The following is a 71,565-nucleotide window of genomic DNA, read 5'->3' as shown; positions in this document are numbered from 1 at the left end:
TATTGATATAGTGAAAGTTAACTCTCTTCCTTTCTCATCATGAAAATAATAATTTTTTAAAATTTTAACTTTAAAATTTCTGTACTTTTTATATTTTAAAGAAAAAAAAAACCATAAGATTATTATTGTCCCACGCAACTAACCAATTAATAGCATAAAATATGTGAAAAATAAAAAATAGAACACAAAAGAAAAGTATCCCATAATATAAGCAGCTAAAATGATCCCTTTCCTTGTGCACCTTCCTCTGTGTGCGTTTGTGCAAATATGATTTTCTTGAAAGAGTGCAAGCAAAGAATAGGTGGTGAGAGATTTTCATGGACGGTCTCTGTTCTTTGTGTGGTCCTCCAGAGAAGAAGATCATTGGTCATTTGGATTGGGAATTTGAGGATTCTTTAGATTGCCTCGATTGCTGTGTTGGTTGTGAGCTGTTACATGCAGTCAAGCTTTTTAGCTGTCATATCTTCAGCCACTTTATAGCTCACATGCGATTGGGTTCCACAAGACACATTAGATATTCCTTGTCATATGTGATTTTTTTTCTTAAAATATTAATTCATTGATAGATAAGAGTTAAAAGCCCAATAAGTCTAACGGTAAGAAAAATTAAGGCAAAAAAAATAAAGACAACATTAAGCTTAAAGATACCCTATAATCTAAGCACAAGAATTTGATCCGGTTACACGGTTCAAAAAAATGCATAAGCCAGCAACGCTTCTATTTTGAAACCGTCCAAGGAGAAAAACAAAAGTAAAAAAAGGCTCTTTAACTAGAAGGGAGATTCAATACGAAATGAAAAGAAATACCCATAATTATATTGAGACATTGACATAATATTTTAAAAAAAATTATTTGATTATTAAAAGAAAATAAAAAATAAGTATTAGATCTAACCAACACTAAAGTCGACGGGATACTTCAAAAGAAATCTTTGACCATCATAAGAAAAAAAATAAATATCAGATCTAACTAATACTAGAGTCGCGCTATCGAAAAGAAATGAGAGTTTAACCTCATAATTGAGATGGCCAAGACACTTAGGGCCAATGGAAGCAACATACAACTCAAAGAAGATAATTAAATCTTAACTAGAAAGGAGCCAATAAAAAAATAATGAGTCTACTCTTCAAATCGGGCGACTACCTCACAAAAAATAACAGAGAGTGATATGCAATTTAAAATAAAAAAGTAGAGCTATCGCCTCTCCATTCGCAATATAAAAAAATCATTATGGCGCCATGGTTGAGTAACCTCCAATCGGAGATGGCAAAGAAATCAAATAATAATAAAAAAAAAAAGAACAGGTAGCCTAAAATAAACTCTCAACTAATATTTTTGCTGCTAACGACACCAAAACAATAAATTATTTACACTATTTAATTATGGGAGGGACAACCCGCGATCGGAAAGGGAACTCCCTATTAGAAGAGGTAAGCAAGCCTTTAAAAGGCACTAAAATGAGGAATTAAAATCCCAGAAAAAAAATAAAATAAAAAAAAATAAAACTCTCTCTATCAGCCGATTAGAGAGGCCATTGTAGGCATGGACATTTCCCTTTTGTCATATGTGATTATGCTGGCCCATATATGGAATTGGTTTGTTTGGTTTATTTTTTTTTAAATATACATTTTAAAAAATTTAATTATTAAAAAATATAATATAAATGCATTTGATATATAAATCAATTTTTTAAAAAGTAAAATTATTTATGAGTTATAAAAAGATAATAATATATATGATATAATTATATCTATAATTATCTAATAGATTATTTGTTTCGTGGAAAATATTTATCAAGAGTATATTTTTTATATTTTTAAGTGTTTGAGAAACTCAAAAATTTAGTTAATAAAAAATATTTTTTTAATTAAAAAAAATAAAAAATAATTTTGGAAGGAAGGAAATTATTTTCCACATATTGAAATTATCATTAAGATTTTTTATATAAATTTCTTAATAATTTTATTTTTTAAATTAAAAGTAAGTAATAAAAAATAAATTATTTCATTAAAAAATATTTTCAATGGGCTATTGGTTAGAACCTGAAAAAAAGAAAATATGAGGCGGTGGTGGGTGTCCACGACAGTCATTCCGACGCTTAAGCTAGCATCGTGATGAGCGGAGAAAATGCAATAAATTGCTTAGAGTTTTAGCGAAAGAGAATAATATACATTTATCTCTGTTTATGAGAGAGTGAAGATAAATATATTATTTTCTGAAAATCTGATGATAATGTTGCTGACTGCTCGATAATAGACATGGTCAGTTAATTAAGTTGGTAATTTCGCGAACTCTAGCGAAATAAAAATGTGGTTGATATAACTCTATACTAAAATTCGGTCTATTCGGAAAAAATAAATCTTAATAATAGTCTGGATGTTAATGTATCCGGATCTGCTTCTCGTAAAATTACATTTCTCACTTATCATATCAGATTTTTATCACGTGACTCTTATATTGTGGTCACAACTCATAATTCATTTTGAACAAATGGTATATAATATTAATATTATATATATAATTTATACAAATAAAATAAACTATAATTAATTAACTAAATTAGCTAAATAAAATGATAAAAATATTAATAATTAAATAATATCACAATTTTATGTGTTTATACTTTTATTGAAATTATATGATAAATAAAATATATTATTAATATTATATATTAAAATTTTAATATTACTATAAATTATTTAAATATATATATATATATATATATAATTAATTTTTGGATATAATTTTAGTTTGAAATAGTTCGATATAATTTTGATTTGATTTAATATAATTATTTGGTTCGGATCTTTAGTTTGATTTGAGACTCAATAACTATATACAGTCCTACCACTATATATAAATGATATCTTTTATTTTTTAAATGAAAAATTAATAAATTATTTTATTAAAAATTATTTTTATATAAAATTATTATTCATGTAAATTTTTTTAAATATAAGTTATTTCTTAAAAATATATAGAGAATTAATAAAGAAATTTCATTCAACTAATTAACAAGAGAAGTGTAACTATAAATAAAATACTTTACTTTTTAGAAATTAATTTAATAATACAAATCAAATAAGAAAAAAGTTTATGATTTCTGCAAAATTTTATCCCCACCAATCCAGACCTTAGAATAATTTGGTTAGAATTGAACGATGACTTTAAATCATCTTTGCATTATCTATTTTTTTTATAGTTTGCATTATATATATTGTTAATATATTATAGATTAAAATTTTATTATAAATTAAATTAATTGACAAATTGCAATCCAAAAAAATTCAGAAAAAAAAAAGAAGACTCGATATAATGTAGAATTTTGTAAGCTTGCATGACATTTGGAGTAGAGTGAGAGTATTTTATTTACAAGTGAAAATTTATAAACGATGTAAATTTTTTTATTATTTTCATATTAATTTTTATTTCGTGAATCCTATTGTTGTTAGAAAATATAATTTAATTTTTCTTAATATTTGAATTATTAGAATTTAATAACTAATAATTTTTTAAGTTAATAATTACATAAATCTACAAAATTATATGCATTGATAAAATTAGTTAAAATTAGGATCCCTTTGTGGTTACATTAAACTTTTTATGTATATATATATATATATATATACTGAATATCATTGATGGATTTCCATTAAACATAGTAAAAGATACCAAGTTAAAAAAAAAAAAAAACATATACAAGTCTAAATTGGTCTCTAAACCCAAAAAAAAAAAAAAAAAAAAACTCATAAAGTAAAAAATTTTAGAGACTCAATATGCCGCTCTAATCCGAGTCAGATTCAATTGTAAAATCTCCTAGACACCACATCTAGGATTTATAAGATCCGACCACTTTTTACTGGTAGCAACATTGGCAGTAGAAAATTTTCTAACTGCAAACAGTTAAAAGCCAATCTTAAAAAAAAAAATTATTGAAGGCTAGGAAAAAGTATAAATAACCGAAAAATTAAAGCTTTCAGATTTAAGTAAAGGAGCTGAAAATCACTACATGTGAAATTAGATAGGTTCAAGATAGAGGGAAACTTTAACCATAACACTGTGAGTAGATCCTTATACCAGGAACGATAGTAGAGGTAATTAGAGTTTTTGGCAGTCTCATCATGCCTTTGAGGCCTCAAAAAGCCCTACAAGTCACCACCAATGATCTCATTGCCCTTCTTTACCATTGTTGGATAAGAGCCAAGAATTGAACTAGATCTGAAAACTCCCGAAAATCTGTATGAATACCAGCAAAACAACACTAAAAGAAAAAACACAAAAAGAGAATAAAAAAAAAGTAGCCAAATATTTCCTCTCCATTGAAGCACATGTGAACAACGAACAAAACCTTTTATTTATAGGCCCACCTAATAATAAAGGAAGAAGGCTCATAGCCAAAAAGAAGAACCAGAGTCTTCCTATGCCTGGAAAGATAGAAAAAACCCGTCCAAACAGCAGGACAAAGGTGTAATGTGAGAACACAAGGGTAAAATGGGCTATCATCCCAACATTCCACTAAGCTGAATTTGTAGATATAATGATTAATGATATTTCAAATCCTTTAGTCTTAAAAGCGATTGCACCTAAGGAAGCTGTAATTTTAGCAAGATCTTAACAATTGCAAAGATTTACAATTGAAGGGGACCTTCAAATTTTCATTGATTAGTTTATTAATTAAAGCTCACCCCAAGGTATTATTTCTTATTCCCTTCCCTCAGCAAGAAGTTTTGAAGATGTGCTTTGTCGACATTAATGATGTTTTTTGTGCGATCTCTTTTTCAAGAAATGACATGTAAAATAAAAAATAAAACAGAAAATATATTAGGCCAAAAGTCCTCATTGAAATTGGGCCTTTTTATTTTTTAATTTGAAAATTTTCAACATATTTCCTTGGCTTCAATGCAATTTCCTTCCTACCTTTTATCTATTTCTAAATAGTTTCATGGCTGCCTCACTTCACCACCTTACATTCTTCTTCCCTCTTCTCCGTCCACCGTCTCCAAAACCCGGTAATCACCTCTCTGTGCTATAATTCTAGTTGTTTTCCATCTTTAGCATCATCTTCTTCACTGATATTGCCATACATTAATTATCACGCCATTTCAGGGAATCACAGTTCGAGAAAGTCTGTTTCAGGAACCGAGCTACATGGCGCCACAAGTAAACCAAACCCACGAGCTATAATGGCTTTTGCTAGCGGTAAAGATACCCAAGAAGTTGTTCTTCAACCTGGAGAGCGGCTTTATCTAGGAATGGACTTTGGAACCTCCGGTGCTAGATACGCTCTTATTGACAAACAAGGGACTATTCATTCTGAAGGAAAAAGAGAATACCCGTTCTATATGGTAAGATTGTTTCTTATTAAACTACATTTTTTGAAAAATTCTTCTTATGTATGGAGAATTGAAATGCTCAGAATTGGAAATTGATCTTTTAAGAATCGTTTTGGAGTTCTGTGACTTGGGTTGGAGTTGAATGTCACCACATGTATCAAATTCTTCTGTAAATTGTGTGATCAATCACAGTGTAGCTAGAACTGTATTTTATTTGCGTTTCAAGCTGTTGTTTTTTAGTTTACCTTGGGCTGAATGCATAAATTTTTCCTTCACCTTTTCATAAGGGTCCTTAATTGTGCGAAGGAAAAAAGGAGAAATGAAGAGAGAAAGAAAAGAAGATAACTTTTCTTTTCTATTCTTTTGATATCTTACCTAACAGAATTAATTAATTGCCAATTGTTTTAATTTTGGTTTTACATTGTATCAGTGGTTTGTATGTAATTTAAAAATAAATTGTAAGTAATTTTAATAAAAATTATTTTTGTTTTCCTCTATTTTCCTCCATTTGGGTTACCAAAATTTCTCCCCTTTTTCTCTCCTCAATTATTGTCCAAACAAGGAAATTGTAGAATTTTTTTTTTTAACAAAATTTTCTCTCCATTTTCCTTAATCCAAACAAAGAGTCAGTGTAAAGGTGAGTGATCAATTATGTATTTGGCCTTTATCTTGTACCTTTAGCTGTATGGTGCTTATTGGCGTACTATCTCTCAGGACATACAATTGAATGTGAAAAAAAGAAAAGAAGAAAAACAAAAAAGAGGGAATCTCAATAATGTATTACTTCCAGAAAAATTTAGTTGACAAAATAGTTTGAGAATTATTTTTCTGCTGTCTAGAAAGAGTGGAGAAACAATTGATTGGGTTCAATCTTGGAAGACAACAATTTTCTCACTTCTAGAGGACGTTCCAGTTCATTTCCGACCACTTGTTGCTTCTATTTCTATTGATGGTACTTCTGCCACTACTATCATTGTAGACAGGTAATGTTGCACAGGTTTTTTAGGTTTTTTTGTTAATAATATAAGTTTTTATTATACTTGATTGTATTGTTTTCCTGTCCAAGTGAAGGCAACGTTTGAATTAGGCATCTGGATTTTTTAGTACAGCAATACAGGAGAACCATTATGGAGACCTTTCCTCTACAATGAGAGTTGTCCTGATGCATTGCCAATGGTAAAATCCATTGCTCCTGTAAACCATACAGTCTGCTCCGGATCGTCTACCCTGTGCAAGCTTGTTTCATGGTGGAATACTGAGGATTCGAAGAAAGAATCAGCACTATTATTGCACCAGGCAGATTGGCTTTTGTGGCTTCTTCATGGAAAACTTGGAGTGTCTGATTACAATAATGCTCTAAAGGTACTAGTCACTAACTTTATGAATTTTGGGCTTGCTTTTTATAGTTGGTGCACTTTAATTATCTGTTGTGGAGAGCTTACATTTTGTGTTTTGCAGGTTGGCTATGATCCAGAAGTGGATTCTTATCCACCATGGCTGCTGGCTCAGCCATATTCACATCTTTTACCTTCTGTTACAGCTCCGGGAACTTCAATTGGTTGTTTAAAAGAGAATATTAGAACCCAATTTGGTATGCTTTCTTTTTAAGTAGCCCCACTAACTCATTTTGTTATTCTATTCGCTGTCTTTGCCTAGGCTAATCAATAGGATATTTTGTCAACTTGAATTTTTTTAAGAGACACAAAATTTGGGTGATAATCAATAAGATCTTATATAACTAATATCCATTTGGTTGAGCTAGTAATAGGACTTCTAATGCCTTGTGCAATTTCACTTCAGTTGTCTGGCATTTGAATGGAGGTGGAGCTTTAAGATGTCCTAATATATTTATGCAACCCTTATTTGGCCTATATGACTATGCGGTTGTCGAAGCTGGTAAAAAATAACCTTTTTGGTTATCCACAATTTTACAACTGTAGATAGTAGTAAAAGGATTGAATTCACAGGGTATTGATACTTACCTATTTTTCTTATCAAGACCAAGTAAATAAACTGAAAATAAAATAAAATGGGGTTTTGAGATTGATGAACTAAACTAGAATTAAAAATAGTAAAACAAGGCAAATAATAAAATAAAGGAAATTCAATAATGAGAAAAGCTTTAGTTGAATAATTGGATCCACTTCAGTTGTTGGGATTGATTATTGACACTTAGGTTCTTTTATTGGACTCAACAAATTAGTTATGGGGGTGGAAGACGCTTCTCACCACCATATCCCTCCTTAAGCATAAATTAACTAGGAAACATTCTCTAATTAATCACTAATCAACAAGTTGCCGATGAACGTCCTTGGAGCTTTTAGCATCATACAATTGTCAATTGCATTAAGAAATAGAGTGACCTAATTCTAGCTACCCAAACGTATGGTGATCTTGCTAGATTACGCAATCTCCTTGGTTTTTACACCAATCGTTCTTGTGTTTGAATAATTCAAGCAATTACGGACTTAAAACTACTCAAACTAACATATTATTACTTTGCAATCAAGAATCAATGGGCCCTATTGATCTAAACAACAAAGCAAGAATGAATTAAGCATGAAATTGCATAAATATTGATAAATAAAAGATAAACAACACGTGTTCAGATCTCACAATCCATAAACAAATTGAAGTTTCATCTAATTTTCAACTAGAAAAAGGGGTTTCAGCCACTCATGGCTGAAACTAACATAAAAGTAAAAGAAAGAAAACCAGAAAGGAGGAGAGGAAGGAGCCGATCGGCCAGCTGGTGTGGCGCGTGGCTGCAGGTGCAAGTCTTCCCGAAGATTGAAGCTCGTTTGTTGCTGGTTTGATTCTCTTTTTATAGCTGAATAGGCTGCCCTAAGTTTCTTTTCTTATTTAGAGTTGGATTTTCTTGAAGGCAATTGAATCTTCTTGAGATTTGGTTTCCTAAATAGGTGGGATAGAGTGTTGAGTTGTCTTCACATGTTTTGGGAGGGAAAGACTTATTCGAAAGTCTGAAATTTGAATTTCCCGCGTCTCTGCTTTAGCTTTGTTTGGACAAACGGTCTTGGGCAAACCAGGCTTGATCTCATTTGTTCTCTTTTAGACAGTTTTAAAGCCATTTTTACCAAATTACCCTTTTACATCATGTTCTGCAAAATAAGATCAAAACCACAAAATTAGATAAAAAATGTGTAAATTAACATTAATAACAACATGAAAAATGGGTCTAATTTTGGCTTGATCACTATACTAATTCATACATATTAACTCCATGCTGATATGCTTCTTGAAATTGTTGGCAAATTTCTATGGCCCACGGTAAAATTGGTTTTTTCTTCATCCAGTTTCTTCGGGAACATAAAATAGAGCAATAAGCTTTTACTAAGTTTTTGAAACTTCAACTGGCTTACCAAAAGGTTCCATTGACGGTTGAACTTTGGATTTCATATTATTGGAGAGTGCCACATGTTATCTTTGAATTTATGTTCATTTCTATCTGAAAGCAATGATCTGTTTTAGGAAATTATGTCCGTGCTACTGCACCTTAAAACTGCTCCAAACTGGACAAATTTCATGTTTTGAAGCTGGAACCTACCCATTTTATCCATAGGATGTTAGGCATTGTGATTTGATTTTTTATATAATGTATACTTGCAGGATTTTCAGAAGATTGTGTTGTATGCACAGGAACAACTGATAGCATAGCCGCTTTTCTTGCAGCACGTGCAACACAACCTGGGAAAGCTGTGAGAAGATTATTGCACTCTTACTTTCTATTTGTGACTATAGCTAGTCAATGCATGCACATGTTACCATTTACAGAATGACATTGGTTCTTGCTAACAGGCGTACATGATATTAATAATTCTATATCAACCTGCAAGAAAAACATGACAACTGTGTAGAACACCATAATAGTCTAAACGAAGATTAAGCCACCTGATTGACAATCCACAAACATTTTTTTGCATATCTTATTGGACCTTAAATAGGCTTTATTTATAGTTTATATGTAGCATTTAACGTGGGATTTCCCATCTTTTAGTCCACTAAAGCACTATGCTCTTTTCTTATTTTGTTTTCTTAAACCAAATTTATCAACAATGCTTATATCTAGGTCACTTCTTTGGGTTCGACACTAACCAAATTTATCAACAATGCTTATATCTAGGTCACTTCTTTGGGTTCTACACTTGCTATTAAGCTACTGAGCACAAGGAGGATTGAGGATGCAAGATTTGGAGTGTATAGTCATCGGCTTGACGATAAGTGGCTTGTTGGAGGTGCTTCAAATACAGGTGGAGCTGTTCTCAGAGAACTTTTTACAGACGAGCAATTGGATAAATTGAGTGAACAGATAAATCCCATGGAAGCTTCTCCTCTTGACTACTATCCTCTAACAGCAGCTGGTGAGAGATTTCCTGTGGCAGATCCAAATCTGGCCCCCAGGTATTAAATTCTTTCTGTAGTTCTCTCTGGAGTTGCAAAGTAATATCAAAAGTCTTTTTGATCTGAAAACCGGATATTTCTTTCCTGCACAAGTGCGAGAACTTGTGCTGATTTGCACACAAAAGTGTTGATGGTAAGATGCTTTTCAGGAAATCCACCAAGGATAGAGCACAATGCTTGTAAGTTAAAATTCTTGAATGTTTCAAAGCCTGTCATTTGTTGCAGCATAGTTCTTGAATGTATTTATCTATGGAGATGTAAACTTGGAGCTGAGTCACGTGTCATACAGAGATGGGAATTTTCTGATGTCATTTGATGTCCCACACTATGGTGATAATATATGGTGAGGAATATTTAATGCGGATTTCATATTTGAGCATAGACATCTTGATGTCTGTGGGATCCTGTCCCTGTTCCACATGGACAAATGAAGGAAAGTTATTTTGCCCGGTTTTAATTGGGCTGTTAGCCTGTTACAATGTCGGCCTTCTTCCAAAGTCAATTTTTGCTTAGGATAATTGAGTTCCAACATTTTGAGGCTTAGATATCAATACAATGAAAGATAATACTGAAAGTTTCACTATTATCACATGTAGACACTGTTTGCTTAGTTTTTATTGAGTCAGGTTCATAATGAGGTGGAAAATTCCTCAGTTTGTTCTGTTTCAATTCGGTTTGGCCTATGATTAAGCATGTCTCATGTAGCAAGCTTAGAAAAAGAACGCAACCACCCGAGTGACCCACCAAAAGAAAACAGCATTTTGGTTAATTATACATTGTTTCATTCCATGCAGGTTACATCCACGCCCAGAAAGTGATGTTGAGTACTTGCATGGTATTTTAGAATCCATTGCACGTATAGAGGTATTGAGATTTACCCTTGATGTTCCAAAATTTCTCACACACGTGCAGTTATGACATTAACTTCTGCAATTTTCAGGCAAAGGCTTATAGCTTATTGAAGGATATGGGAGCAACAGAAGTTGAAGAAGTTTTTACAGCAGGAGGTGGTGCAAAAAATGATAAATGGATAAAGATACGAGAGAGGGTACTCGGCTTGCCTGTGAGTCGAGCAATGCAAACAGAGGCTGCCTATGGAGCTGCATTATTGGCATTGAAGGGTGCCCAACAGAGTTTGAATTAGAAGCTAGCAGAATCAAATATTTGCATTTTCAGATTGATGGCAAAGAAGCCAACTTTGGTAAGACAAATGGCTGATGAATTGTATTAATTTCGTAAGTATAATTGGGAAATTCTTGCCTAAACCGTGTCCCTATGGATCCTTAATATAAGATGAAAGTGTGATTATATTAATATATAAATTAATTATTATAATTCTATTTAATTTTATTTTATTTTTAAAATAATTTTTTATTAATTTTTATTTTTATATGAATATTTAAAATATTTTTTATTATTAATAAAATTTTTATTTTAACATAAATATAATTAAAAAGTTAATAAAAAATATTTTTTAATATTTATGAAAAAGTAAAATAAAAATAAAAATTAAATATTTTTTACTAAATACACATATTTTAATCAATGATTAAAAATAATGCTCGGGTGAGCTTGAATTTTCCCTAAATCCTAATTCTGTATTTGGATTCTTAATTTTATAGGAGAGTCGGAAAAGAAAATTAATGAGAGAAAATCAAGGGAAATTAAAAAAAAAAGGAAATTTATTTTATTTTATAGTGTTTAAATAAATAAGTAATTCAGAGGAAAAATAGTATTTAAGTGTTTTATATTTATTGACTTTTATATTTTATTAATTTTTAAAAAATATTTTAAGATGTTTATAACCATTAAAAAATATAATTTTTTTATTTTTCTTTTCTAATTTATATTTAAATAATAAAACTTCCTTTTTTTTGTTTTTCTTTTTTTCCCTCTCCATCCATCTAAACAAATAGCTATCCAAAAAGTGACGGTAAGACATTTCTGGAAAAAGAAATCCAAGCATTAAGTGAGATGCAATGATGGGGAGATCTTGCTTCGCTTCCCCATAAACGTGACAGTCACCCTCTGCATCTTATTTTCCCCGCCGCCGCTCGCCCATTGGTTTATTTTTCTGTTTATATATATCTAAAAACCCGCTAGCGGTCTAATTTGTTAAGTAAATTATATTTTTTAACTAAATTTTTATACTAATTTTTAATTTTAGATTGTATTTAGTTAGAGTAATTTAGATAAAAAAAATTTTAAATTTTTAAACGTGTCAAAATTATTTTTTTATTAATATATTTTTTTAATTTAATAAAAAATTAAAATTTTTTATTTAATAGAGAGAATTAATTTATTTATTCTAATTTAGTTAAATTATTTTGTAAAAGATAATTTCTCAAAAAATAATATATTTAAATTAAATAAAATTTTAATTAATTTTAATTAAATTAAAAAAATATTATTATAATTTTAGCCGTATAATAAAATTGAAAATACAAAATTCTGATAATAAAAAATAATATTATATATATTATAATCCTATTAAAAAAACTATAACTTTACTTATTATGTCAACATTTTTATTTTTAATTTTATTATTTAACTAAAATTATAATAAAATATTTCAACTTAATTAAAATTCACGAAAAACTCACTTCAACTTTTAATTTATCATTTTCTAAAAGTAAAATCAATCAAAAATTATATTTATATTATATTTTTTCGAATATAAACTTATCCAATAAAAAAAAAGAGATAAATTGGCTTGATAACCTCTTTTATATTTAAATTAGTATAAAAACAAAATAAATAATTGAATTGGGTATTGAGAGAGTAATGTATTTGAAATTGTAGACTTTTTTTTAAAGCAAAACTATGATATCATCCCGAACAGAAAGACGATTATGCGTAATAAATTCTCTAGCCAAAGTATAAGAGTCGTCGTAACATTACGATGAACCCATCTAACAGAAATATCAATTCTATAGTCTAAAAAAAATTTGTGAACTCTTTATATAACATATTAGATAGAGTTTGAATATTGTTAGAAATATATAATATAATAAAATTATATATAGCTTAAAATATAGAATCTTATATAAGATAGGATATAAAATTCTATTGTGATATGAATAATATTCTATTAGATTAGAATTTCATTATACGGTTTTTGAATAATTGATGTGATTTTGATTAATAAAATTTCGCTATTGAATTGTACCATTTGACGAACTTACCATCTTATGGAATTCTGGCAACGAAATGCCTTGACGAACTTATTGTCTTACGAAATCTAGTGATGAATCGCCTTTATAATTTCTTTTGATTATCACCTTGTAAAAAATCTAGTGACGAATCCTTCTGGTGGTTCTCTTTGACGAACTTATTGTCTTGTAGGAATCTAGCAATGAATTGCTTCAGTTGTTCACTTTAATGAACTTATTGTTTTGTGAGATTATAGCGATGAATCACTTTAGTTGGACTCTTTACGAATTTGTTGTCTTGTGCAATCAGTTTGATAGTTCTTTTTGACGAACTTGTCATCTTGTGAGATTTTGAAAATGAATCGTCTCGGTGTTCCCTTTAATGAACTTATCAATCTTGTGAGATAATTTTGATTAGGAACTTATCACTTTGTAAGATCTCTTTAGTAATTATTGTTGACGAACTTTTCACATTGTAATTTTTTTTAATAAATTTATTGCATTGTAGGAGTTTGACGATAGATTATCTTGATTTTTTCTTATTAAACTTGCAGTTTTGTGAGATTCTTGATAATTGATTATCTTAATTTTTTTCTTATAAACTTACTGTCTTGTAAGATTTTGAATATAAATTTTAACAATGAAATTTCTTGACTTATAATTCTTTGATGGGTGTTGTAGTCTTTAGAAATATATCTATAAAAATAATACTTGTAAAAACTTTTTGTGAAAGATAATTATATATATTAAAAATTTTATTCAACCGTTTCAATAATATTAAAGGTTTTCATAGAAAAATTAATAATGATAATGGGCTCTTAAAATAAGCAAAATTTAGAAATAATACATTATACTTGGGTTGAAATATTTGTGCATACATGTGTAAATAATGTAATACTTATAAAATAAGAAAATTACTCTTTTAACTATTTAAGCTTAGAGATATTCACGAATTATGATGGTAGGAGAGTGTAAGTTTTAGACAAATGTTAAAAGGTTAAATTTATATTTAAATTATTTATAAAAAAATTAAAAATACTAAATTTTATATTTTCGTGAATTACATATGATAGACAATAGCATCAAAATTTTCTTCTCCCGGGTCATTCTTGTGGTTCCGGAGGATTCAGTTATATAAAAACTAGAAACGGATTGATCCTGCTAAAGGGTTGAAGGGAGAAGAGATAGTCAAACTATTCCCAAGGCCAAATTGATCCTCTTCCAAACTAAGGAATCTTATAGCAAAAGAATCAATTACACTCTGCAGGGCTTTTTGCTTTTCCAAGTGAAAAAAAAAAAAAATCTCAAATCCTGGTGCGGGAAAAAGTTTTTCTCAAATTAGGGTGAATTTTAACTCTACCGCACTTTACAAGTGCGGTAGAGCTTACCGCATTTCATAAGTGCGGTAAGAGAGAATAATTGAAAAAAAAAATTCGTCGGTAATGCATGAGTGCGGCTCTGCCGCACTCAATCAATTTAAAAATATAAATTTAATTTTTATTTAATTAATTTTATTAATTTAATTAATTTTATATTAAATTTATAAAATATAATTATAAAAATTATATTAATATTATTATAAATATTAATTATTTTAATTAATTTATAATAAAAATATTATATTTTTTATATTTATTATTTTATTTTATTATTTCTATTACAGTTAATTTATAAATATTTATAAATTATAAAATTATAAAAAATTAAAATTTATTTTATTTTATATTTTTCATGTCAAAATATTTTATAAATAAAAAAAGAAATAGTATATATAATACGAGAGGATGTTTGTTTATCTTTAATATTATTTTTTGATCTTATTATTGTATATATATTAACTTATTTTTATTATATTATTGTTTCTAAATATTTAGATGTATTTTTTTATTTATTTTTTTATACTTTCTACATTGATAAATATAATTAATAAAATAAATTATATATATATTATTGGCATTAATTAATATATTTTTTTTAAATTGGAGATTAAAAATTGGAGAGTAAACATACATAATTAAATTTACTTAAATATACATACTATAAGATTAAGTATGTGAGTACTATATTAATATATTTATATATATTCTTAACATTAATTAAATTATATAAATTAATAAAATAAAATAGTAAATATGATAAATATAATATTATATTATAAATAATTTAAATTAATTAATATTAATATTAATATAATTTTTATAATTATATTTTATAAATTTAATATAAAATTAATTAAATTAATAAAATATAATAATTAATTAAATAAAATTTTATTAATTAATATTAATATAATTATATTTTATAAATTTAATATATAATTAAATAAATAAAATTAATTAAATAAAAATTAAATTTATATTTTTAAATTGATTGAGTGCGGCAGAGCCGTACTCATGCATTACCGCACTTGCGTAATGTATTTAAATATTTTTTTTTTCAATTATTCAGCTTACCGCACTTTTTAAAGTACGATACAGTTAAAATTCACCCAATTTGAGAAAAAAATTTTGCCGGACCAGGATTTGAGATTTTTTTTTTTTTTTTTCACTTGGAAAAGCAAAAAGCCCCCTTGTACCAGTATTCGATCTCTGGTCATTTTGTATGAATTTGTGGGTTTTAACCAACACAAACCACTGCAACAAACCTTTCACTTTCCTAATTTTATATATTAAAAAGTATTTAAAAAATAAATTTTAATACAGTAATAAATTAAAAGGAAAATTATTATTTAAATTTTTATGTATTATTATTATTATTAATAAATCAGTTTTTCAATTTAAAAATTTTATTAAAAACTTTTTTTTATCAATAAAATAATCTTTCCATCAAATTTCGTTTATTTTTAACGTTAATATAGTAAAAAATCAAATTATCTGTCTCCTCCTTTTTTTATTCTTCTTTAAGGAGGAGCAGAATGAAAAAATATTATTTTATTGACAGAAATAAAAAATAATAATATTTTAATAAATTTTTGAAAATACAGAAACTGACTTATTAATAATTACAATATTTAGAAATTAAATAAGGGGTTTATTAAAGGTAAAATAATGTTTTAAAATTTTTTTCACGAAAAAATTATTTTATTAACATAGAAAAATAATATTTTAATAATTTTTTAAAAATATAAGAATTGATTTATTAATAATAAAAATATTTTAAAATTAAATAATAAATATCCCAGAATTAAATTATTAAAATTTTTAATTACCTTTTATAAAATAGAAGACAAAAACTTTAAAATTTTCAAAAAATTCAAAATTTTGTTATTTTGGTCAATTTTAATTTAATTTAAAACTTTTATGTCAATATTAAGTAATGATTAAAATTTGAGATTAAAAACTGTAAATATTAATATTTTAATCGTTATTATTATTATTGATTAAAATTTTTAAAATAAAAAAATTCAAAAATTTTTAATTTTTAGTAGATATAATTTAATTTCAAAATTTTATTTTAAATATAGCCAGCCGATTAATTTTGGTCTAAATTAATTAAAATTAATATTTTATTATTTAATACAATAAAAATTTAATATAATTATTCATTTATCTTAACAAAATAAATATAATATATCACCACATTATTTATATTTATAAAATTTAATTTTAATATAATAGTTTTAATAAATTGTGTTTTTATTCCAAATAAAACATATATTATCTTAATGTTGCAATTGCTTTTCATATTTTTATAATATTTAAATATTAATATTTCAAATGGTGTAGAGACAATCTACACATCTAAATACTAATTAAACTCACTTATATTAATCACTATATGGTTATATTTATTTATTATTATTAAAATAATTAAAACTATTGAAATAAACAATACGTTGTGATGATGGGAAATCCAAAAAATAAGATTTTATAATGGTTGAGTAAATTTGGTTTGAAAGAAAAGTGTTCATCTCCTTTTATTATTTTTCTTGATCTGTCAGTACGTATAACAATCCTCTTGTCATTGGGTCACCTATCCCTGCTATGCTCCGTATGTACGGAAATATCAAGTCTCTTGCCATGTTAAACGGCCATTTAATTCTCCCTTTTAGTACACGTGTGAATCGAGCAGTTCAAAACTGGACCAGTGATCCTTATTTTGCTAAGCTTTCGGGCCGGGTTCGGGAAGAGAAGGCTGGATCTTGAGCAAAACCCGACCTCAAGGATGAATGGTCTGGGCCTTCTCACTCGTAGGACACCGCGGGTCCTAGACCGGTTCTGTCATTGTGAGTCCAGCCTCTTAACAAGGTACTGAAATCCAGTGGTCATCACTTTTGAAAACGAACACATACAAAATACAATAAGTAATACCAAATAATTAATAATAATAATTAACAATAATAAAAATATATATAATTGCTATAATTTTTTAAAAAATTTTAAAAATAAATACAAATATTAAAGATAATATATATATATATATATATATATATATATATATATAACTTCCTTTATAGAATTGCAGTTTACACATAAACTTAAATAACATTTCATATTTTAAAAAATATTAATTATGGATGTTCACTCAATAATATATAATATTTTTAATTATAAAATATTATATTTATTTCACTTATAATTTGTATAAATACATTAATAATATAATATGAAAGATAGAAAGAGATTTTTTTATATAAATTTTACTAAGTAAAATAAATAAATGTATTTTTTTATTGTTAAGAAAATATTAATTTTAAATAATTTAGGTTAAAATTAATCCATTGGCGATAATTAAAATAACACTTTAAATTTTGGTTATAATTAATAAATTTTAAAAAAATTTAATTTTTTTATTATTAAACTTTTAACCACATCAACAACATTGAATAAAATAAAATATTAATATCAGCTGCTACATTAGTAATTTTCAATTTCAATTTTAAATATGAAATAAAAGGGCTTTTTATAAAATTAGGGTCTGGTCTATTTTTATTTCCGAATTTGGGGTTGAGAAAATTTTATTTGCGATTTTGGGATTTGACTGCCACGTGGCAGCCGAAAAGGACGCCTGGCGCCTCTTTGACAGGCGCCAAAGCCTGGCGCCACTTTAAGTGGCGCCAGGCTCTATTTTTTTTTTTTTAAATGTCTGGCGCCACTTTAAGTGGCGCCAGACAATTGTTTTTTTTTTAAAATTGTTTTTATTATTATTTTTAATTATTAATATATTATAATAAAATATTTATATTATATTAATTTTTTTTATTTATATTATATTTTTATAATAATAAATATTTTTTATAATTTTAATATATTAATATTTAAAAAATTTTATTATTAATATTTAAATAAAAAATTACTCGAATTATATTTCAGGATTATAAAATTGATATTATATTGCGGTGAGATGTATAAAAATAATTCAATCATATCGTATAAAGTGATAAATTTTTTTATTATTTTAATATATTAATACATTAATTCTGTAATTAAATAGTACAAAATGTTATTTTATAACTTTACAAAATACTAAGTAGTTATAAATAATTATTGTAGTTATAAATAATTATTATATTATCTTACTATTAGATATTATACGAAAATTGAGTTATTTATAATTTATTAAAAAATTAATTAATTAATCTAATTCAAAGTAAATTAATTAAATTTATTATATTTGATAAATTATAAACAATCAGGATGCAACATTTAAGTAGCCTATAATAATATTCTATAATTCTAAATAGCAGTTAATAAAAAGTAAATTTAATTTTTATAATTTTAAATATTAATATTTATTTATTTATTTATTTTTATAATTATAAACAATAATGTAATTTAAATAATTAATAAAAAATAATAATTAAATATTATATACGATCACTTGATTATTTATAATTTATTAAATAAAATAATATAATAATTTTAAATATTTTATACGAATTGTTTATAATTTATTAAAAATAAAAAATAACTAAATTAAGTAATTAATTTAATAAAGCTATTTTATACAGATTTAATAGCAGTATAATATTATAATTCTAAATATTTTTATAATATTATTACATATTGAAAATATTTTTCTAAAATATAATAATTATTTATAACTAGTCTTAGTATTTTGTAAAATTATGAAATAACATTAAACGTATATAAAAATATTGATACTATTTAATTACAGAATTACTGTATTAATATATTAAAATAATAAAAAAATTTATCCATCTAATCGCAATATAATATTAATTTTATAATTCTGAAATATAATTTCAGTAATTTTTTATTTAAATATTAATAATAAAATTTTTTAAATATTAATATATTAAAATTATAAAAAATATTTATTATTATAAAAATATAATATAAATAAAAAAATATAATATAAATATTTTATTATAATATATTAATAATTAAAAATAATAATAATAACAATTGAAAAAATAAACAATTGTCTGGCGCCACTTTCAGTGGCGCCAGACATTAAAAAAAAAAAAAAAAAGCCTGGCGCCACTTAAAGTGGCGTCAGGCTCTGGCGCCTGTTAAAGAGGCTCCAGGCGTCCTTTTTGGCTGCCACGTGGGAGTCAAACCCCAAAATCGCAAATAAAATTTTTTCAACCCCAAATTCGGAAATAAAAATAAGCCTGACCCTAATTTTGCAAAAAGCCCGAAATAAAATTAACATAAAAAAATGTATAATTAAATATTATTGTTTAAAATTTTAAATTATTTTTTTACAAAAGTTAAAACTGTAAAAATTATAAAAAATTATAACCATAGACACTTAAAATATGATTGAAATCGAATCGAAACAGTTAAAAAGTTAAAACTGTCATAAATCAGACTAATTTCAATTAGACCTGTAAGTCAAATCGAACCACTAAATCTGAACTTGAATCGGCCTGTGACCGGCTCTTGGCCAGGTCTGGGCCCCCTAAGCCAGGATGTTATAAGATCAACATTGATGCATCATTTGATCATGTTTCTTCTGCTTATAGTTTGGGTTTTCTTGTGAGAAATTCCAGAAGTGATCTCATTGATGGAGGCTTTTGTTTTTGTGCTCGTCTCTCTCCTTTAGTGGTAAAAGGTTTGGCTCTCAGGCTTACTTTGCTCTTTGCTATAAGTAGACACCTTCCTCATGTAATCGTTGAATCTGATTCGAAACAGCTGGCTGATTTGTTCTCAAATCCTGCAATTGTTTGTCCTTGGGTTCGGCAAGCTACTAGCCTTGACGTTAACAGTTATATTGCTACTCTCTCCTCTGTTCATATTGTCTTTATTTCCAGGTCTGGAAACAAGTGTGCAAATTGGGTTGCTCTTTCAAACTACGGATAGGCTTCTTCCTGGGAGTCTAATCCTCTTGATAGTTACAAAGGCTGGTGCTTCTTTTCAAGGTTAATAAGCTTCTTTAGATTAAAAAAAATATTCACCTAAATCTTTAACTTCAGATTTTATTTAAACTCTTAATTATAATTAAATGAGATCAAATCAAATAAATAAGGAGCATATAATTTACATAAAAGAAATTAACTGTTTTTTAAAATTTCGAGATATTTTAATATATTTTTTAAAATTAAATGACTAATTAGTTAATTTTTTATATGATATTAATTGTTTTATTTTAAATAAAATTGTAAAAATATTTATAAAGTAAAATAATATTTTTTTAATAAAATAAATAAAACTAATGACTGCATTTAATCTTATTAAATATGAATTAATTTCATTTCTCAATTATTTTTCTTTTGAAATTGTAAATTCAAAACTTATTTTGTAAAACTTTTAAAATGAATGGGAGATTTCTTAACACAATTACATGATATTTTATTAAAAAAATATTTTACTCCCATTTATTACCTCTCGCGATTTTAGATTTTTTGCCCTAGTTCCATAAAAAATTGAGATTCTCATAATTTTAAATTATTTTTTAATATTTTATATTTAATATATTTAATAAAATTATTTTTTAAATGATAATTTTAAAAATAATATTAAATAATAAATATATTAAACAACTTTAAAAAATATTAATTAATAATAATTTTAGCCAAAATAAAATTAAGATAAATTATTATTATAAAATTATTGATAAAAATAAAAAAATTTTAAAATAATAATATATATAAAATAATTAAAAATAATATTTTTATAATTATTATTATAAAATAAAATTTATTTATTGTTTATGATTATATATTTAACGGTTAAATTATTATTATTTTTAAAATTAAATATATTAATTTACTATAAATAAAAATGAGTTATATTATTTTCATATGTTAGAATTAATTTATATTTAAAAATAATAAAATATTATATTTAATACGTATTCTATTTTAATTTTTAAAATTTAATTAAAATTATATTTAAATATAAATATTAGATCAAATCATCTAAAATTTATATTTTTAAATTAAAATATAAAATAATATTAAATATTATTTTTTTTCTCAATCAATTGATCTATATTTTATAAAATTAAATATTTTAGTAATTTTATTAAAAAATAATAATTTGTTTTATTTTATTTTTAATAAAAAGTTAAATAATATGAATATTTAAAATTATATAAATTAAATAATTTAGTTATTTAAAATTATAAAAATTAAATAATAAAAATAATTTAAGACAATTTATTTATTTTTTTTTAAATAACAAGCAGGAGCGCAGCAGTAGAATAAGGTTATAGAAAGCGCGAGCTAAAAATAAATTAATAAATTAAATATAAATTAATTAAAAAATTTAACTTATTATAATCTATTTAAATAAGTTATTTCTCGAGTTTTTTTTATATTTTTAAAAAGTGATATTTTTTTAATGTATTTATTTCAATTAAATAAAATTTAATTTTTCGCTTAAATTTTATTTGATTAAAGATAAATAAATTTAGAAATAGAACTTTTGAAAAAGCGTAAAAATTTTCTTATTTGATTTATACTACTAAAATAACTTTAAAAAGTGTAAAGTGTTTTACTTTTCTTATAGAAGGGCTATTTTTAATAAATTTTATTTTTTAATTAAGTGTAGTGAAATTTATAAATTCATTTTTTAATTTATTACACTTTAAATTATATTAAAAATATTATTATTTTTTAAAATTTACTTTCTAAAAAAGTTATTTTATAAATTAAATATAATTTTATTATATATTCTAAAGTTTCTTAAAAATATATTTTAAAAAAAATATACTTACTAAATAAATAAATTATTTTATATTTATAAATTTCATTTAATAATAAATTTATTTAAATAAATTTAAAATATTTTAAATTTGACTATTTGATAATAAATAAGTGTGTTTGAGTAAACGACAGAAGCGTCTGGACTCCCCCAATTTTTAACTTTAATTTTAAATAAAATAAATTATTATAAAATAATAATTTTTATAATTTTTGAATATTAAAATTATTTAAAACTAAAAATAATAGTTTATTATTAAAATAATATTTTATTAAGTTGTAAGAAAAAGTTCAGATTTTATTTAAAAAATTAAATTAATTTATTTAATCTTATTTAAAATTTTCTTATTAATTAATAAATTATTGCCTTGGCTTTTTAATTTCCTTTATTAGAATATTATTCTTTCTAATATTTATCAGTCATTCTTCCTATTTTAAATACCCTTCTAAAGAAGTAATTCAATTTCCCTGTAGAACTAGGAAACCCTCTCCAGGCTGTTCTCGTCTTCCTTCTCCTCTCTTACAATACAATAGCTGTTCTAATCAACTTCTGACAATCTCTCTATATATACATTCTCCGCCGCAGCACGTTTCAACGCTGAAAAACAGATAGACATCTAATTTTCATCGGCAACCATGGTAGCTCAAAGCGGCTTGAACCCAGAAGCTCCCGAGTACGTCCCAAATTACTGCAACCCACAAATTGCACAGGTTGTGTACTGTGTAAATAATCTCCCCAGGAGTTCTCCAATCTTTTCTACCAATCCATTATACTACGCTTCAGTAGTACCGTCTAATTATGTTTGCTACGCTGGTTCTTCTCATCCCACGAACCAGCAGCCTATGGTGATAGGGCCGCCTGCAGGCCCTTCTTCGGTTGCACAGACTGAGCGGACTCGTGAACCCCAGTTGGAGCCTGGACCTGAAGCGGTTACCGAAGTGATTAGTCCAAGAGATGCAAAAGGGGAGTGCTCCAGGAATCGCAGGGGTCGTTGTTTTATTAATGGTCGGGAAAATCAAAGGAAGACGTGTAGGGCTAGGGGTGATAGCGGGAGAAATTATAATTTTAGAAGACATGCACGGGCTCCTGCGGCGGCTTCAAGACAGAACCGTCCTGTGTTACCCATCCGGCCTGAAGAACACACCACCGTCATGATTAGGAATATTCCTAATAGATACACGTATGGGCTTCTTTTATTTTCTTTCTTTTATGAGGTGTATGGTTGATCTTGTGAATTTCTTTCTAGTATTTCTTCTTTAAGAAAAAAGTCTCTCTCTCTCTCTCTCTATCTATCTATCTATCTATCTATCTATCTATCTATCTATCTATATATATATATATATATATATATATATATAGTTTCTTTCTCCTTTGTGCTTATCGTTTGTTGGCTTTGTTCGTTTTGCAGCCGCGAGTTGTTGATGGAATTTCTTGATAAACACTGCATGGTAGAGAATCAGAAGGCGATGCTTCGAAAGTCTGATTGCGAAGAGACATTCGTGTCAGCCTTCGATTTCTTGTATCTTCCTATGGACTTTGGGTACGTTTCTTCATTAAATGCTTCATCATTCATTCATTTGTTTTTTCGGTTTTCAGATATTATTTTGGTCTCTTTTGGTTTTAAGAGCGTATTTAATTACATCCAAACAAATTGAGCTAAGAGTGGTGACGATGGGTTATTGGTCGTGCAGAAACCACGCCAACAAAGGCTACGCATTCGTTAATTTTACCGACTCAAGAGCCGCATGGAAGTTTCATGCCGCAGTTCACAATCAGCGTTGGGAGCTTTTTCAATCAACCAAAATCTGTGAGATAGCCAGTGCAAGACTCCAGGTATCGTGTGCGTACATCTATAGATAGACGTAGTCATCATGATTTTCTTGGAAATATCACTCTATCTCTCTCTCTCAATCTCTGAACGTTTCTGGGTTTGATTTGAAATTTGTGATCAGGGAAAAGAGGGGCTGGTGAAGCACTTTCGGAACTCAACTTTCGAGTGTGGAACTGATGATTATTTGCCAGTATGTTTCAGCCCACCCAGAGATGGTTCAAGGGTTATAGTGAAGCAAACGATCATAGGGAAACGTGTTGGTAAGTGTTAACAAAATCAAGCTCAGTGTTAGATTTGGTGGCCGGAGATGGAGATGTGATCAGATCTTGTCCATGTCAGTGTCTGTGTCAGTTTAGTGTTAGTGTTGCGGGTGTCAGCTTCAGTCTGCAAAGGCCTTAGTCTATAGGCTTCTTGGGTTGTTGAAGCTTTGTGAACTGCTAGTTGGGTTTCTGTTTTCTTTCTGTTGTAGCTAGTTTGGGCATGCAATAGTTTTCGGTAGCTAACTTACTACGGAATGGCATTAGGGTTCGTTGGACAAGGAGCCAATCATGCAATATATGTAATAGGGCAAATGCTGTTGTGAAGAGATGGGGTGGGCCCTGCCACCTGTTCCTGGCCAGACCATGGAAGGGCAGGTGGTGGGACCCACCCTCCTTATCCTGTGGATGAACAGTAGTTGATTAACTGTAATCTTATGTACTGGGTTTTTATATCATCTCCCTCCCTTTGTCTCTTCATCAATTATACAATACAACGGCTCTACATGTTATATTTACATGGTATGACATGTTAATAAGAATTGAATAAATAAATATATATATTTTAAAAAATAGATGAATGAACTCTTAATGCATGATAGCTAGCTACTATCTCTTTCGGGCCCAGTGGAGATGAATCTATTTATGGGAGGAAATCTTGGGGAGATGGATTGTGGGAGGCTGATCCTGGAAAAGCTGCCAAGAAATTCATTTTCTGGCAGATTTTTCTCAGCTGACAAGTCCCTTTTGTACGTCTGGGATGTGTTTGTTTTCTATTTATTTAGATATGTTGAGTTTTTGCTGGTCATGTATGCGAGGAGAGGATACAAAAGGAGCTTTAGATACTGTTGCTTGACTGTGATTGATATGGATTAAAGAGTATAGGTCACTGAATTTTAGTTTTAACAGGCTTTTACATTTAAATTCAAATTAATATATTTCTATTAGTTGAATTTTGTATAGGCAAGTCTCTTTCAATATCTAGCAAATTATACAATTTTGATGTTGGAGAAGTTTTTAATTAAGGATGTTAGTTCTGTTTCATTTGAATTTTATAGAAGTGCTATTTTGGGTTTTTTTTTTGTTATAATTTTTAAAATTTATAATGTAATAGTTTTTTTTTTTTTGTAGGTAACTAACGAATGTAATACAATTAAAGATGGGGTGTTGAAAGAATTTTCAGATAAAAAGTCCAGGTTGATGATGCAGGCTTATTGCGCCCTTCCTCGTCTCGGAATGTTTATTTATCCATTGTAATTTTTTTTTTTCGTTTGAATCTGGTACAGATTTTTCTACATTTGGGGAAAACTTATTACAAGTATGATTACTATTTACAGGTTATATTAATAGTTAAATATGCTTTTAATTAGGACTGCCCACAAAGTCGTATCAAATCCAATGTATCAAATCGAATTAAATTTATCAAATCAAAATAATAAAGAACTTAGGGTTTATAAATTATATTTTATTGAATTAAATTTATTTAATTATTTAATATAAATTTATTTAACTATTTAATTTTAATTTTAATTTTTTTATTGAGTATTGAATTTATATTAATTGTATATTGAATTATAATTGTATTGAAAAATTAATTATATATGTATATTTTTAAATAATTTATAATAATATTATAATTTTTATTTTTTAAAATGAGAGATCGAGAATTGAAAGAGTGAATATGAGAGGAGCTGTGAGTGCATCGATAATATTATAATTTTAATAGTATATTTATGTTATTTTAATAAAATTATACACAATTATAATATTATTTAATTATTAAATATTTTTATCATTTTAATTAATTAATTAATTATAATTTATTATATATATATATATATATATTTATAATTATTATAATATATAATAATATTATAAATTTATGATATATATTAGTCATTGATTAATTATTAAAAATTTATAACGATATTTAATTAATTTAATTCATTAATTATAATTTATTCTATTTAAATTTTTTATATTATAAACTATCTTCATATTAATAGAATTTATATAAATAAAATGTAAATTATTAAAAGTAATTATATATATATATATAATCGTTAATTAAATTATATATATTAATAAAATATAATTTTATACAATTAAAAATAAATTAAATTAAAATAATTATAATTATTTAAAAAGCTATTTTCAGCTAACTTTATAATTTTATCTAAAATTTAGTAGTTTTACTATATAAAATAAAAAAAATTAAATAAATTTACCATGATAAAAGCTCATCTAATTATAGTTTATTTCTTACGAAAAAATTATATTAAAATTTTTAAAATTTTTTATTTGAGAGTTTTTTTCCTTGTCTTTTTTTTGTAATTTTAGAAATTGTAATAGTAAATATTATATTATTTAATTAGTAGTATTTTGATATATTTTAAATGTAAATACTATATAATATTATAAAATTTTTATATTATTTTGAAATTGAAATTTAATATAAATTATATTATTATTATTAAAAATATTTAATTATTTTGATAAAATTTAAATTTTATTTTAAAAATTGAAAATAATATTAAAATTGAAATTAAAATAAAAATTAATACTAGAATCAAACTAAAATAAAAAAATACATAAAATCATTTGAACAGTACCATTATAGTTCTGATTTCAAAATTTAAAAAAACCAACTTTTAATTTTAATTCCTATAAAAAATCTTATCAAACCAAAACCGCACACCTTTATTTTTAGCTAATAAATATTGGGATGTTATTACACTACTTAATCCGAATAAAGTATATGTAAATCTGAGAGATCTCATATTCTATTTTCTCAATTTTTAATTCTCCATTTAAAAAAAGAAAAAAAAAGTATTGGATGTTATTTTTCACTTTATGTTATAAGTTTAAATTAGTCTTAATTTAATGAACTCAAAATACATGTGTTTATATTAAAATATATATATATATATATATATATATATATATATATATATATATTGAAATTTAAATTAATATATGTCTATTAGTTGAACTCTAAGTCACTTTCGATAATTAGTCTCCTCTCTGTTCTATAATTATTATTTATTTTATTTTTTATAAATATTAAAAAATATATTTTTTAATAATTTTCTAATTCTATTTATATTAAAAATATTAAAATTTATTAAATATTAAAATATATTTTTAAATATTTATTTAAAAAAATAATAGTCAATGAAAAATTATTTTAGAAATAAAATAGAATTAAATAGGGATATAATAATTTTAAAATAATTAAATAGAAAAAATAGAAAAGAAATTATAGGAGTGTGAGTAATTTAGCCCTTTCACAATTTTGATGTTGGAGTATAAGTTTTCAATTAAGGATGTTTAGTTGTTTACAGTAGAACTCATTTCGAATTAAACTTGAGAGCTTTTTTTTTTTTTTTTTTCTGAAAAACCATAATTTTAGATATTATTAAAAGAAATCAGTTTAAAAAATATTTATTATTTTCGTCTTGTGATAATTAAATTATGTGAATTGTAATTTCAAATTAATTTTTAATATTTTTTAATTAATATATTTAAGAGACTGTTTCAACATACCTAACCAATCCCAGGCCGATAATCTATGGGTACACAGTTTGTGTAAGTTTTAAATATTTTTTTTTTTAAAACGGAGATCGAGAAAATAAAACTTAAATTCAATTATAAATAAGGTTAGAACCCAATAAATTATACAATTGTAAGTAAAAAACTTAAGCCCATAAATATAAACCCTAGCCTAATATGGATAACTCGAAATAGAGTTGGATATGGAAGAAGATCAATCAACACCACCGTTCATCTTTGCCCCACCAAATGATTGAGTGGATAACCTAAGAGCATCACCACCGTAGCACCAAATTTCCAAATCTCAGTCCCATAGAAAGAATCTTCACATTAATTTTTTGGAATAGAAGGAAAGCTACTCAAGGGGGGTGACATATCAATCTTTAAATTTGAATAGTCTCTTTACCAGCATTTATGCTGCATTACCGTTGAAATTTTGAAAAGCCAACAAAGTCACATGCAAGCTAACCCTCTTTTATGCAAATAGTTAAAGAACTTCCAATAACACCAAGAGAACAAATGGTTGAAACACTATCATTTTTTCATATCGTATTAACACCGATGAGGATGGAGATGGTATGATTCTCTGGCATTATAGCGATTTTCTAATTTAATATCTCAAATTACTATCGGCGATATCCATTGACTTATAGATAAAGATACACTCAAATATAAATTTCACAATCTATAAAACATGCAAAAGAGAGTAGCATATTAAAAATAATTGAAGAACGATTAAATTGATCTACTCATGAATGGGTGACTTGGTTACTTAAGCTATACATTTATATGAAATGAATCAATTTCTTCCAAAAATTAAAAGGTTATTTCAAAACTTAAATCAATCAATATGTATAAAAAATTCCCACTTAGCTCACACCATTAATAAATGGATTGTTGTACTTAAAATGTACAATATTATTTATGCCCTTTTTCCACTATGGGTAATCTTTTGATTTAATGTTTATTTCTCTTATTATAAAAAAAAATATATTTTCGGTAATCTAATTAAATTATTTTTCAAAAAAATTATTTTTAAAAAATAGACCGTTGGAATTAATCAATGCCTTGATTTAGAGTGGAAAGATTTAAATTCACTTGCGTACATTAAATTTATAATTGAAATTGGGAATAATTATATGACTTTTGATTTTTTAATGAAATTAATTAAATATTAATAGAATTCAATCAAGTTTAACGAAATTTCTATCAATCCGTTGAACTGATAACTAAGCTTTTTGTCATATATGCTATATAGCTGATGGGAATATAATGCTTAATTATAACATAATAAAAATTTATAGATGGTTAAATATATTTGAATAAATTATTTTATTAAAAAAATAATATTTAATTTATATTAATTTTAATAAGAAAAATTAAATAATATAAATATTTATAATTACAGAGATTAAACAATGTAATTATTCAAGACTGCTAGCAAATTATTGAACAAAATAACTAAAAAATTTAATTTTATAAAATATAATAATGTTTTAATATTAAATAGATTTTAAAAGCAGAGATAAATTAGTAAATTTATAAAAAATTCAGCACCTAAAAGTAATTTTTTCTTTAAAAAAATTGAAGGATAATGTAATTAATCTTGGAATTATGCTTACGCTTGATAATTGATAAAAACTATTGGAATAACGATGAAGAGTTTTTGGGAAAAAAAAAAAGAAAAAGGAAAATCAAGAATTTCTTTTCAAGATAATAATAATGTAAGAATAGACAGAATAGAAAGCTTGAAGAAAATTATATAATAAAATACGGGGTGTTGCGAGAATCGAACTCACGACCTCTCGCACCCGAAGCGAGAATCATACCACTAGACCAAACACCCTGTGTGATCCTTTTGTGGGCCACTTACTTTTGGAGTGTTTTGATGTGACACCCTTATCTGAACTCCTTTGTCATCAATTTCTTGGCGCTGCGAGACCAACTTAGGCAGCGACGATAATGGCGGTAGCATCATCCTCTACAGCATCTGGAACCCATGTCCTCCACCGCCTCCTTTGCCCACTCCCACCACAACCCCGATCACTTCCTTTCTTCTTGAGACCTCTTTCCACCACTTCTGCTACCATCACCGGAAAATCTGCTCTCTTCAAGGTCCAAAAATCTCAACTTGACATAACTTCCACCACTACCCTCTTCTCTTTTCTCCATTCACCGTCCACTACTCCTTATACTCTCCTCTTTCCCCACTCTCTGTCCACTTCTCTCTCTACCCCACCAAATGCGGAACAAGATGATGATGATGATGATGGTGAAATTGAATATGATAGTGAGGAAGACATTGATAGTGAAAGTGAAGACTTCGAATTGGAGGACAATGCTGCTTCTGTTGATGTTGGTGATGGGTCCCGTAAAGAAGAGTCGAAGAGAAATGGTTCAAAAGTACCCAATTTGACAGTGAAGGAAAAGAAAGAGCTGGCTTCTTATGCGCATGGATTGGGTAAGAAGCTCAAGTGCCAGTTAGTGGGCAAGTCTGGTGTTACTGAAAATGTTGCGACTTCTTTTATTGAGACACTTGAAGCTAACGAGCTTTTGAAGGTAATTAAATAGTTTGATTATAATATTGATAGTTAGTTTTCCATTTGTTTGTAACAATGCTGCTGTGGTTAATTTCTTAGATATGGAATGAATAGTTGCCTGTTTTAGGGTTTAGGGTTTATCAATGTTGTCTGGATAGTGTGGAAAAGCAATTGCCATTTTTCTATATTGGATGAAGCTTTTGGGTTATGATTTGAATTCCCAAGTGGAAGAAAGGTTTTGTTTTTGGGAATCACTTCTTAATGGTGAAATTTCAATTCAAGGGCTGATTTTGAAGCTCTGTAAGCCCTTCTGCTAGAAGCTAGCCTAGCCACATTGTCAGTTTTGATAGAGTTTGGTTAAATCCAATTATCTCAGCCCTTGGTTTTTAGTCTTGTGGTATTAACTGACATTTTCTTTTTGGTTGAAAGATGGATTGTCTATGTGGATATATAAATAAATGGACTGTGAATGCTAAGGGACATAACTTCTCAAGGATCATTGCTTATTAAAAATGCTGGATTTGACATTGACACTGCTGTGATATGTATATTATAATATCAGTTTGCATGGCTTGCAACCAACACTTGAGCTGCGTGCTTCAAAAACTGTGATGTTTTTGTTGTACAAGATGTGATTATGTCTTTGTTAATGAAGCACATGAGCTATTCTTCATCTATGATCAATATGCTAAGACGGCCCGCCCCAAAAAATCAAAAGGGTCCACTGTTTAAAGGCAGTGCAATTAATTTCTTTTTTTATGAAGATTTGATACATATACAGTTTGCAGAGGCAGTGCGATTAACTACTTTCTCTTAACTCCGACAAATGAACACATTTGATCAACGATCAACCCCTTTTAGCATATCAGTAATTTCTCTTGTAGCTATGGACTCGATTAAACTGGTGATAAAACATCGGGTTTTGTTTGATCTTATCGCAAGATCACTTGCCTATAGTTGTTTCAACTTTTGCATTTTGGCAAGCATTCAAATGGATTCTATAAATAGCTGTGAGTGGGCAATGCCTCGTGTATTTTTGCTTATCTTCACATGTGCAATGATCAATTCATCTTTTTTACTACTTCATGTTGCATTAGTAAAGTGTATAGAATTTCTTGGGGTGCTAGGTCGATGACTTGATGCTTACCTATTCTGAACAGATCAAAATACATAGGACTTGTCCAGGGGAGCTGGAAGATGTGGTTCAGCAATTGGAGGAAGCAACTGGGTCGGTGGTAGTTGGTAAAATTGGTCGGACTGTGATTGTATACCGGCCCAGCCCCTCTAAATTGAAGGCAGAGGAGAAAAAGAAAAGCATGCGTAGAGTGTTTGTGAGAAAAGAATCAAAATTGAGGCCTGTCTCATTGGTAAAGCACAAGCAGAAACATTCCCTTCTCTAGAATTCCTCACTATCATTGTATTGCAGGAAGTGTCTAATGTACTCTTGCGATTGCCTTGAAATTGTAGCCAAGAGGACAACCACCAAGGTTATCTGGTCGTGGTCGTCGAGGGAGCAGCAGGATATGAACATTACTATTTTCTGGTTCTCTCTTCCTCGAAATATTGTGCAGCCTACTGAAGAACATTGCATGAGAAATCCTGGCAAGGCAACAAATTTCTGGAATTTTAGCGGCAGATAGGATTGGCCAAGAAGATGACTAAAAGAGTGAACTTGTAAGCACTATAAATATCATGTTTTTGAAAATATAAATGGCTAAGGAAATACAGTGACGTAGCTAAAAACTTGCACTTGGATGATGCTCTTTGTAGTGTTGCTTCTAAACTGCAGATAACAAATTATGTCAATTGTTTATGTTGCATGAATGTTTATGTTTCAAATGTCGTCTCTTGATGTAGCATGTACTCTGTCTTGAGAAAGCAACATTTTCAACTTAGAGGTAGGACACTGTTAGCTCATTTAGGCATGGAACTATCAGGGCACCGACCTCAAAAATTATGGCAGGAGCAAATGCTGATCTTCCAATGACTTAATCCATTGGATGATTTAAGGGTGTACAAAGTATCCCAGCCATCCATACCCTCTGCTGCTCACAATCTGGTAGAAAACGAAGAGGGATTGCCATTTTTAGTCCAGAACAAGTTCCGTTTCAGTCTCAGATAGAAACTAGGAAACCAAGAAATAGATCTCTGCCAAGAACGCCATGGCGGCACCCTGACAAAATTGTTGTCTATTGCGGATGCATGGAAATAAAACAAATAGCTACGACAACGCATTTTACGTAGTTCACCCTCTTAGATTACATTCATGACCTAGCTATCAAACCAAAGATTGTGATTTCTCGGCAGCATACCGAGCAGCTCCTTATCTGCTGGACGAAGCAAGAGATGCAGCAGCTGCTGAATTTATTGCCTATTTTCAATATTTTTTTTATTTTATAAAAATTAAATAGTATTTTTTTTAAAAATTTTTTTCTAAAATTTATGGACGTACATAGATTCCTTGTCCGTGCTTTGGCCACTAGTTCCACATTGTTTGGATTCATAAGCTCTCCTCAAGACCGCCAGTGGTCGTCTCTCATTGCTGGTTACACTCATCACCCTTGATTTTTTTTTTTTTAAAGCAAATAACATTAGGGTTCTCAGAATCTCATTGTCTTAAATACATTTTAACTTCTATCATTTTAAGATTAATAATTTTAATCTTAGATCTTGTATTTTATTTTCTCAGAATCTTTAACTTTAAGCGCCACATCACGAATAATGCTATCATTACTCAGAAAATTATAAGCCAATAAGCTTTCAATGTTTTAATTAATGAATACCCAAGAAGCAAATTGCTTCAAATTACATGGCACATAACTAAACTATCCCATCAACAAATACAGAACCTTAATCAGTTCTTGCAGAATTATTACTTGGCTACCTTAGCTTATGTCCGGATAAGCTTGCTTCTGCAAGGACAAGCTTGATCTTTGGCAGCTAGGATAAAAGAATATGGCTACTTGTACTTATTTGAGTGAATGGGGTGTATGTAAACCTGAGATTTTGTGATACATAAATCTGATAATGGACTAAGAAACTAAGCAGCTTTTAGTCTCCCAAGTTTAAACTCTGTTGTATCATTGGAGCTGAGCATGCCTCGTGGAGATAGAAGGCGTTGCAGAACGAAGAAAAATCGGCCCTGGGAAAATATGTTCTGTAAGTTAATCCCACTAAGCAGAAGTAAAGAAAAGTAAATGAACAATTGAAAACAAGATAGCCTTTGAATGAAGAGATTAGTCTTACCCATTGGAATGCTACTAGTGCACACCAGCAGCCAGGCAGACCATATCCTCTGCTGCTTACAAGCTGGTCACAGGAAAAAAATGGGAATCAATGCTAATGATAAAAAGTATTGAAATTGATAGATAGAGAGCAAAGAAATAAGACTAACCAATAATAGAAGACCACCCAGTGAAAAGCATCCGCTCATTGATAAACTGATGAACTTGAAATCACGTCCAGCCTGCGCGATGAAACAGGGCTTTCAAATGCTAGAAACCTTAGAATATGCATTTCTTTGTGGACAATATAGCTGCAAAGCAACACGAGAGCTAGGCAGCCAGTATGTTGATCAAGAAACTTTATAATGATAATCCTAAATTTGCAGAAGATGAATTTTATGAGCTGTTTATGAATGTTGCTGGAAAAAATAAATATATCCAAATTGGGAGAAGCCACAGTTGTATTGAAGTTCACATGAGCCTAAGGAGAGTATGATTCGGAATCAAATATTATTCGCCTCTGGTATGGAGGCTTGTACTTGCTTCAAATGTTATTAGCAGCAAGTAGATAAAACTTGTGGCTGAGGCACTAAACAAGGACACAAGGACATGAAAATAGAGCAGAAAATTAGGATAAAATACAAGTTAAGAATAAGGAAACACACCAGCAGTGTTCCCTCAAGACTGTGAGTACAGGGTGTTGGAGATAATGCAATGAAGAACAAAATCAGCACTTTGTGCATCTGCATCGACAAAATAAATCAAATGTCAAAGAAAGTTAGATACATATAATTCATTATTAATCAGTTTATGCAGATTATATATCCTAGAGTATTTACATTTCAGGAAATCCCTTTTTTAACTTAATTTCGTAAATTACGTGCAAAATCTGTTGAAGAATAAATAACGTTAGTAATTTCGAGGAGAGTTATCTGTTCTTCTTGTTTGTGCTTCCAGAAACCATGCATCAAAGAAACTAAAATGACATCAGGACTCACTGATCAAGCCTCAATTAACCAGAAAGATAAAAGTAAGCAAATCAGTGTTTGAGACATTGTCCCTGTCATTTATGTGGTGCATAATCTGTTTCCAGTCACAAAATTTGTGAACTTGAAATATAAAAAATAACTCCTAAACTTTTTTCTTAACGTTTAACACTACATGGCCTAAATGAAGTTATAGGTGGTAAATTTTAGGAATAAACATAGTTTCAAAAGCTCAAAGATGGAGGAAACTAACCTCTTGTATAACATTAAGATCATGGGTGAAAATATTAGGGAACAACCAAGGAATAAACGCTCCGGCACTTGCTATTACTACTCCAAGTATAGCTCCAACAATCATCAGCGACTTAAGCAGCATTTGAGCCTATTTCATAGCTTACACCATTTAGATCGGACCAAAATCCCAAGTACATACTAGAAATATCGATATGGAAATATACATCAGTATATGCCAGAATAGTAACAATAGATGCAGTGTAAATTTTTAAGTGAAGAAAAAAAGAGAGAACCATAACTTTGGATTTTACACAAATGTAATGGAAAGTGGACTGATCACAGCATAAGAAAATTACAGTGATTTCAATTTGAATATGAGCAATGGCTGACCTTCTCTAAACTTCTTTCAACTCCATATAGTAACTCAGGCATGAACGATTGCGCAGTTTGAGAGAGAGGCTCACCGAATACCACACACATGCCATACATTTGGATCATGACCTGAAAGAAAAGTATTGTGAATATAAAATATCCATCAGTTTCTTGGAGAAAGAAAGCTAAAGCAAAGAGCAAGTGAATGTAACAATTAGCAGAAATAAAACTAAACCTGATGGGCAGCAACTGTGAATGTGCCCTTTGCTGTTGCAAAATATGTCATGAGAGAATAGAAAGCCACCTAATACATGAAAAATGATCAGAAGATGAGAATATTATAATCAAATGTGAGAAGCAAATAGCTATAGATAAACTAGGATGAATTCAACCTTTGAGAACATAGTTACAAATACTGGAGCAGCTATGCTGAATATTTGTGAAAATTCATCTGTTGAAGGAATTGAGATAGCAAAAGCATTATATCCTTTCTTGTTCAATGCTTCAGTCATCATATAAGCTGCAATGACCTGGACATACATGACTTTTTAGTGGCAAATCTGAACAAGCATAATCCGGGTAGAAAAAAGAATTCATTCTGTTATTAACTAATGAAATGCTCATGTTAGCGTACTTGTGATGTCATTGTTGCCCATGCTGCTCCTATAATACCATAGCCTAGCCAGCTGCACAGGACTAGATGACCAATGGCATTTACGGCACTGGCAACCACCAAGGCATTCAAAGGTCCCAAGGAATCTTTCATGCCAAGACTGAGAATAACAACAAAAACAATCAAAATTCAATCTAAAAAAAAAAAAAAGAGTTGTTTGCATTTTCACTAACTTTGCGAGATTCGCTTAGAAGCCTTAAGCATCCAACAAGTAATGCATGGATATCAGTAAAACATATTTGAATCGAAGAGCGTATATTCTATCTCTACCTTGAGCTTTGACAAACCAATCCATAAAGAATTGCTGGCCATGCTAAGCCTCGAATCTGCCGACAAATGAAAATTCAATTCAGTGAAATAGCAGTAGTTGAACAGGATCAAGCTGAAGATTATGTCATAATGGGAGATTTTTTTTCTTGATGAAAAAGGAGAATAACTTGGTTTGCCATTTAAACTTATCCTTAGAATTCGTGTTAAAGAAATTGTACCTGAACATATTTGCTAGCTGCAGGTACAATATGAAGATTCTTTGGTCCAGCAAAGGCTGAAAATATAGAAACCAGAAAATTTATGTCATTTGATGGGCCTGTACTGGTTTTTCTGTCACAATTCTCATTACCTGTAATGTGGTGGGAGAATAATTACAAGTAATCAAGAGCTGCATTAGTTGGTATTACCAGTTAGTGCCCATGAACCAAGGAATTGTGTAAACAAAAGCATTAAGATGCCACAAATCAATCCAACAAGGAGCAAAATGGATATTTGGTGCTGTACTTCTTTTTTATCCTGCATCATTAACATCCAGTCAAGAATGCAGATCAGTTTTCACTTCAAACCCATCAAAATCCAAATCCACTTAAGCTCCATTTTGATAGATATAGATATTTTGTTTGGGTGTTTTATGATTTTTCATTTGAATCACAAGCCAAAATCATTTCAAATATACACCTACCCGAACATTTCTTGAATATTTTATCAAAATAAAAATAGTACTTGCATGAATTATGCTGCCAAAATGTTAAAAGTTCAAGAACCAAACCCGTTTGGCAAGTGAAGTGGCAACCATATTTGAAGTAGCAATTGAGAGAAACATGAACAGAAGATTCATATTATCACAGAAAACAGTCCCTGGACCTGCACACCCAAAAATACCACCAAATCAATTACATTCACTTAAATAATTGGAAAATTTACTATTTAATCTCAATATTATATAAAAATTCATTAATTAATATTTCAGTATATTAAAATATTTTAATATTTTTAAAAGTGAACTAATTAGTATATTTATTAATTTGATTATTAAATATTAAAAAAAATTAAAATGCCCAAAGTAAGACTATCTGAAAAACAGCATAGACTAAATAATAAAACTTATCTAATAAAATTATCACAAATTAATAAACTTTTTTTAAAATCGAGAGAATAAGTTTTCACTTCAAGGAATTAAATAGTAATTTTTTCTGAATAATTTTCTTTTGATCCTTTTATTGCCATCTAAATGGGGCTGCATTTCTTAATTTTTTATTAAAAAAATGACAAAATTGAACATTTCTGAGTACCTACCTAATGCAGCAAGCTCCGTGGAGCTTCCCCGACCGATCACAGCTGTGGAGATGAGACTCATCAACGGGCCACAGATCCACAATCCAGTAGCCGGACCCGAGAACATCATAATCTCCTTAATTTGCTTCCAGAAGCTCTTGCCAGCCAATTCCTTTCTCTTGGACCTAACAACTTCCACCTTTTCATATTCACGCTCAGACCCTGAAACCAAAGCTTCACTTCCACCATACTCGCTCACATTTCCAAGCTCATCATCAGTAACTTCTGAAGCAGAGCCGGCTGTGCATGCAGTTCTAAACTGGCTGAAGTGTTGACTGGTGCGATATGAAATGCGTAAGCTTGGGGGTGAAAGAGGTAAAGGCAGGGAAAAATATGGTGGGTTCTTGAAGATAAATGAGGAGATAAATTTTTTTTTGAGAAATGGGTTTTGGAGAGGAGTAGTGGGAGAAGAGAGAGCCATGGATTTGATCTGCATTTTCTCTTGTTTCTTCTGCTGAATGGAAGCATGTTAAGAGAAAAATGAAAGGAGGAGGGAAGAAGAGGGAGTGGGGAAGAATGGTAGCTACCGGTTTTTCGTACGTTGGAGAGTTGGCGGCTAGAGCTTGGCTTCTCTCCTGTTCCGCCTGGATTACCGGAGAGAAGCTAGGAGCTAGGAGCTCGGCTTGGTAGCCGTCTAGCTACTTTCAATTAATATGCTTTTTAGTCCATTTAAAAAATCGCAAGTCCTCTTGAGTATTTATATTACTTAATTTTTATGATTTTAATTTTAAATATTATTTAATTTTTATAATTTTAAATATATACGCTATTTCATTTATATAGGTTATTAATAATTTTTTTGATAAAATAATTAAAAAATTTTAAATATAAAAATATTTTAATCAAGTAATTTTAAAATAAAAATAAACTAATAAATTTTTTAAAAATTTAAAAATTTCATGATAATTTTTTTAGTCTCATGTTATAATAAAATTTATTATTAGTTGATTTTTTAATTTAAAAAATTATATTAAATATTTTTAATATTTTAAAAAATATATTAATTAATTTATCATTAATTTTAACTATCGAATATTTTACTTAATCCTTATATTTTTAAAATATTTATCAATTAATACTTTAACTTTATAAAATTTACTGATTTATATTTTTATTAAGAGTATTTTAATTTTTTTAATATTTAATCACTAAAATTAATAAAAATATTAATTAATATATTTTTTAAAATATTAAAAATATTTTACCATCTTTTTTAAAATCATAAATTAATTAATAAATTTCTCCACAATAAAAAAAATACATAGTAATTTTTTTCAGTCACTATATCAAACTGCAGGGAGTTGTGCGACGTACTGTTAATAGTGATCACTATTCACCAGCAGCAAGTCAAAACGGAAACAACAATAATATAAAATATTTTCATTTTAATAAATATTTTAAATTAAATTTTGCAAACATTCAAATTAGAATAAAAGGAAAACTTCTCTCAGTTTTTTTTTTCAAAAGAGAAACTCTCCTTCTTTTCTTTCCTTCTATTTTTACAGCGGGTTCACTCTTTTCTGTCATCAGTTTGCGTGGCCGTCCCTTACTTTTTTTGATGGCAGACTATCGTCTCCTGTCCTCATCCAGAATACGGTCTCTAGATGTGGTTGTGTGAATAAATAACGTTTTACTTTACTTTTTACAGATTTCCTTTTAAGAGTGAGGGAAATTTTGATCTGTATTTATATTTTTGTTTTTTTGGTTTTGTTTTTTCTTTGGTTGTGTTGTTTGCAGAAGCTATTTTCTCCTTGCTCTGTGCTCCTCTGGGTTTTCAAACAAGGAAGAGATGTTGGCGATGGTTCGTGGAGCCAATTCTTCGAAAGCACATTTATCGCAGAAGAACACGCCTTCCTTTCCTCCTGACAAGGATCTGAGCGAAGATAGCTTCCCTCGATACGTTTGCGAGCTCCTTGATGTGATAAAAAATGTGTTTCACCTCTACAGCTTCCATTTGGTTTTTTGGATTTTCCATCTTGCAGTGTATGTTCTTTTTTAAAAATCTTGATCTTTTTTTTTCTCTATTCTTAAGTGAGTATTTTCAAAGTCTTTAGCTGTTTGTAGAATGACCTTTCACTGGTTTTGACTTGGAGTTGTCATTGATTCTGCTGAAAGAGGATGAAGGTTGCATGAAGCCCGAGAGTGCTTATGTCGGATCAAGGTATTGAGTACTAAGACTCGGATTCTCTTTGGGTTTATTTTGTATTGAGTTATAGTCTCTTTGGGTTTATTTTGTATTTAAGTTAGTTTATAGTTTTATTTTTTACTTTTTATTAATTTGAATAGATCGAAAAAAATTAAATTAAATTAAGAATTATATTGTTTCCAAAAAATTAAGAATTATATAATTATAACAATTACAATAAAATATTAAATTTCCTTAATTAATCTCGAACCATGATATATCAAATAAAAAAAAATTAACTTTTTGAAGAATACGCCATGAGAATAAAAAGTTGAAGAGCTAAATAAATTTGAATTTTTTTAAAAAGAAATAAAAATATTTATAATGGACATTGATGCCAAAATAAATAGTACAGAAATAATTTTCTATCACGCTATTTAATTTAATTTTTACTCTTTCAATTCTAATTTGATTATTAAAAAATAAATATTTAATTTTTTTTTAAAAAAAATTGATAAAATAGAATTCTTTCTTCACCATTTTCTGTCCAATACTCACCATGAAAAGATAAACACATACCTAATGTCTATCTACATATAAAATTGTTGAGTAAAATGAGACATAAGTAAAATTTATTATATTAAATAATTATAATAAACTTAAAATAACACTATATACATCATCTCACACTACGGTCTTTCCTTAATAACACGAACAAATTATTAGTTAAGAAAGTGAGCTACCACTAATAAAAAATAGTTAAGAAAGTGAGCTATCACTAATAAAAAATTGGTATCGACTACAAGATAGTCTACTTGATCTTCTTTTTTATAAGTAGTGTGAAATGAGAGAGTTCAAATTCAATATTTGTGCCTTTTTTAAAAAGAAAAAGAAGTAAGTAGTTGTTTGTGTATTTAAAAGAATCTCTCATTTTCATTTTCAAAATCTGATAATATACCTACTAATATAATATAATAATTGTCCAAAATAGATTATATGCTATCACTTGAAGATAGGATTACGTGATAAGAGTCTAATTAGATGATACTCGATCCTACTAAGAGGAAAGAATACTCGAATGTTACAGGTCTCGGCTTTTTGTCAATACTCGCCCTCTCAACTATAGAACGAGACTTCACGGAAAGTTATTATTAGAGAACGCAATCCAATAAATTCTTATTATACTTATAATCACGGGATCCTATATCCATTAGCTGGTGCTAGTTGGATTTCCAAGAAATGTGATAACCCATTATATTTTCTGACAGTATAAAAGCAGATGAATACAAAGATCAAGGTACGCAATTCTTTTACTGTTAAGTTTAAAACATTATATTATATACGTCATTCTCTTTAATTTACTGACTTGAGTGTCGGAGTGGCTGCCGTAGGTGCTAACCACCTCATATTTCTTTTTCTTGTAGATTGACCAGTCGCAACATTTCAACCACATCATTTGCTTTCATTGCTGGGATATTCGTTGAATTCTCTCTATTCATTTAAATTAAAATCGGTCTCTTATTAATTTTCTCTTAAAAAAGAATCTTTCTTTTCTTTTTTTCTCGAAATGGCTGATAATTTACGAGCTGCTGCTAGGGCTGCTGGCAACAAAGGCGCTATCGTTTTTTTCACTCCTAGCAGTGAATAAAACACAATAGTTAATGAACGATTAAATAGATTTGTTAAAAAAATAAAAGTATATGGTGATGATAGATGAGTCTGAACGCTCCGGCATAGCTAAACCCACGTTAGAAAAATCAAGCTTTAGTTCTATTAGGGTCCGATACATGGGCCTACTTTACATGCAAGTTCAGACCTTATTTTAACAAGTCGAACTAGACTCAAGTTTACACGTGGGAGGTCTTATTCGATTAATCTGCTGACGCATAGAGTAACAAACCCTGTAATATTTGGGATTGTATTCATATGGTACCAGATGAAATTAAATGGTCGTCTGACGAAATTAAATGACCGCTTGACGATGGAAAAAGACTATGATGGAAGGTATGAACGTAGAACAATGGTTACACGTTGCAAGACGACAAAAAAAATAAAAAAATAAAAGAAAGCATATGGAAAAATGAGCCAGAGTTACCAAAATACAGTTTTAGCCTTAGAATTCAGACATAATATGATATAACTATAAAAAGCATGTCTTTGATTTTTTTTTTTTGTGATATTTTTCTGTTATAATCTTTATTTTTGCTTTTAATTTTTTATAAGAAAAATAACTTTATTATTATTATGACATCTTTTATTTTTTATTAAAATAATAAATAAAAAATATTATCCGCATCCATCGATTTATTTAAAATAAAATAAAATGGAAATTTTATTTTTAGAACTTCAAATTATTATATAATTTTTAACAATAAATATATTGAAAATATTAATAACAAAAAATACATATTAATACATATTTTATAAGTAAAAATTTATATTTGAAATAAAATAAAAATTATTTTAATTTTTGAAAAAATAGCTTGATAAAAGAAGGGATTTTTTTTCTTATTTTTAAACAGGAGAAAACAAAAAAATTAAAAATTAAAAAATGTATATCCCTCGTTTTTCTAATTCAGAATAATAAAACAAATGTTCATAAATTTCACAATTAAAATTAAATAATTAAAAAATGTATTTAAAATCTTAATTGTTATACATTTAACATACAAGGGATATTGTTTTTTTATTTAAAAATAAAAATTTCATTACAAAGAAAAACAACGGAAAATAAAGATGGCCAACATTTTAAGCTTTTAGTTTTTTTTTTTTTTAAATATTTTTTTTCCTTTAAATTGGAATCGGAGATTGTGAATGTAAAATTTGAAATCTCTCATATTTATTTATCAATAGACTAAGTCTATGAGTGCTAAAAAAATAAAAAATTTCTTAAAACCTACAAATTATTTGTTTAATTTGATTTTAAAATTTTAAAAAACTAAGCAATGAATTAACTTGTTTCTTGTTACAGATAATATATGCTGTTTATACAAAAAAAGGTTTTTATAAGATAAAATATTAAAAAGATTTCAAAAAGTTTGTAATTATACACTAAATTAAAAAAAATCAATTAATTGAATTTTGATGATTTTACAATTATATAATAAAAAATTAAGACGATATAAAAAAAACAAGAGAGGTTAAAAAGCAAAAAATTTTATTCAAATTTTTAAAAAATTAAAAAAGTGAGTTTAAAATAATTAAAAAAATTTTTAATCAATATCTTTGACTAAGACTGTATAAAAAAAACAGAGAGACTAGAAATAAAAAAAGTGTAAAAGATTGAAAAAGTTAATTTAAAATAATTAAAAGTATTTATAATAGAAAAAATTTTAATATGTAAAATTATAAAATATTAAACAAAAAATTAAAAATTAAAAATTAATTTTAAAGGTGAAATTTTTATCTTAAATTTTATGACAGGTTTACGGCTTTTGTCATATTTTTAAAAATTACACGTTTTAAATTTTTTTTTAAAAAAAATTATTATGAATCTCCATTAGACGTCAACAGGGAAAGTTAAGTATGATTTAAATCTATCGTAAAATTTAAAATTAATTATTTCATGTCATTTGATTCAATTAATTTAAATTCGCATCGAATAAATTTATTAAATAAGTAAATAATTATAAAATTTGTAATTGATTAGGATTTTTTTTTGAAAGCATAATTGATTAGCATTATTGGTTTTGTTTAATGGATAAGAAATACATTTTGAAGCATTCACTTTTATGATAAAAAGAGGGAAAAAAAAAGAAAAAGTTTGCGTTACCTACTCGTCTTCTTACCTCCTTCGAATTTAAAAATAATTATAAAATCCATTACACAATTGCATATGATAGCAATTAATTAACGTAAAAGGTAGCATTGTTATATCAGAAAAATCCATCCTCTTCTTTCCAATTTCCAAAGCAAAGAAAGCGATCTCCTAAAAATTCCAAAGATCCCACTCTCTTGCTGAAGCATTGGATGCTTGTTTTGAGAGGAAAAAGAAAATGCGAAGTAGTTGTTTCAGAGAGATTTTGGAACACACGGATGAACTTTTGCTGCGGATAAAGCTGAAAATGGAAGAGAAGAAAGCAGAGAAGCAGATTGCAGAGAAGCCTTTTCATTGGGGTTTCTGTTACTCAAATCTCCGCAAGCTTTCTCAGAGTTACTACTTCTTAATTCTACGCCGTGGAACCAAAACTCGTGATGCTGTAAGTTCTAAATAACTGCATCTCTTTTAAGCTTTTGTGGGATTTTGAAATGTGAGATCCATGAGTTTTGTTTCTTCTACTACTGAGTTTTTATCCTTAGCCTTTGTTTGGATAACTTTATAAGAAAAATAAAGTATGGAAATTAAGAAAGTAAAATAAAAGTATATAGTGGAAAAAATTATTTTCCTCTTATCATTTAGATGTTAGGAAGGAAAATAAGAGGGAAAGTAACTTTTTAAACGGTAAATTAACATATTTTACAGACATATTGTTTTATCTTTCTATAATTATTTAAAGTGTAATAATTTTATAATTTCTCTAAAATTAAAATTATTCATATTTTTTAAAAATATTAAAATAATGTATATAAATTATTTTATTTTTTCAATTTTTATAAATTTAAAATTAATTATATTTCTGAAAAAAATTAAATTATTATGTAGAAATTATTTTATTTTTTTAATTTGTATAAAATATATATATATAAATTTTTAAAAAATTAAAATCATATATAAATTATAATTTCTAGAAATTATATAAGATTTTAATTTTTTTTAGAATGATTTTTTTTAAAATAAAAAAATTTTAAATAATAAACAAAGTAAAAAATATCTATTAATTTTATAAATTATACACTTTTAAATCTTATAAATTTTAAAAAAAATAAAATAAAAATTATAACTTTAATTTTAATTTTTAGAAATTAAAATAATTTCTACATATTATTTTAACTTTTTAGAAATGTAATTAATTTTAATTTTATAGAAATTAAAAATAAAATATTTTTAAACATTATTAAATTGAATGAAGATGGTACCATCTAATTCTAATTCTATGTTTGAAATGGACAATTTTGCAAGAGTTAAATTCAATTTATTTTTTTCTAGTAATTTTTTATTATAAAAAAATTATTTTTAATTTAAAAAATTAAAATCATATATAAATTTTTAAAAAGGACGAAGGGAGAGGTAAAGAAGGAAAATTATTCAAATACTTTCGTTATATCTACAACGGATTGATTATAGCCATGTGGGGAAGGAGAGAAACTTATATTTACAACGGATTGATTATAGTCGTTATATTAATTTCTATATATAAATTTATTAATAAATTTTATTTTTTAAATTAAAATTAAATAATAAAAAATAAATTATTTCGTTAGAATATATTTTTAAATATAAATTATTTTTTATAAATAAATGGTTAAAGGCTAAATATTAATTTAATTTGTTTTAAACATTTTTTATATTGGTGATGTATAAAACCTTGGGCTTAGATAATATTTATGAGCTAATTCTTGTTTTTTTAATTTAAAACAATTTTATTCATATGTTTATCGTTTATAATCAATCCTTAAAGGAAAAATTAAAAAAATGGTATTTTTCAACCGTTAAAGTATATAAAAGTATTCATTTCAAGAAAAAGTATATAAAAATATTATTATTATTTTGAATAGTCAATTTAAAAAAATGGGTGTTGATTAAAATTAATAATTATTATTATTAATGAAATTAAGTATAAATTAGATAAGTGAATTGAATATTAAAATAATATATGTTTGTGACATATAATCTAATGTGCTAAAAATTTAATTGATAAAATATTATATTTTATATTAATATTTAATTTGATATTAATGTGAATATTAATTTATAACCAATCATTACTTACATAATATAAATATAATATATTAGTATCAAAAAATAACATAGCTATTAATCATATGTACTGATTAGTATGATAATAAGGGTATTTGAGTGGACTGCTTTATAAGTGTATTTGAATAAATGAGTAAATCTGACAGATCTTAGATTTTATACCTATTTTTTAATCTCATTTAAAAGAAAAAAACTATTAATCATATCAAATATCTAATATTTATTTAATAATATTTAAACAAATGTTGTATAAGCCGCCTAACTTTTTTCTGATTCGGTAATTAAAAATATATTGATTTGGTAGACTCAGATTCGATTTATATTTTTTAATTTTTATTTAAAATAAATTATATTTTAATTTTTAAATTAAATTAATAAACGAATGAATTACTGTATTTTTAAAATTAAATATTTAAATTTTTATATGATTAATTCGTCCAAATTTAAATTTTTTTATCTATAATTTCTTTTAATCAACCGATTATGGAGATAATAAATATTTTTAATATATAAAATATCCTCATTAATATTTTAATTTTTTTTAATATAGATGAAAATTTTTATTTTGTATTGAATTATGCTTTAATCTCTAAATTTTAGTTTAATTAATAGATCAGTGTTTATATTTTAAAGTATTCTTTTAAATAAAAAATAAAAAATGTTAAATTATAACAAATGAAGATGAACTGATTATGAAAAAATTTAAATATACGGTTTTAAAAACACAGATATCAATTGATTAATTATATTAAAATTTAAGGATTAAAGTGTAATTTATTATTTTAGCCAAAATGTAATATAAGTTGATTTTGAGGGTGAATTTTAAAATATTGACCATCTCTCATCACCAATTCTCTAAGGGGATTTTGAAAGGTAGTTAAGTGATTGAAAAATACCAACTGGGATTTGGTTGGTATGATCCTAATTGGTAATTGGATTGCAATTTTTTTTTTTAAAGTGGATTTATATTGATGATTTAGATACATGGTTTAAGTGGTCAATTTATATGAGATTATACTTTTTTTATAAAAAAAAAAGAGTAAACTTAATAATTAAGTATTAATATTGAAATTTATGTAAAATTAAAAATATTTCATACATCTTATAAATAAAGACTTAATAATTTTGGTCACTATTGAATTATAGATTATTTTTCTTTTTGAGACACTAATTTATTTTTGATATTCTTATTATATTTTAAAAATGAAATTTAATAATTTTAAAAATAATATTAATCATATTAATGATTTTTTTATAAAGAAAATTATATTAATCAACCCTCTTATAAGGGTATGAATATAATATTTAATTAAATAATTATTAAATTCATAGAATTTATTGTACTCTCACCAATAAATAAAGTGTATTGGAGACTGGCAGACCCACTAACATTAAATAATGGATCATTACCTAAACCCGTGAAATGGTCACAAAACGCTACCGTACAGGACACAGTCTTTCTTTAATGATTTTAAAAAATTACAAACTGAGAATTAATTTATTCATCATTAATTAAAAAATTTCCTTTATTTCATTCATAATTAATAATTGAAAATCTAATATTTATGTTAATACTTACTTGTATTACCCTTATAATTTTTTTTATGTTTATACTATTTTAAAAATTAAAAATTATTCTTAAAATATGATTTTAAATAAAATCCGTATTAAATGGTAACTCCATAAATAAGACAGCTGGATTCTTATAATTTTAAATTAAGGAAAACTGCTAAATTTTAAAAAGAAAAAATTATTTAACTTTTTAGTTTCTGAGATTTAACGTAATTAACACTTCTATTCCTCTATTTTGGCGATTCAATACTTAAGTTTCTCATTTTATTTTTTATCCAAATTCGTAGTCCTTCCGTCCAACATAGCCGTTTGGAACACGTAAATTGACAAAATTAACCCTCTCTTCTTCTTCTTCTTTGACGGGAGAAAAGAGAAGGTTATCTCTCACCTTTAACTCTTTGACCAAACGGTTTAAATTGGACGAAAAAAAAAGTGAGGGACTTAAGTGTTGGATCGCCAAAATAGAGGGATAAAAGTGTTAATTACGTTAAACCTCAAGGACTAAAAAGTAATTTTTCCTTTTAAAAAATATATTAAATTTTTATAAATTTTAAAAAATTTATTAATTAATTATTTTATTAAATTTATTCATTAAATATTTTATTATTTATTATTTATGATTTAAATTTTTTTTATAATATTTAATAATTAAAATTAATGAAATAATTAATCCGTAAAATTTTAAAATTTTTTATATATATTTTTTAATTAAAAGATTATAATAAGGAGCAAACAGTGATTTTTCCTATTTGAATTGAATTTATTAGTAGTATCTCAACTTTTGTTCGTGTACTGTAGTTCAGACTTCAGAACTATCCTTCCTTGTGGATTTCACCTACATACAATACGAAATATCTTCTTAAATAATCAATTCAATGCCAGCCAATTTGCCAAATGAACAACCCTTGCGAGTAATCAGTAGTTAAACCCTTTATTTAATTCGTGTACGACACATTGATTTAGACCTTCCCGATCTTCATCTCCTACATAAACCCACTCACGTAATTGTTCCTCAAAATTCTGTTCAAAAGCCTCTCTGAATCTCATTTGGTTTCTCAAGGGATCTGCTCATAATGGGGAATTTGGGAGCGATTTGGAGACACCCAGATGATTTTTATCCGCTTTTGAAGTTGAAAATGGCAGCCAGGCATGCAGAAAAGCAGATCCCACCAGAACCTCACTGGGGTTTCTGTTATTCCATGCTTCACAAGGTCTCTCGTAGCTTCGCTCTCGTCATTCAACAGCTTGGTACTCAGCTTCGAGACGCTGTGAGTATTGAGTCTTCCTAATTCTCTGAAAACAAAGTTTGCGAATCTATACTTGCGTTAATCGTTTGTTTTAAGTTTGTTGTTTGGGAATTCGATTGGTGGGTTATTTAGCGTTTTTTTAGTTTCTGCAAGAATTCAGGTTTACGATAAAATTTTATGGTTGCTACTATTAATCATGTTTACCTGCTATGGATTCGTTTTGGACCATTTCACCAGTGTAGGCTGTATTCGCCATGGTTATCGGGAAATTTTAAAGGATCGGTTATGGTTATCGGAAATTTTAAAGGATTTTTTTTTTTTGGGGGTGGGGGTGGGGTTAAGTTTCATGGTGGAGATGTATGAACACCCAGTGAAAGCTAAAGTGGGGCGCATATGGGTTGATGGGATTTAAGGCCCTTTTTTCAAGTTTGCCAATTTCTCTTTTGGATGCCGGACTCGTTGAATGATTCGCGGAGTATTCTTGTTCTTATTAGATTTATTTCTAAACTATCTATATATATATTTTTGTTTAGTTTAAGGTTAAGGAGATTGGATTTTTTTTTTTTTTTTTTTTTTTTCCCGAGAGATAGGGAGAGTCGAACCCAGATAAATCAGATACTGCTATTTCTAAAATTTATAAAATTTGATATGTAGTCACTTGGAGGACAATATTTTAATATGTATAATAAAGTTTATATTTTTTTTAATAATTGATATTTTTCTTCCTAAATATTTATAAAATTCTTAAGTAGGATTAGCAAATTTTTACTTTTCCTAAATGGCCCTCAAATTTTCTGTTGATTCCTAATAAATTATAATTTATATGTTAAAATTATTTTGGTGTCATACAAAAGTATAAAAGTTTAACTAAAATTGACTATTTTATTTTAAAATTAAATATAAATTAGTCTAATAATTTTACATCATACAATTTAAAATTAGTGGGAATGTTTCTATTTTATTTTTGCACTTACTTTCATTCTGTGGCTAAATATAAATTTTTGTCCCTTCCCTCTTGTTTTGCTTTCTCTACTTTATTTTTAATTTTATTACAAAAATTTATTAACTTAAAAATATATTTATTTTATATGATATATTAATCTGTAATTTTCATGTCAATTTAACTTTAATAATTATGATTACTTTTAGCCTTCTATTCTTATGCTTTTATGCAGTCAATCTAGCTTATATATGTGTGTATATGTTGATTTTGAATTTCACATAAAGACATAGCACTTTGATGCTTATATTTTTTAAAATAATAGAATTTATATTATGGATTATATAATGATCAAAATTATTATTTTGTGATACTTAAATATATTAAATTTTTAGGTCATAAATTATAATCTTTTGATAAAAATTTTAACAGTTTGATATTTTTTATTATTTTTATCTGTAATATGTTTTATTATATATGTGTCTGTGATTGCGTGTCTACATGTGGCCTCCCCAAAAAAAAATTTATTAGCTCCAGCATTTTCATGTTATGAAAACAGGTAGGACTTTGAACACGAGTTTCAGAAAATCATTTCCAAACAATGAGCAAAACAATTTTCTGAACCAGAAATTAACTTTTCTCTCTCCCCACCCCCCCATTTTTGGTTCTTGTAATTGTAAACAGAGCTGTTTGAAACCCATGACCCCCACGCTAAGTGTAGTTTATAAGCTAAAAAAGAATAAGTTGAGGAAATCAACTTTTTATTTTGGGGGTTTAACCAAGTAAATTACTATATTATCCTCAATTAATTTTAAGATTTCACCATATACCTTATTTAATATCTTTTTTAGTATTCTAAATAAGAAATAGGCTTATAAACTAATTATTATCAAACATGTCAATTATTTATTAGTCACTTATAACCATTTTAACCAAACATATAATTGCTTAAAATTAAAATGCTTATAAGTCTCAAAAAACTTTTAGGGACTTAGTACTTATAAACCAATTTTCATAAGTTAAAGCCAAGTGCTTGGCAATCTGGATGAGTGCAATTTTCTTCTTCTTCTTCCTTTATATATATATATATATATATATATATATTAAATGGCTTTTCCTCCCCCTCATTTCTTTTAAAATATATATGTAAGGAAATCTTAAAAAAAAAAGAAGAAAGTAAATATAAAATTAACATATCAATTTTAATTTAATGATTAATTTTATTAATTTTCTAAAGTTCTCCTCCAAATTTAGAAAAAAATAATTTTATCAAATTTAGTATTTAAAATTAATTTTACTAAGCATTATGAAAATAGATCAAATATTGAAGAAAATAAAAAAATTTTATGGTATAAAAATTTGTTTCTATTTATTTTATCCTTGTAACTCAAAATTTTATATGCTAATGTATTTGTACTATGTTTCTCATTGGGTCATAATTAAATGTATGAGGTGAGTCTACGAACTTGGATATGCTAGACTTTTTTGTTAAGTTCTTGGATATGCTAGACTTTTTTGTTAAGTTTTTTCTATTTTTTAAAATTAATAAAATATATTATTTTTTAAACTCTAATTTATGAATTTTTATTAATTACATTTTTCGTCACACAAAGAATGGTTATTTTCACATGGATTAAGAAAATGTAGTTAATATAGTTAAAGTAATAAATATTTCCTCTACTTATATTTGTCTACTATTAAATTATTCTTGAAACTTAGTATATTTTACTTTTGCAATGCATATCAAATACAAATAGGGTCTATTAAGAAGCTAATCAATAAATTATCATCTAAAAAATAAAACTATAATTTGAATTTGGAACGGTTGAAAAAAGACAATAAGCCTATCTTTATTGAACAAAAGGAATATATAATTAATAATTATATAATTATTTAATACTACTACTAGTACTATTGTGAGATATTATTACTAAATGATGTGTTTACTGCATCTAGTTGCTTAAATATATCTAATTTCCAGTTGCTTTTTGTGTTTTGCAGATATGCATATTCTATTTGGTTCTTCGAGCCCTTGATACTGTTGGTTTGTCTCTATCTCTGTTATCTTTAACCTTACAAATTGAAGAGGTGCCAAATTGCATTTGAAGAATTGAAGTTGCTATCTTTAGCAATAGATCTGTTTTACTAAATGTTCATGAGAATTTTAAGCTTGGAGCAAGTATAAGTTAGTGTATGTTGGTTGAAACTGAGTGAAGTCACTTTTTTCTCTTCGCATTTTTTAGCATGAGAATTTTTGTCAGTAGTGGATGTAAAGGCAAATAGGAAGCTTGTTACATTTTGTTATAGGTTATAGGAAATAAATATGTTAATATAGGAAGTAAATATTGATAGATGGATCAGTTGCTTAATCTTAGGATTGTATAATCATAGACTTGATTTTCCTTCCTGTTTAGATATCGTCTCTCGTGTATAAATAGGTTTAATCTCTATTGTGAAATACAATAACAACTATTATCTTTCTACATGGTATCAGAGTCTCATTAGAGATTTAAATTTTTTTGGAGACTTAGGGCTCCTGTTCTTTTGTGTTATCCATCTAGGGTAATATTTGTCTCTTACCATCCACCTAGAGTCGCCTTACAGCTCCTTGTCAGATTTGTAGTTCGTTTGCCGTTTGGGTGTTAGGTGAAAGCGTTTTTTGATACTATTCATTTGGGTTATCCATAGTAACGTTTGGAAACTTGGGACTCTATTTATTTGGGTTGTTCATTTGGGTTACCAATAAAGGGTAACATTTGGAGGGTAATATTTAGAGACTTAGTACTCTGTTCATTTGGATTACCAATAAAGGGCAACGTTTAGAGATTTAGGGTTCTGTTCATTTAGGTTACCAATAAAGGGTAACTTTTGGAGACTTAGCCTCTGTTCATTTGGGTTACCCATAAAGGATAACACTTGGAGACTTAGGGCTCTCATTTGGGTTATCATAAAGGTAACATTTGGAGATTTAGAGTTCTATTCATTTGGGTTACTCATAAAGGGTACTGTTCATCGGGATTACTCATATAATATTTGGAGATTTAGGGATTTGTTCATCGGGCCATAAATGGTAACATTTGGAGACTTAGGGCTCTGTTCATTTATCCATAAATGGTAACATTTGGAGATTTAGGGCTCTGTTCATCGGGGTTATCCATAAATGGTAACATTTGGAGATTTAGAGTTCTGTTCATTTGGATTACTCATAAAGAGTAACATTCAGAGACATCCAGCTTCATAAGGTACGGTTCATCGGGTACTGTTCACGAGTTACTGTTCATCACGAGTACCGTTCACGGGTTTTTTGATCTTTTGTTTATTTTGATTTTTTTGGGTTTGTTGTCTTTATGGCTGAAATTGATTATATATGTAACAAGTTGGACATGATTAACATTTATGCTCCAACTTGAGGGGAGTGTTATAGGTTATAGGAAGTAAATATGTTAATATAAGAAGTAAATATTGATAGATGGATCAGTTGCTTAATCTTAGGATTGTATAATCATAGACTTGATTTTCCTTCCTGTTTAGATATTGTCTCTCGTATATAAACATGTTGTAATCTCTATTGTGAAATACAACAACAAAATATTATCTTTCTACACATTTCAAATGCCTTTTAACAATCATCTGCTTGCAATGAACAAACTTGTTGCATCTGAGAAGAGAATTTTGTTTTACATTTAAGAAGATGAATATTCGTTATGAAAATGCAATCAAGCTGCCATGCAGTGGAGGGTTTGACAAGGTAGGGAAGAGAAATATAGTTTTGCTCTTTTTTTTCCCCTTCTTTGGGAGATGGATGAGTTGAGTGGTTTTGAAATTTGAGGTCCCAAACAAAAATTTGAAGAAGAATTGAGGAAGTTGAACAGGTAGAGATTACTAGGTAGACAAACTCGAGCATTATAAGAAGTTCCTCTAATCTCCTATTCTTGATACCATTATCTGAAATTGATGCATCTTTTCTTGATTAATCATTCTCATGATTTAATTACAGAGGACGATACAAGCATACCTACAGATGTGAAGGTGCCTATTCTGATAGCTTTTCACCGTCACATATATGATCGCGAGTGGCATTTTTCTTGTGAGTATTAAATTCTCACTTGTGATTTTCATAGATTTTACAAACTGGAGATTAAGAGATTGGACATATTCAGTTGCCAAAATTGGCATGGCAATTTCATTTCGCTACACCTGTAGCACATATTTTCTTGATTGACCGTGTTCCTGGCATATATTGTAGGATGTGCATACCAATTTGATCATGATTAATTCTAAATCTTCTATTCAATTACTGCATGCTGCATAGCATATATTTATTCATTTGTGCATAAGTTCATGCATATGTCCCTTTAAAATCATATGTTTTCACTAGAACTAACATATGAACAAATGCTTCATGTCTCATGGTTAAGGGATTGAGCACTGTGCTTGAAACTGTTTTACTTCTTTTTCTTGTTTCGATAACTTTTGACTTAGAAAATCTCTAAGTTCCTTTGTCTCTTGAAGAAAGCTTCAGAAGTTTGACCGTAGAACTATTGTTGTATGGTATTTATGTTTAATTGTTCACATGTTAATAGAAATATGTGCTCACTGTGATTTGATTATTTCTTTTGTGTAAGGTGGTACTAAGGACTACAAAGTTCTAATGGACCAGTTTCATCATGTTTCAACTGCCTTTCTAGAGCTTGGGAAAAGGTTCCTTCTACTTTCTGTCTCCTGGTGTACTTTATCAAAGGGATTTTAAGATATATCTTTGTGTTCTTGATAATTTCTTTATGGTTTCTAACAATGAGATGATAGATAATTGTATCTTTACCATTTTCCTTACCTTTCCACATCTTATTTTTAGTTTCTATTGTAAGAATTTTCTATGGCTATTTTTTGAACAAGTTAACTTCTAAGAACTTCTCAGGTAGTCTAGTTATATATCACTTGATGGAAACAGTTAGAAAATATCTTGCTACCAATTTCATGATGTAATCCACCCAAGCCATTTGCCAAGCATATGGTTCTCTTAACATGGTTCAGTCTATTTTTGGTTGACGTTTTTAGCAGGAATTTTTTTTTTGAATAAAAAGTAGACTAAACCTTATTTAAGACTAATAGGGGGATGAATTTTCACAATACCATGCCTTGTAATCTACTTGGAGTCTGTGATATAATTTGTGGTTTAGTAACTCGATGCATCTGAGCTTATTTGTGAATATGCTTTATATTCTTTTTCTTCTATAAATGACTTGCAGAGTTCAATTTGTTCTTTAGTTATCAGGAGGCAATTGAGGATATTACAAAAAGAATGGGTGCAGGAATGGCTAAATTCATATGCAAGGAGGTTAGTTATATGGAGTTTTATTATGCAAGGGTACTGGATGATTTGTTTGTTCAAGCAAGTATACGTACAGTGAATCTGTTGTAATATCAGAACATGATTATTCCAGCATATGATCCTGGACTGTAGTACCAAGAACTCGCATTATTGTAATCAGATCTGTATTTTTGAAGTATTTGAGGCTAGTTACGTCTTATCTAAATTGCATAAGCTTATGAGCGTGAATCTTGTCATCGTTTTTCCATGGTTTGGATAGGTCATTTTATTTTTATGTAATGACATTAATATTCTTATCTTACAGGTGGAAACTGTTGATGACTACGATGAGTATTGCCATTATGTAGCTGGACTTGTTGGACTAGGCCTCTCCAAGCTTTTCCATGCCTCGGGATTAGAAGATTTGGCACCAACTGTCCTCTCCAACTCGATGGGTTTATTTCTTCAGGTATTGCAATGATGCTTAAAGTAACTCGTTCTTCACATGCAGTCTCTTAATTTTATCTTCATATTTAATTCTAATACAATAAATTATGCTTTTGATTAAACATAGAAAACAAACATTATTAGAGATTATCTGGAGGATATAGATGAGATCCCTAAGTCTCGCATGTTTTGGCCTCATGAGATCTGGAGTAAATATGTTAACAAACTTGAGGTTTGTCTATTTTCCATTCCTTGTCTCAATTTTTCCAGCACTAGTATTATTTGGTTGTCATTGAATTGTGATGTCTTGCACCTTGTTTGTTAGCTTACCTCATCTGATTGGCCTTTTATCCTCAATTTCTTATTTTGCTTCTCAGGACTTGAAATATGAAGAGAACTCGATCAAGGCAGTGCAATGCTTGAATGACATGGTTACTAATGCTTTGATTCATGTCGATGATTGCTTGAAATACATGTCTGCATTGAGAGATCCTGATATATTTCGATTTTGTGCCATCCCTCAGGTGTGAAATATCTGCTACTGATCTTTGAAAATGTTGGTCTCTTGTCTTTTTATCACTTTGGATATTTTGCTATGTCGTTCTTGTTTTAACGCGAGTAAATAATAAAATTTTAATTTGACACTTGAATTCCAGTTGGATCCTTCCCCCACCCCCAAAAAAAAAAAAAAAGATTTTGCAAAAACATGGAAATATTTGTAGGCCTTTTGCTTGTTTATTCTATTATGATGACTTGGAAAAAATAAGAGATGAATTGATTCAAGATGGTCTTTTGTGTACATTTCATTTACTATGTTAATCTGGGGACTATTTGGAGACAAGTTATTTTCTAGGAAAATGGATCCATTAGTTTAGCTGTTCTTCTTTGAGTATACATCCGCAACAACAGCAGTTGTGAATGCCCTTTTCTTAAAATTATTGAGATGCAGCCTTGTGCAATTCTAGGATTTTTTTTTTCCCTTGCTAAGGCTTTGAATAAATACTCAGATAAATTTATTGCATGCTCCAACTTAGCTCAACTAAGATTTAATCTCAAACTAATTGAGGTTGGCAATATGGATATTTTTCCTCCATTCTACCTAGTTAAAGGCTCCATATTTGGATACATACAGCCACCAAGTACTCTTTTACGACTGCACCCTTTGTAATCCTAGGCCTACTCCTTTTTATCTTTTGTCCTGCTTTTCTATGATGCACATGTTCAAAGCATCTGAATCTTATCTCAATTTTCTTTTTATGGATGCCACTTCCATCTTCTTATGAATGTCTAATTACATAATAAAATCTTGATTCGTTCCTAGTTTTGACATGTCATATTTATTATAGTTGTTCCTCGAATGATTATGATGGATGTTTATGTGGAAGCATGCTTCTCATTTGACTTCTCTATTGTTAGATCATGGCAATTGGAACGCTAGCATTGTGCTACAACAACATTGAAGTATTCAGAGGCGTAGTGAAAATGAGGCGTGGTAAGTTTACTACCATGAAACTGTGAACTAATGTTTTGCCTTTTTGGTTGCTAAAACTGAAGGTATGTTTTAGATATAGAGAGAAAAGTATTAAGATACGTTTTGGATATAGAGAAAAAACTATTAAGATGACTAAAGTCTATCTTCAGGGGTTGAACCATAGTAGGAGGACTGAATCACCTTAGGTCCATATTTTGAGTTTCCCAATTATTTAGTTTGGTGTTTAGCATCCCACTAATATGGGAATAATTCTTTTTCCTTTTTATTTTTTCCATATCAATTCATGAAATGTTGTCATCTCATAACCCAAAGTTAGAACCATACTTCCATAGCTAATCTACCATTAGTGCTTTGTCTTCAAATATGATAATTTCTTTAACCGAGCAACAAACATTCCTCAACTTGTATTTCTCAGGCCATTTCGGGCAGATGTGATAGGATGTCAAATTATTTAATCATGTTTTTTGTTTTTCTAGGTCTCACTGCCAAAGTCATTGACCAAACAAAAACTATGGCTGATATCTATGGTGCTTTCTTTGACTTCTCCTGTATGCTCAAGTCCAAGGTATGACGCTTCCACTAATCCTAAAGAGTGTTTCTGCATGATATACATAGAAAGTTAGTATGGTACTGTTATTTTTGTTTAACCTGTAAATATCTAATACCCTATATAATGCCACTTCAATTTTTTTTTTGTTTTACCTTTTTGAACCTTAAGAGTGTTTCTGCATAATATACGTAGACTCCTTAGATAATAATGTCGTAGATGGGAGCATTATTGTCAACATTCTCGATCCACGAGAATCATATTGTTTACACATTTTTGAACTGTTGGTATCTTCCATATTGATGATGAAGAGATGGACGTAAGAATTGTGTTTAAAACAAGACTTTGATCTGTCCTAAATTTCACTGTGGTTAAGTTGCAATCTATTTACATTTTTTAAGACATCTTCAGCCTGATTGGTCATTGATGGCCAAATGATGTTGGTTACCATATTTTTTTTATAAACTGTGAATGCAGCAAATATCTTTAGTATGCTACAAGATATACTTGGTACTAGTGTTTGGAACGTTGCACTAAGTTTCCCTACATTGTTTCTTTGCAAAATTTTCTTGCGGATACTTGTGCTCATGGAAAATGTGCCTTTGGCCACTGCAGGTTGACAGAAGTGATCCTAATGCAGAAAAGACGATTAGCTGGGTCGAATCAATAGAAAAAACTTGCTGGGAATCTGGACTTTTAAACAAAAGGTATGTCAAGCTGTCCCATGAAACGTTGGGTATGTTTTTTCTTCTTTTCCTTTGGCTGACATTTTTCCTTTCTCGGTTCTACCAGGAAATCTTACATAATTAGGGACAAGCCTAGATATAATTCTGCTCTGGTAAGTATCAGCCTGTTTTTTTTCTCTAACTCTGACAGTTTCTAACTTGGTTTTTCTATGAACTGAAGGGAATTGCTCCTCCCATTCTCTCTTTTTCAATCTTATCCATTCTTTAACTGCTGGATGTGATTTTGCTTTTCATGAACTGTGACTTGTTTTAAAAATATCAACTGATTTCTCTTCCATAAACTTGATGCAGATTGTCCTACTTTTTATCATATTGTCCATCATTTTGGCCTATCGCTCTGGGAACCAACCAAGCAACTGAGGTAAGTTATATTGAGAAATTATTTTGTTTTTCTGAGAGAATGCTGTTACTGAAAACTTTGTGTTGCTTGTGCAGAATGGTAACTTTGTTGAACTTCCTGTGTAAATGGGTGGCTGGCTTCTGGAGTGTATGATTTGTTTCATGCCTATAGACTTCAAATGGTGGTTGTGGTTAGCCACTGATGACAAATTAGCATATAGATAACCTCCCCTGTTTGTTCTCACCCTACTCTAAAAGGATTGTTTAAAGTTTTTTTTATTTTTATATTTAATCAGAAGACTGTAAAAGGATTATTAACTTTATGGTACATGGAGTTGGATCTGTGTATAATCTGTTAACATGCTATTTTAAATATTATTTAATTTTATTTAATTTTTTAAAATAAATATGTTATTTTTTTAAAAAAATATAAATATTTATTTAAATTAAAAAAAAAAAAGGCTCGATTGAGATTGTTAATGGGAATCGAGGATTGGAGATTGGAGAGAAGAATTTGAGATCTTTCAAATTTATTAAGATATATTTACTATTAGATTAAATCTGTGAGTACAAATGGTTTAGACTTTTATAACATTATAGGAACATAATAAGAGAATTTGAAAATAAAACTTGTTTCCAAAAGAGGAATCTGAAAACAAATATTGTCTATCGGAAACAGAAGCTGTTATTCCAAGCAGGATGGGAGACTCTCATCAAGTCTGTCCTTTATAGAATCCTAACTCAGTCGATGTCTATTTTTTGTTATCATCAAGTCTATTCTTTATGCAATCCCAATTTATTCAATGTCCATTTTTCGTCATCTTAAGACTTTTTGGGAGAAGTTGAACTCTAGTGTGGAGGATAATAGGAAAGGGCATTGGATAGATTAAAAAAAAACTTTCTATGCAAAATCAGGAATAATGTGGAGGATAATAGGAAAGTGCATGGGATAGGTTGGAAAAAAGCTTCCTATGCAAAATCAGAGGGAGGCATGGGCTTCCTAAATCTGAATTTTTTTAATATAGCTTGCTTAGCAAAATAATGCTGGAGACTCCTGCAAAATCCAGATAGCTTATGAGTTAAAATTCTGAAAAGATTGTACTTTCCTTCCTTTGATTTCTTGTCTGCTACCTTGAGGAGGGAGAATTATTGGGTTTGGAGAAGTCTCTTTGAAGGAAAAGCTCTTCTGCAGGAAGGTTTGAGATTCAACATAGGGAATAAGAGAAATATTCTTCTTTGGTATGAACCTGCAAATTGCCGTATCCATGAAAATCGAGTTTCTGATCTCATAAACCATAATACGCTCCAATGGAAATTTAAGGAGGGTTAACCAAGTTTTTAGCCCAGGTATAGTGAATAAAGTTTTGTCAGTGCCTATTGTCCCGTTGGTCATGCAGACACTCTCATTTGGCATTTTGATAAATCAAGCAGTTAATACTGTTCGTTCAGGTTATAGAAGACTCACTGCAAAAAAAATCAATCCGGCAGCCTCAAGACCTCACACCTCTCAGGCCATCCATCCTAGAGTGTGGAATGATGTATGGAAGCTCAAAGTGTAGTAAAAAATTCAGAATTTCATATGGAAGCTTATGCACAATGCTATCCCTGTCCTAAACAACCTTTTCAAGAAAGGTATTTCTTTGGATCCTTCTTGTCCTATATGCAAAGAAGGTGTGGAAACTATTGAGTATTCTCTTTCTTGGTGCAATCATGCACGTGCAACATGATTTGCAAGTCCAAGCACGTATAAATCCTCTATGTAATGAAAATTATAGCTCTTGTTGGATCATCTGGAAGGAGCGGAATAGAGCAGTTTTCAACTATTGTACTCTAGATCCCTTGTTGACCATCCGAAATCTTATTTTCTTTATTGAAGAGATGAGCTTAACAAAAAATTTCAATGCTGCTAGAAGATCTACTCTGAATCACTCGCACAGGAGCTTATTTTGGGTGAAACCCCCTCCTGATTTCGTTAAGATAAATAGTGATTTGGCCTGAAAAGAGAACTCTCCTTTTACGATGATTGCTTCTCTGACTAGAAATCATTCTGGGTTGGTGATATGTGGTTCTGTTAAGAGAATTCAATCTTTTTCCCCAACTTGCAGGTGAGGCAAAAACTTTACTAGAATCTTGTCTTTTGGCTCGTGCTCTGGAAGTCCCAAAGTCATTTCGGAGATGGATAGCTCCTTACTGTTTGCTGCTCTTAATAATCCTCAACAATCTTCTTGGGATATTATTGCTACAGTTCAAACAGTCTTGACGCTTAAAAACTGCTCATCCTTGCATGGTTTTCTCTTTAATAAATAGAAAAGCTAATAAAGTTGCTAATTGTATTGCTAGATTAATTTTTTTAGATATTTACCGTTTAATTGGATGGTCAATTTTCCTGACATTATTATATTTTGTATGTTTGATGCCTAATTTCTTAATACAATCTTTGTTTGCAGACAAAAAAAAAACTACAAAATTGGTATAGAATGAATTTATAAATAATTTTGTTGATATGAAAGTTATGAATGCGACAGAAATTTTCTTTTTTCCCTTTTAAAAAAACAGAAACTTTTGAGTTTATATATTTAATTTTTCTTGTATGTTTTAAAATTTATTGAATCTTTTCTATTATTGAAAAAGTAAATTTGAGATCTCTCAAATTTACTAAGTAGATTAGACGTATAAATACAAAAATTCATTAATTTTTATAACATTTTTTAATCTCTCGAAATAAACAACTATGGGCTGTAAAACGGTGCTATAATATTTTTATAAAATATAATTTAATTTTCTCTATTTTATAAATTATTTATTTCATTATTTTAAATTATATTTAAGTTGTTAATTTCTATGATTGTGTATGTATAAGTTGTAAATTATTTAATTTAATGATTACACTTTTAATACCCTATATTACGAAATTATAATATATTTATTCTATATGCATATAATTTTATTCACCTTTTCCTTTTGCAATACCTTTATCATTTTCATAATAACAATACTATTTTCAAAATAATTTTAATAAAAATAATATTTGAATTTTATCATATTTCTATAATATAATAAGAGAATATAAAAAATTTAATATTTTAAAATAATAAAAATTATCATAAAATTTAACTAAATTTATTATATTGTTACGTTATTTATTATGAAATGTTTAGTAAAAATTTCGAGAGAAAAAATACTAATAAATCCTGAAACTGAAAATTCCCTTGACTAGATTGTACCAAAAAAGGAAACAATAGTGGGATTCCCTATCCGACAGCAGCTAAAAACAATAACCAAAAACCAGCAAAGACAGATTTTGCAGAGCCATATGCGTAAGTGGTTTAACTCTTAAGTTGTTCTTATTTCAAAATTACTCAATACATTTTATAAAATATTATTTAATCTTTATAATTTTACTTATTAATATTATTTAATTTTTATAATTTTATAAAATAAATTGATTAATAATTTTTTTATATAATTATTAAAAAATTTAATTTTACAAAATATAAAAATATTTTAATTGAATAATTTTTAAATAAAAATTAATTAGTAAATTTTCTTTCAATTCAAAGACCCAATAGTAATTCTCCCGATCAACAACGGCTGTGTATTCAGAACAAGAAAGGGGAAGAGAGCACCGAGTAAAGGGTTTCTTCAATCCTCGTTCACAATATCAACAATTTTAAGTCAAAAACTTGATCACATTCTTTAACCAAATGAGAAAGAAAAATCAACAAATCATACATTCATATATCAATAACAACACAAGAAAATGTTGGCATCTATATCACAAGGAGGAAAGCTATGGCATTCTATTTGCAACGGTAAGTCGTCCACATTTGAGTATATGTGGACCAAATCAAGCACAATAAATCCTCAGCTCAAGTCAATCCAGCAGAAAGCTCTAAAACACTTCAGCTATTTTGCTTGCTAGAACACGTTCCCTTCTTTCAATGTACCCAAATGGGAACCAACCTGCTTTACCTTTGCATTCTCCTTCTGCCCAGCCATTGTTTGTCACCTGTTAAGAAGTGCATAGCAGAACTCAACCATTCTTGCATGAAATTCTGTAAGACATAAGATATAGGAACAGGATAAAACAACCGAAACACGTGTGTTATTTTAGAGAATTCCAAACCTTTCGAACAACAACATAATCGCCAACTGACAAAGTCAGCTCCACATCAGATTCAGCTTGATAAGAATACATCACCTATAGTACAACAGCAAATTAACAAACAATAAAATCAAAAGCTGCTATAATAACCATGCCAATTTTTTTATAAGCTTAGTTAAAGGTAATGACAGAAAGGACATGGTTACTAACCTCCCCCAGGAAGTAACCCATGCTGTCTGTTGAGCCATTATGTGATTGAGCAGCATATACACCATTTACTTCTTCATATGAAGGTGGAGGCGGCATGTTGTTCTCCACAATCGGGGCAGGAGGTGCTTCAATTCTTTGTCGTTCAGATATCATCTAATTATGGAAAGAATTATAGGTGACAAACATAAACCAAGGCCAAAAGTACGACCATCACATTGTAATTCAGCTCCATATTAAAAACAATCCTTGGTAAAAGGACACAGCTCAATTACATACCTCGTTTTCAAGCTGATCAAGTATCTGAATAACTCTCTGGTGATAAGTACGTTCTGCTTCAACCTTCAAATCAGAAAAGGCTACATGTTTGATATCCAGGAAACAGAATACATAGATAAATTGAATCATGGTAGAAACTGGTAAAATACATTACCATTGCAATAAGTCGCTGGAGAGTCAACCTCTGTTGTTGGGCTTCAACAGCAGCCATTGCTGCAGCTGCTTCCTTCCCCAATACTGCCATGTTTGACTTCAGGTCTTGCAGCTTTGATTCTGCAGCTTCTAATTTCATTGCAAGCTCAGGATTTCCAGGCATTTCTCTCACTTTTACCTGGCGTTTGGAAACTTCAATGGCCTGTTTAGGTTCAACAGAAGTGTAACTAAACAATTTCAGGAAAAATCAACTTGAATACTAGTATAATGTCACTTGTCAACAGCATATAAATTGATTTGATCCATGATATAATCTGCAGTGTTTAGATCACAAACATCAGTAAAACTAGAATGTTCTCCAATATTTTAAAAGAAAATCAAAGTTAAACTTGCACAATTTGAAGGAACAATGAACTAAATAATAATCTCAGGAGCAATCTATAGTTTCTGTTTATACAAGATGGCCATTAAATTTTACCTATCAATAATCCAAAAAGAAGCTACACGTTCAAATACCTGAGCTTCTGCTTCTTGTCGCATTCTGTCATAACGTTGTGCAAGATGTCGGGCATCCTCCAAAGGAGCTCCCATTACCATTGCTCTCAATGGCTCAGCAACCTAACAATCAAAACATTTCAAGACTTTATCATTCATCTAATTGAAAGGTCCATCCATCCATTACAGTAACAAAGATAGTGAGTAGATATTAACAATCAAGTCAAATAAACATTATCCCAAGCAAAATAATCAGAATTTAACACAAAAGGAAAAGAACCTAAACTAGGTTGAAATGAAATACAAAGAGTGATTAAATTCTATGGGGAAAATACTATGACTAAGTAACAGAGAACAACAGATGAACAAGTTATTCTACATAATTTCATTTGTTGTCAATCAACTCAATATGCAAAACATGGTAAAACATTTAGCTAAAACTCAAAACATGAGAAATCTTGTTTTTCCACCAAAGACCAATCTCTCAGGCCTATCTCTATGTTTGTTGATTCCTAGGTGTCTTAATTAGGCATTAGTTTCCATGCACCAGGTTTGCACCTCCTTCTCTTAGGCGCTTTTTCTACATTTTTTTTTAAATAAGAGAGAGAGAGAGGGAGGGAGGGAGGGAGGGAGGGGGATTTTCCTCCTATCTTTCACCACCAATACAATCTTTGTTCTTCTACAATTGAAGAACTTAAGAAGAAAGGCACAATTATGAGTGAATACAATTCCTTGTTACTAATGGAGCAATAATATAGAATGAACTAGAAACATGCTAGGTGTCTTAGACAATGAACTAGAATGTCATTTCTTCCCTGGTAGAAGGACCTAGGAGTTTGGCAAAAATTCCTAGGTGTCTAAAGACCTTTTCACAAAATTGATGCTCTGAACAATGATCTAGAATGATACAGCAACTTTTGTAGTTTCCACTGTAATAAGAAAATTATCTAAAAATGGAGAAAATCCCAATGAATTTATGCTAAGCTCTCCCTTGGTTGTAGTAAAAACTTCCAGCCTAACAATCTTTGCAAGCATGGCAAGTTTCAGCTTCCAAAAGCTGGAGCACAATTCAATTAAGAAATGAAGTTTATATGTTTTAATGCTTGTAGATTCAGTATAAAAACTTGTATAAAATGACAATTAAAATATGTGCAAGTGCTTGCTACATTGCAAGACACATAGAACCTAATCCATTGAAATTTATATTCTAGAAAGAAACAATATTTTGGTCAAACCTGTGTACCAAGAGCTTTCAGTAGATTACCACGTTCCTTCTCCATATGAGCGCGTGCTCGACCATAATTTAGTGCCGCCTTTGATAATGTATTACCACTAGTACATGTATTTTCAGCACCATATTTCCTGCTATCCTCTGACAACTTTGTTCCTGTTGAAAATAAATGAAACATAAATAAGAACATAACAACCTTGAAATTCACAGTAACACACTAAAGAATAATATGAAAATATTTCACTAACTCACCTATCTCAACTTGTTTGGATCCAGTAACAATATATCCTTCTACACCACGAACAAGATCCCGTTGGAAATGCTGAATTACAAAATTTATCACTCTTAAGTTCATAAAATAGGACAAACGAAAGGAGAGTTGTGGAGTAGAATTACTAGGCAACCTTTCCAGCACGTGTCGATATGTAAAGCTTCTCAAGTTTCTGATGTTGGTGAAGTTCTGCCTCATCAGTAATAACATTGTCTGAACTTCCATATCCACCAGCCCCAAACTGTTTGAGAACAGCCTGAAGTAACATCCAAGTTAATTAAAACACCTCAAAGTTCTGAACTAAATACAAAACAAAAAGGCTATTCATGAAGACAAGAATACAAAGGATTTAGTCATGCAAGAAAAATGGTAGACATATGAACTCATGATAATGGGAAATTGAGTAGACAAAAGACATTGAGCTCCAGATTCATGGATTGAATCGAACCTATGATGAACAAATAAAACCCAGAATTCAAAAAGCAGCAATTGCAGGCAGAGAACAATAACTGGTGGATTGAGTATAACCGTATAAGCATAATTATTAGATTCACACCAGAAATTTTTTTTAAAAAAATCCCAGAAATAAGCAAAGCATAGATAAACTCTTTTGTAACTTAAAACCAAATCCTTTTTAAGGATATGTCCAAAAGTCTGAAGTCAATTGAATAGCCTAATCATGTTTCTATAAGATTTATGTAGAGGACCACAGATAGCATAAAGGCAATTTCTAGAAACTGGAAAACTAGGTAACTAATCCAGTCCAAAACTAAATACATCATACATTATAAACATAGCTTCAATTCTCCTAAATCAACCCAATGCCTTAATGTTTGCTGAACAAATTTGAACAAACCAATCAAGCCCTTGGTTTCTATTATTAGAATTATTTCTTTTTCAGGATTGGAGGCTATCTAAGCCAGAAAAACAACAAAGATATCACAAAAACTTCCACAAATGAGAAACTAAAGGAGAAAAAAAATTAGAAGCCATCAACGAAATGGAGATGATAAACAAAAAAATGAAAAACTTGGATCTGAATGGATCTGAATTTAGGGTTAGAATTTTAGAGGGTACCTGTTGTTGCTTAGCGACCTGTTCTCGAAGCTTTGTGGCTTGTTTACGAATTGCTTCCATTCACAGGGGATGATTTAGAGTAGTTTGGATTCGAATTTAGGGATTTGGAGGTGTCAACGAAAGAGAGGGGTAGAGGAAATTGGTGTTGATGGGCACTTGGTGAAGAAATCGATCGGTTCTTTTGGTGTCCTTGTAGCTGTACAGGAGACATCTATGGCTATTTCAAATTGGAGAAAAATATAGGTCTTATGCTGTGGCCGTTCTCATTTTACCATCTCTACGCTTTATTAGAAATTAATTAATTAATAATTTTTTTATACTCACAGACATAAATATAAAAGTAATTTATAATATAATTTCTGAAATTTAATAAAAATCATAATTAACCTCCATCATTTTACTAAAATATAATTTAGTCGTAATAATTTTATTATATTAAATAATTAATTATTATATTAAAATTATTATTAAATTATAACAATTTAATTTTTTATAATATTTTAGTTATTTTATTTTTAATAATCTGTAATAATTTTATTTTTATAATTTTAATATTTATAATAATTTAACTTTTTAATTTAAATTGATTTCTTCGATTAACAGTAATTTTTATAACATTTTAATTATTTTATTTTTAATAATTTATAATAATTTTATCTTTATAATTTTAATTTTTATAATAATTTAATTTTTAACTTAAATTAATTTTTTTAATCAATAATTAACTAATAATAAATTTAATATAATAATTAGTTATTAATAAAATAAAATTTTAAAAATTAAATTGTTTTTTTTTTTTTTGAAATAGGGGGTTGGGAGAGTCGAATCTTAGACCTTTCAAGGTTACAGGATGCACTTTCCACCAGCATGGAATAAGTTGAGAGTAAATTATAAGTTTTATTAAAACTCAAGTACTATAAATATAAATTATCTAAATATAAATCACTTAAAAATATTGGATCTATTAAAATTTAACCAATTAAATATTTATTATTTAAAATTATATATTTATTATATATTTTTAATTAATTTTAATTGAACATTTAAATAATTATTAATCTTGTTTTCGTATAAAATTGTGCCTATATGAAATATATCCATACGTATAATTTAAATATTATTAATAAAATTTTAAAATTTAAATTATATTCCTTCCATATCATAAATATATATATATTCACATGGACTGAAAAATAATAAATATGGTTTAAGTAATAAAATTGCATAATTTTTTAATGTACCCTTTTATTGTTCTGTTATATTAAAAATTAAATAAATTATATTACTAAATCATTTTTAGAATTAATAAATTTTATTCTTCAATACCGTATATTAAATAAAATTGCATTAGGGAAACTAATTATAAAATGTTACTTAATATGTATAATTTGAAATAAATTAAAAAATAAGTTTGTTTTTGTGAAATGAATAAATAATTAATATGATGTAAAAATTAAGTCGTCATATTATTGCCATTCTTAACCCATATGAGAAGATTATTGTTCTCAATTGACTAAGCTTGCATAAAACTTAGAAACTCTAAAGGAATAAAAAGAGTATATTTTAAAATTGTGAATATAATTCTATGGGGTAATTTATAACAAAGTTTTTAATATTTAGTAAAATTTACAATTTAGTCCATATCATTTTAATATTAAATAATTTAGTTTTTAAAATTTTATTATGTTAATAAAATAATCTTTCTGTTAAAATTTATTGTTAAACCAAATAATTTAGTTATTCATAATTTAGTCCATATCCAATAACTTTTTAGGTGAGTCGCTAGTGCCTCGGACGGCTCCACTTTGTACTTTATTTTATACACGCATTTGCAACTAAATTTGCCAGGAGGTAGATCAGCAAGAATCCATGTGTTATTCTATTCCAGTGCCTTGATTTCATTGTCCATAGCTTCTCTCCAGTGAAGGTCTTTAACAGCTTGGGCATATGTCTTAGGTTCATTATGAGAAGAAATGACAAGAGTAAAATGGAAATGGGAAGGTGATAAATTGTTGTAGGTATGAACAGAATGTAGGGGTATCTAACAATGGTCTTTGTTTGAAGAGAATTGGAAGAATAATCTTGGAGATAAGCTAGTGTTCTTTTGATTCTTGTAGATTGTCTATGATGAGCAGAGGGATCAAGGTTTGGTTGAGAATGAGTTTGGTGAGGTAGAGATAGGCAGATCAATATCACATAAGGCATTGACATCATTAGTATTGGTAATTTGAGGAAAAATGGGAGAGGTAGAGGATTCAGAAAAGGGAAAACAGCTTCATAAAACTGGACATGTTTAGAAGTGAAGAAAGATTTAAACGTAAGGTCCATCAAAACAAAACCTTGGTGTTGGATGGGTACCCTAGAAAAATACACTTTCTTGCCTTTGCATCTAATTTGGACTTGTTAACTATCAATGTAGAAGTAAAATATAGAGAGTCAAATACTTTAAAATAACTATAATATGGATTTGAATTATACAAGACTTGGAATGGAGATCTCTCTTTAAGAAGAGGGGTAGGCAATCTGTTTATGAGAAAAGTTGAATGCAAAACAACATAACTCCAGAAAGATTTGGGTAGGTGAGACTGAAGATTAAAGTTTTAGCTACCTTGAATAAGTGTTGATGTTTTTTTTAACTAGACCATTCTGCTGAAGGGTTTCTACACAACTAGTCTGATGGAACATTCCTTTTGACATATAAAAGTCTTTTATAAGAAATTCTGGGCCATTATCACTTTTAATCACTTGAACTTTAATGTGAAACTGAGTCCCAACCATGGTCACAAAAGATTGTAAAAGCATTATAGTTTCACACTTAGCCTTCATAAGATATAACCAAGTAAATCTGGAGAAATCATCTACTATGGTCAAGAAATATTTATGGCCATAAATTGAAGGCATAAAGCAGGCAACCCAAATATTTTCATGTATCAATTGAAAGGGAGCAACAGAAACAGTTTCACTAGTTGTAAAGGGCAACTTCTTTTGCTTAGCAAGATGACATATGTCACACACATGATCAACAGAATCACAAGTAATCAAAGGATAAGACTTATTCAAGGCTAGAAGTCTAGAGTGAGAAGGATGGTAATGCTATATGTTTGACATAGGAAAAGAGGAACTAGTTGAGTTGCAGACAGTGGCAGATGAAGGATCAGATGTGGTAGCAGGTAATGGATTTATTAGAATATACAATCTTTCATTTACTTCAACTAAACCAATCATCTTCCAAGTGATAGTTTCCTGGATGTAACAATATTGATGATGGAAAAAGAAGGAGCAATGTAAAGAAGTAATGAGTTTAGTAACTGATATGAGATTGAAAGTGAAAGAGGGAATAAAAAGCACTTCAGTCAAGAAAAATGTCTTGTTAAATGAAATAATGCTAGAGAAAAGAGCTAAAACACTATTGCCATTAGGTAAATTCACTGTTAATGGTTTACTTGGGTTGTAAGCAGAGAGCATATTCAAGGAGGAGCATATGTGGTCAGTTGCTCCTGTATCCAGAATCCAAGAAGTTCTAGATTAAGCAGCAAGAGTAAAGTAATTAACTTTGGTCCCTTTTGGAGATTCAGCAGATATTAGTTTATTGCATTGGTGAGTTAGATTAGCCAACTGAGAAGAACTTACTGTCACAGGAGGATCTTGAATTAAAGACAATAATCTTTGAAATTGTTCTAGTGTGAGATTCTTATTGGAAAAAGAATGGTGATCTTGTGGAATATTTTCAAACATTATTCAAGAATTCATAGCTTCAGCAGCTGCAACATTGATATTAGGTGTGCCATAATTCCTAAACTTGAAGCTAGGCGGGTAACCATGCTTTTTGTAATAAGTGTCTGCGGTGTGTTTAAATTTTCCACAATAAGTGCATATTTTAACAGATCCATGAGTTTGTCTTTTACCAATTGAAGGTTGTCCTCTTCCGGTAGAACTAATATTTCTTGGGCTATAGACCTCAAATCTTGAAACTTTATTAAAGAAAATCTTTGGTTCAACATTGTTACATAATTCATCTGTCTTTCTTGTTGGACAACTAAAGAAAAGACTTTATTGATAGATGGAATAGGCTCCACCATCATGATATGTGACTTGACATGTACAAACTGTTCATTTAGTACAAACTGTTCATTTAGTCCTTTCAAGAATCTTATTACATAGTCATTTTTTATGTAGGTCTGAATGGTAGCAAGTGTTCCACAATCACAAGGTGTATCACATTTACAAGAAGGAATTGATCTAAAATTATTCAATTCATCCCACAAGATCTTTAATTGAGTATTCTATTACCGAGAGTTCTCTTTACTTAAAATTGAAGATCTCCTCTTGCAAATTTGAAATTCGGATCATATCACCTTGAGAGAATCTGTCTTTCAAATCATTCCAAACATCAACTGCTCAAGTCACAATATGCTTTGTGCAATGGATAGCGATAGAGACTTTGTGAGCCATGAGACTATTGTATTGTTGTAGCATTGCCAAGTGGAGTACATTGAATTTGTCTTTACGGATGCAAAAAGTGTGCCATTGATGAAACTCAGTTCATTCTTGGAAACTAAGGCCATTCACATAGCTCTAGTACAAGAGTAGTAATTCGATTCTGTGAGTGGGGAAAAACTAATACTAATACCGAATTTTCATTAGAATGCAGAAAATACAGATTATATAGATTTTATAGATGATTTAAAGTGGATGCCGTAAAAGAAGAATAAAGAAAGTTTTAGAATGAAGGTAGAAAAAAAAACTGTCAAAATAGTAAGCTCTAATACCATGCGATGATAAAAGCAAAGGAAATTGAAAAATGAAAAATGGAAATTGTATTATTTAGTTTGTAACCACTCGTTTATATACAAAATTAGTCTATACAGAACATTATAAGCGAGAAAACAAGAAACTAACTTCTTAACTAACTATTAGCAACTTGAGCTAAACTAGAAACTTTCGTTTAGAATAAATAACTTCACACTTTTCACTAAAGATCAAATAAGTTCAATGTTATTTTTTTTACCAAATAAACTCACAACTTTAAATTAAAGGCCAAATAGCTCATATCATATTAAAATATTAATTTTTAATAATAAAATATAATTTCTATAATTTTTAAATATTATTTTTAATTAAAGTAATATTAAATATACAATTCGATTATATTTTTATAATAAAAATTCAGTTAGAATCTTTTTTTTTGAAAGCAAAATTACTAATTATATTAATAAAATTTCATCAAACAAAAAGGGATATCATCACAAACAGAGAGACGATTATGCTTGATAGATTCTCTAACCAAAGTATGAGCCGTTAGAGTAATATTACGACGAATCCATCTAACAGAAATATTAATTTTAGAGTCTAATAAAAATTTACAATCATTTAAAATCAAACAAAAAGGATATCATCCTAAACAGAGAGACGTTTATGCCTGATAGATTCTCTAACCAAAGTATGAGCCGTTAGAGTAACATTACGACGAATCCATCTAACAGAAATATCAGTTCTAGAGTCTAATAAAAATTTACAATCATTTAAAATCAAACCCTTACATAAGATAATTTGGCAAAAATACTCAGTGCTTGTCTAAATCCATGCATAAGATAATTTGGCAAAAATACTCCTCATTCTTTCTCATCTCTCGAGCATAAATCATTAAAGTCTCCCGAACAAAGCCACAGAAGAGAGCTTCTACGAGATAAAGTTCGAATAAGATTCCAAGACTGACGTCGTCGTTGCGATTCCGGAAAGTCATAATAACTAGTAAACCTCCATTGAACATTACTTTCTGAAACAAACGAATTAATAAAATTTGAAGAAAAGCCAATTACAGAAACAGATCCAT

General features: G+C 28.4%; 6 protein-coding genes and 1 non-coding gene across 11 annotated transcripts; 4 read left to right on the top strand and 3 right to left on the bottom strand.

Annotated features, from left to right (window-relative positions):
• Positions 1–4,745: 4,745 nt before the first annotated feature.
• Positions 4,746–11,092, top strand: LOC110612950 (D-ribulose kinase). Of its 3 annotated transcripts, none has more exons than XM_021753818.2 (10): positions 4,746–5,009; positions 5,137–5,345; positions 6,177–6,316; positions 6,443–6,695; positions 6,792–6,924; positions 8,961–9,049; positions 9,475–9,752; positions 9,902–9,931; positions 10,547–10,616; positions 10,693–11,092. In XM_021753818.2, exons 1-10 carry the CDS (start codon positions 4,943–4,945, stop codon positions 10,894–10,896), a joined length of 1,473 nt encoding a protein of 490 aa, XP_021609510.1. In that variant the 5' UTR covers positions 4,746–4,942; the 3' UTR covers positions 10,897–11,092. The 3 variants fall into 3 exon arrangements, with proteins under 3 accessions (XP_021609510.1, XP_021609507.1, XP_021609508.1); XM_021753815.2 differs by having other exon boundaries at positions 4,777–5,009; positions 5,107–5,345; XM_021753816.2 differs by lacking the exon at positions 9,902–9,931 and having other exon boundaries at positions 4,810–5,009; positions 5,107–5,345.
• Positions 11,093–22,483: 11,391 nt separating this feature from the next.
• On the top strand, positions 22,484–25,482 carry LOC110614169 (protein terminal ear1 homolog). Of its 2 annotated transcripts, XM_021755660.1 has the most exons (5): positions 22,484–23,197; positions 23,426–23,557; positions 23,709–23,850; positions 23,970–24,108; positions 25,237–25,482. In XM_021755660.1, the coding sequence occupies exons 1-5, from the start codon at positions 22,653–22,655 to the stop codon at positions 25,242–25,244; spliced, it is 966 nt and encodes a 321-aa protein (XP_021611352.1). In that variant the 5' UTR covers positions 22,484–22,652; the 3' UTR covers positions 25,245–25,482. The 2 variants fall into 2 exon arrangements, with proteins under 2 accessions (XP_021611352.1, XP_021611351.1); XM_021755659.1 differs by lacking the exon at positions 25,237–25,482 and having other exon boundaries at positions 23,970–24,600.
• A 3,949-nt stretch (positions 25,483–29,431) lies between these two features.
• On the bottom strand, positions 29,432–29,503 carry TRNAP-CGG. The gene has a single exon. It is a non-coding gene; the product is annotated as a tRNA-Pro (tRNA).
• A 68-nt stretch (positions 29,504–29,571) lies between these two features.
• LOC110612859 lies at positions 29,572–32,036 on the top strand. The gene is made up of 3 exons (XM_021753693.2): positions 29,572–30,216; positions 31,358–31,564; positions 31,665–32,036. Exons 1-3 carry the CDS (start codon positions 29,620–29,622, stop codon positions 31,722–31,724), a joined length of 864 nt encoding a protein of 287 aa, XP_021609385.1. The 5' UTR covers positions 29,572–29,619; the 3' UTR covers positions 31,725–32,036.
• A 903-nt stretch (positions 32,037–32,939) lies between these two features.
• On the bottom strand, positions 32,940–37,798 carry LOC110613165 (protein DETOXIFICATION 46, chloroplastic). The gene is made up of 14 exons (XM_021754169.2): positions 37,253–37,798; positions 36,726–36,820; positions 36,364–36,472; positions 36,175–36,230; positions 35,957–36,012; positions 35,648–35,786; positions 35,406–35,543; positions 35,249–35,317; positions 35,032–35,142; positions 34,661–34,789; positions 34,087–34,164; positions 33,592–33,663; positions 33,444–33,506; positions 32,940–33,339 (listed from the first exon to the last, which is right to left on the bottom strand). The coding sequence occupies exons 1-14, from the start codon at positions 37,725–37,727 to the stop codon at positions 33,238–33,240; spliced, it is 1,692 nt and encodes a 563-aa protein (XP_021609861.1). The 5' UTR covers positions 37,728–37,798; the 3' UTR covers positions 32,940–33,237.
• A 5,508-nt stretch (positions 37,799–43,306) lies between these two features.
• Positions 43,307–58,278, top strand: LOC110612813 (squalene synthase 1). 2 transcript variants are annotated; one of them, XM_043956197.1, is made up of 14 exons: positions 43,307–43,615; positions 51,034–51,076; positions 53,030–53,119; positions 53,658–53,733; positions 54,301–54,370; positions 54,669–54,812; positions 54,918–55,022; positions 55,168–55,314; positions 56,207–56,282; positions 56,759–56,847; positions 57,445–57,536; positions 57,622–57,667; positions 57,867–57,936; positions 58,011–58,278. In XM_043956197.1, the coding sequence occupies exons 1-13, from the start codon at positions 43,412–43,414 to the stop codon at positions 57,933–57,935; spliced, it is 1,251 nt and encodes a 416-aa protein (XP_043812132.1). In that variant the 5' UTR covers positions 43,307–43,411; the 3' UTR covers position 57,936; positions 58,011–58,278. The 2 variants fall into 2 exon arrangements, with proteins under 2 accessions (XP_043812132.1, XP_021609313.1); XM_021753621.2 differs by lacking the exon at positions 43,307–43,615 and adding an exon at positions 47,618–48,113.
• A 3,304-nt stretch (positions 58,279–61,582) lies between these two features.
• Positions 61,583–65,950, bottom strand: LOC110612747 (SH3 domain-containing protein 2). The gene is made up of 10 exons (XM_021753527.2): positions 65,733–65,950; positions 64,789–64,911; positions 64,637–64,706; positions 64,389–64,540; positions 63,175–63,276; positions 62,660–62,860; positions 62,506–62,568; positions 62,230–62,382; positions 62,041–62,115; positions 61,583–61,923 (listed from the first exon to the last, which is right to left on the bottom strand). The coding sequence occupies exons 1-10, from the start codon at positions 65,790–65,792 to the stop codon at positions 61,807–61,809; spliced, it is 1,116 nt and encodes a 371-aa protein (XP_021609219.1). The 5' UTR covers positions 65,793–65,950; the 3' UTR covers positions 61,583–61,806.
• Positions 65,951–71,565: the final 5,615 nt, after the last annotated feature.

This window comes from Manihot esculenta, chromosome 4, assembly GCF_001659605.2.
Source record: "Manihot esculenta cultivar AM560-2 chromosome 4, M.esculenta_v8, whole genome shotgun sequence".
Classification (NCBI taxonomy): domain Eukaryota; kingdom Viridiplantae; phylum Streptophyta; class Magnoliopsida; order Malpighiales; family Euphorbiaceae; genus Manihot; species Manihot esculenta.
This window is presented reverse-complemented; position numbering and strand designations above follow the sequence as displayed.

Bases quoted from the DNA above. Each gene is read 5' to 3' on its own strand.
- LOC110612950 (XM_021753815.2), top strand. From the start codon at position 4,943: ATGGCTGCCTCACTTCACCACCTTACATTCTTCTTCCCTCTTCTCCGT. The intron at 5,010-5,106 runs GTAATCACCTCT...ACGCCATTTCAG, and splicing joins TCCACCGTCTCCAAAACCCG to GGAATCACAGTTCGAGAAAG. The intron at 10,617-10,692 runs GTATTGAGATTT...TGCAATTTTCAG, and splicing joins AATCCATTGCACGTATAGAG to GCAAAGGCTTATAGCTTATT.
- LOC110614169 (XM_021755659.1), top strand. From the start codon at position 22,653: ATGGTAGCTCAAAGCGGCTTGAACCCAGAAGCTCCCGAGTACGTCCCA. The intron at 23,198-23,425 runs GTATGGGCTTCT...TTCGTTTTGCAG, and splicing joins AATATTCCTAATAGATACAC to CCGCGAGTTGTTGATGGAAT. The intron at 23,558-23,708 runs GTACGTTTCTTC...TTGGTCGTGCAG, and splicing joins TATCTTCCTATGGACTTTGG to AAACCACGCCAACAAAGGCT.
- LOC110612859 (XM_021753693.2), top strand. From the start codon at position 29,620: ATGGCGGTAGCATCATCCTCTACAGCATCTGGAACCCATGTCCTCCAC. The intron at 30,217-31,357 runs GTAATTAAATAG...TATTCTGAACAG, and splicing joins AAGCTAACGAGCTTTTGAAG to ATCAAAATACATAGGACTTG. The intron at 31,565-31,664 runs GTAAAGCACAAG...TTGAAATTGTAG, and splicing joins AATTGAGGCCTGTCTCATTG to CCAAGAGGACAACCACCAAG.
- LOC110613165 (XM_021754169.2), bottom strand. From the start codon at position 37,727: ATGCAGATCAAATCCATGGCTCTCTCTTCTCCCACTACTCCTCTCCAA. The intron at 35,318-35,405 runs GTTGAATTCATC...TTCATGTATTAG, and splicing joins TTGTAACTATGTTCTCAAAG to GTGGCTTTCTATTCTCTCAT. The intron at 33,340-33,443 runs GTAAGACTAATC...ATATTTTCCCAG, and splicing joins CACTAGTAGCATTCCAATGG to GGCCGATTTTTCTTCGTTCT.
- LOC110612813 (XM_043956197.1), top strand. From the start codon at position 43,412: ATGCGAAGTAGTTGTTTCAGAGAGATTTTGGAACACACGGATGAACTT. The intron at 43,616-51,033 runs GTAAGTTCTAAA...TGTGTTTTGCAG, and splicing joins GAACCAAAACTCGTGATGCT to ATATGCATATTCTATTTGGT. The intron at 53,734-54,300 runs GTTCCTTCTACT...TTTGTTCTTTAG, and splicing joins TTTCTAGAGCTTGGGAAAAG to TTATCAGGAGGCAATTGAGG.
- LOC110612747 (XM_021753527.2), bottom strand. From the start codon at position 65,792: ATGGAAGCAATTCGTAAACAAGCCACAAAGCTTCGAGAACAGGTCGCT. The intron at 63,277-64,388 runs GTTTGACCAAAA...TTTGATTGTTAG, and splicing joins TGAAAGCTCTTGGTACACAG to GTTGCTGAGCCATTGAGAGC. The intron at 62,569-62,659 runs GTAATGTATTTT...TCTGATTTGAAG, and splicing joins TCCAGCGACTTATTGCAATG to GTTGAAGCAGAACGTACTTA.